General features: G+C 38.8%; 2 protein-coding genes and 3 pseudogenes across 4 annotated transcripts in view; 2 read left to right on the plus strand and 3 right to left on the minus strand.

Moving 5' to 3' along the window:
• Positions 1 to 444, plus strand: part of LOC111148457 (ankyrin repeat and death domain containing 1B) — a 63,745-nt gene extending 63,301 nt beyond the window's left edge. The window contains exon 15 of the mRNA XM_022505017.1: positions 383 to 444. Within this exon, the coding sequence (XP_022360725.1) occupies positions 383 to 444 (62 nt within the window). The remainder of the gene's footprint in view (positions 1 to 382) is intronic.
• A 3,629-nt stretch (positions 445 to 4,073) lies between these two features.
• Positions 4,074 to 43,113, minus strand: LOC111148312 (POC5 centriolar protein). 3 transcript variants are annotated; one of them, XM_022504811.1, is made up of 13 exons: positions 43,072 to 43,113; positions 41,761 to 41,806; positions 38,912 to 39,007; positions 30,611 to 30,752; positions 28,633 to 28,716; positions 26,108 to 26,313; positions 24,481 to 24,657; positions 22,142 to 22,246; positions 20,353 to 20,532; positions 18,027 to 18,180; positions 14,372 to 14,646; positions 7,653 to 7,829; positions 4,074 to 4,642 (listed from the first exon to the last, which is right to left on the minus strand). In XM_022504811.1, the coding sequence occupies exons 3-13, from the start codon at positions 38,993 to 38,995 to the stop codon at positions 4,499 to 4,501; spliced, it is 1,728 nt and encodes a 575-aa protein (XP_022360519.1). In that variant the 5' UTR covers positions 38,996 to 39,007; positions 41,761 to 41,806; positions 43,072 to 43,113; the 3' UTR covers positions 4,074 to 4,498. The 3 variants fall into 3 exon arrangements, with proteins under 3 accessions (XP_022360519.1, XP_022360517.1, XP_022360518.1); XM_022504809.1 differs by having other exon boundaries at positions 28,633 to 28,719; XM_022504810.1 differs by lacking the exons at positions 41,761 to 41,806; positions 43,072 to 43,113 and having other exon boundaries at positions 28,633 to 28,719; positions 38,912 to 39,152.
• Positions 18,417 to 19,464, minus strand: LOC111148226 (annotated as a pseudogene).
• A 5,216-nt stretch (positions 43,114 to 48,329) lies between the features above and the next one.
• LOC111148240 lies at positions 48,330 to 49,064 on the plus strand (annotated as a pseudogene).
• Positions 49,065 to 51,852: 2,788 nt separating this feature from the next.
• Positions 51,853 to 56,402, minus strand: LOC111148241 (annotated as a pseudogene).
• Between the last annotated feature and the right edge of the window lie 15,687 nt (positions 56,403 to 72,089).

The following is a 72,089-nucleotide window of genomic DNA, read 5'->3' on the forward strand; positions in this document are numbered from 1 at the left end:
TTCAAGAGATCGTGCATGGATGACAGCTCCTCCTGTGACATTATCTTCATAGCACTGGGATTGTTCCATCTACTTTAAATTTCTGTTTCTATAAGAGTATCTGTAAGAACTCTCAGGGGAGAGTAAGAGGCACTCCCCTGAAGTGGTGCAGGGATGTGCTCAGGAGCAAGACTGTGTGGGTCCTTACTTGACCTCCAGCGCTGACAGCATGTGATCTTGAGCAAGTTCTACACCCTCACAGTGGCAGTTTCCTTCTTTACTAACTAGAAAATTGCCTGTGTCAGAGAGTTGTTGGGGGATTAAGTGAGTCATAGGGCCTGGCACATAGTAAGTACTTAATAAATGTTAGCTTTAATAATAAATGTTATCTTATTTTTTCCAGAAAAGATCCGTCAACAAAAAAACGAAACAGACTCAAGGTCCAAGAAATGTGCAGTTTCATAGATGCCTAAAGGAATTGTATTTAATTGATTTTCCACTCAGCATTTTCCTTTAAATTCAGTCTTCTAATGCCATAAAATTCTAGCAGTAGTATTGATTTTTAACTATGATGATGGTGGTGACAGGAAGCTCTACCAGATGAAAAAATGGTATTAGTACTTTCCAACTACAGAAATGAAAGGTCAGAAACTTTTTTCGATTTTTACTTAAAGCAAATTGTATATGATTTTTGCCTGTCATTTGATGCAATATATGTCTAGGTTTTGCACATCTTTTTTTTTTTTTTTAAATGTTGGTAGGAGCAGCATCCCGGTATATGAAAAATCCAAGAGATTTAGAATAGACAGACATATTTTTTTTTCTTTTTTTCTCTTTTTTTTTGTTGACAGACATGGTTTTAATCATGGTTTGCCCCTTTTATTAAAAAAATTTTTTATAAACACAGAATGTATTATTAGCCCCAGGGGTACAGGTCTGTGAATCGCCAGGTTTACACACTTCACAGCACTCACCATAGCACATACCCTCCCCAATGTCCATAACCCCACCATCCTTTCCTGACCCCCCTCCCCCCAGCAACCCTCAGTTTGTTTTGTTACATTAAGAGTCTCTTATGGTTTGTCTCCCTCCCGATCCCATCTTTTTTCATTTATTCTTTTCCTATCCCCCAAACCCCCCACGTTGCATCTCCACTTCCTCATATCAGGGAGATCATGATAGTTCTTTCTCCGATTGACTTATTTTGCTAAGCATAATACCCTCTAGTTCCATCCACGTTGTTGCAAATGGCAAGATTTCATTTCTTTTGATGGCTGCATAGTATTCCATTGTATGTGTGTATATATATATATACCACCTCTTCTTTATCCATTCATCTGTTGATGGACATCTAGGTTCTTTCCATAGTTTGGCTGTTGTGGACATTGCCTCTATAAACATTGCGGTGCACGTGCCCCTTCAGATCACTAGGTTTGTATCTTTAGGGTAAATACCCAGTAGTGCAATTGTGGGTCATAGGGTAGCTTTATTTTCAACTTTTTGAGGAACCTCCATGCTGTTTTCCAGAGTGGTTGCACCAGCTTGCATTCCCACCAACAGTGTAGGAGGGTTCCCCTTTCTCCGCATCCTTGCCAGCATCTGTCATTTCCTGACTTGTTAATTTTAGCCATTCTGACTGATGTGAGGTGGTATCTCATTGTGGTTTTGATTTGCATTTCCCTGATGCTGAGGGATGTGGAGTATTTTTTCATATGTCTGTTGGCCATCTGGATGTCTTCTTTGCAGAAATGTCTGTTCATGTCCTCTGCCCATTTCCTGATTGGATTATTTGTTCTTTGGGTGTTGAGTTAAGCTCTTTATAGATTTTGGGTGTTAAGCTCATGCATGGTTTGCCACTTATTAACTGTAATTCAAGTTCTCAGATCTTCAGTTCCTTCTTTATAAAATGGGGTAGTGTCTCACTCTTCCACAGCATTGAAGATCGAGGTTGAATGCCGATGAAATGCCTAATTTCATGCCCACTGTATTGAAATCATCCACTGTTATTTATCCTCAGAAAAATTAGTTTTGGAAATTTACAGTTACTGTTGGATTTAAATTACACGTATGTGTAGTATATTGCTTAGAAAAGACCAGTAGTGTATATACCAATGTTTGCTGTTGTTTTTTTAAATCTCTTGGTGATGTAATTACAGGTGATTTTCATTTACTTTGTACTTTTTGATACTTTCCAGGTTTTTTTTTTTTTTGACAGTCAGCATTTAGTATTTTTATAATCTGAGAAAATTATGAAATATGAAATCAGATATCAAGTTATATCAGTTTATCTGCACCTAGTCATTATAATTTAAGGCTCTCCATTTTCAAATTCTGATCTTAATTCTATAAGGCCAGAGATAAAATCCTGAGCAATATCAGTACACTTATTCTATCATGAATTTATGGTTTTACATCTTTGTCTCATGCTGATTGTAAATGGCTCACTTACTTTTATGAATGTTTAAAATAGGTAATATATCCACATGAGTCCAAAAAGTTTTTAAGAAAGGTATTCAGTGAAGAGTCTTGTCCTCATTTGTTCTTCAGTATGGATGGTTTCCACTGACCATGCTACTTGCTCCCTCTTTCAAAATCTGGGTAACCTCTTTATGCAAAAGTAAACAAATAGAATACATACTCTTACTGTGTAAGTGTTTTAGTTGTGGAATTTAACTTAGGCTAGCACTAATTATTTGCTTCCACCTTGGACAATATACAATCTCTAGAGCTTAAAGCTTAAAAATATGGTTATGATATTCTTAATTATAATATTCATAATATTCCTTTTAGTTTGTCCATATGGTTATGGCTTGGATATTAAAAACCATACCTAGTTGTCATCTAGGTTCCTCAAAAGGCACAGCCTGAGACCAAAGTCCATGAGTACTGTTTTTTAGGAGTGCAAATCCAAGGAAGCAAGACAGAAAAAGGGAGTGCGATGGGGAAGGTGGGTGAAATACCAAATTGGCTACCACTTGGTATGAAGCGTAACTGATCATCTGATTTCCAGGATACTTTCTTCTGAGAGAAGGGATGGACTAGTATACCTCGGGGCAATTCATACAGTGGAGAAAGGAAGAACTGATCTATTACCACAATGGGGTGTTAACTCCGGGCTGCATGAGTAGGCTCCAAGTGGAGCCTGTGGTCGGTTGTGCTTCTCTCGGAGTGCACGGTGAAGTCCTAGAGAAGAGCATGGCCGAGGTACGGGTAGCACAAGAGGCACTGTTGGTTTGTGTTTGTTGTAACTCCTGATGTGCTGTCTGCCACAGTGGTAGCTGGACCAGAATTCACAACAGTGCTGCAAAAGAAGGATCTAATACTCTAAGACACAATACTCTAATTCTTTTATTCTTTAATTCAGAAAAGCCTTGGTGTGCCATTTAGGAAATAGGATATTTGCCTATCTCACATTTATTCTCATGTTCTATTACAAGGTGAGACAGTAAGAAAAACTATTTCCTATAATAAAGTTAGAGCACAGAGCTAGATCACATTCAAAGTGAAACAGTCTTCTAATTAAGTCCATCCAATTCTGTTAAAGATATGAAAATTGAGGCTATGGACAGATTCTTTAGAATTGACTTGTTTTTATGTAAGCCAGAGTACTTTATGAAATTAGGAGGGGTGGGTAGGTCTGTTTCACAAGTGGTATCCTATGATTTATGACATTAAATGTCTGGCCCAAGATAACCCAGTCAGCCAGCAATAAAACCATTAGAAGCCTGGTCTTGCTTTCCTCAATCACTTTAACCCAGATGGTTTCTTCCACTGAAAAGTCTCTGCCCAGGCCTAGAAGGTTTGCTGAATTGCCTAGTGCTATACCCACTCCCATACGGCGATGTTTAGATGTTCAGAGAGAAAAAAGGCTCAACACCATACAGTTTCAGAAAGGCAAGAAAGAACATCAGAAATAGGATCATTCTAAGAGGAAATTTTTTCATGTTTCTGTGTCTCTTTTTGTGCTAGCAAAAAAATCTTTCCCTTTTAACATTAAAATTATTCATAGATCTTACCAATTCCCATTTTTAATTGTAATAATCTTAGGAAAATGAGGACTAATATACCAACATCACAGAAACTTTGTATTAAAATATCATTATTACTTTTTAATTTTAAAATAAAAATACCTTAATTCTATTTTAATATTTTTAGTAAAGTTCTCAGAGTTGACTTGGTAACACTGGAAATGATTGAGCCTTTTGGAAATAATGTTGAGAAACAGGATTTATATACTTTGATGATGTAATCAGTGACCGGCTAAACCTATTAAAAAATTAAGTCATTTTTTAATTTAAAAAAGTTTTACTTAATCACTTAAATTAAAAAAAATAACATTAAAATAATCCTACATATAGTTACAAAGGATGGTATGGCTTGAAAAAGTCTCTTGTAATTTTGAAAAGATGAACATGATGTATCCATGATGTTTTAAGAATATGAAATTTTAAAAATGAGAGACTTCTAATCCTCGGTAAAACCAGAAGAATTAAAAGATCTCAATATGTGCATATTCATTTTAGTCAACCACTTTTATGGAATGGATGCTTGTGAGAGACTGGGCGTGAGTTGACCTGGTTCCAAGGGATCTAGAAGCTGAGGTACTACTTTCAGGATGAATTGTCCGGGGATACTTTGCTGCAGCAGCTTGAGGAATGGTTTGCTGAAAAGGTAAAAATCTGCTTTAACAATCCCATAAAATTATACATATTAAATACCATTTCATTATATATAATTTAACCAAACAAACATTTGTTAAGCATCCAGTAGATACATGCAGTTAAGTTAGTAAAGCAGTCATTGAAACAAATAAGATGTGGTTCTTAATCCATATGTTAGACTGATGTGCTCAATACCCACAATTCAGTATCAGAGCCATATTCCAGAGGATCACAAAAAGAGCCACGGGAGTCATTCTTCAAAGAAGGCTCAAGTGGAATCTTGTAATGTTTATAGAAACCAACTACAGAAAGGGACTTTATAGTGTTTGGAAGACACCATCCCTCTATTCTAATCAATTTTCTCCTCCCTATTTCTGTTAACATACGGAGTTCAATCTCAGGGATCATGGGGAAAGCTCTGAGGAATCCTGCCTGGTCCTTGTTTCAAACCAGAGTAAAGCACATCTTTTATATATCACCCTGGTTCACCTGGGAGCTGACTAAACCTTTTCCTATCATACAAGAGGAGAATTTCCAGAAGCCTGGTGCTCCTTAGTGTGGATTACAACTTTCTATACAAATAACTAGACGTTGAGGAAATACGGTGAGAGGAGGATACCCACACCCTATCAGAGCTCAGGGGAACATCTTAGACCCAAGCACCGAAGCATTAGAGTCAGTACACAGTCGACTTCACTTTGTCTATACAAGTATGTATTATATGCATTCATATGTATAAAATGTACAAGTTTAAGGATTTCCTCTATTATACTGGATATAGCTTCTGAGTAGGCAGCAGTGGGACCTGTTATCCAATTCTCAGTCCACGTCACTGAGCAGTACATGTACATTCGTAGTATAGTCTTCCCCTTAGAAAAGTCATCCTTAAAATATCTGAAGCAAGATTATATGTACTTGATCAAAACATTCACTATGTATTTTAAAAACCCTTTACTTAAAAAACTTACTACAAAGGTCTTCATGACAGGTACTGCTTTAAGAGTTCCTCTTTAAGGAAATGGAAAAATGATTTCCTGTTTTAAGAGGTATTTTATATAAATGTTTCATTGTACATAAATAACTGGATAACCATTACAGATGGGGTAGATTCTTCCAGTTTCCATAACTAGTATGAAAATTTAGTTGCTAACCACCTAATCCGACCCCGTTAAAAGAGCTATTTCTCCTTGGGAAGGATGGGCAAGAGGAAATGTAGAAACAGATTCACCTTACCAGTGGCTGGTTTCATGATCTACAAAAATAGGCAGAGAATCAAGTAGCTTTAGGGACAAGCAGTTAGCCAGCAGATGGGGCTAAAGTGTCAGAAATCTGACTACTGGTTTATTAGTAATAATTGTTTCTGGTAGTTACAGGTCTTGATTTTGGGGATAAAATGAAAAGTAGTACAGAGGACTGCCATAGTGTCCGTTAAAACAATCCTGATTAGGTAATCATGTAAGCAGTTTATGGCTGTCTCGTTCATAACCAATTAACTGGAGAAGTACTATACATATTGAATCAGCAAAGGACAGCTAGGGAGGTGAATCTAAGAAACAGGGGTTTTAAGTCTTTTATTTCTATGTTTGTTTGTTTTCGTAGAATAAGAATAATCCTATCATTAGTACAAAAACAAAAGGCTGCCTAAATTAAAAGTAAGCATATATGTGGTCTCTTTATGTCTTCTTTATCTTAGAAATGGATAGTCCCTCTCCCTCTCTGTACACATATGTGCAGACAAAAATAGAAATGACTCAGTTGTTCTTATTTCTGATAACTAATCTCACATACTTAAACATATATTGAGAAGTCACTTAAGGACTTTCAGAGTCTACAACCTCTGAAGGCTGACACTCCTCCACCCTCCATATCCTCCCATCTGGACTTGGTGCCTCAGTCTCCACTTCACTGTGGTCATTCTTTACCTGAGGCTAAATTTAAACACTCCAGCTCCTCTTAATCATCTAGCAACCATCTAGTGCCAGAAAGAAAAGGATGTAAACTTATTTCACATATATTTTTGCTAATATTTTGACATAGTATGTAGACAGGAGTGTTGTCTAATATTGAAAATTTATAAAGGGGGCATTTTCTTTTAAAGTCAATTCTTGTTGGTCTTTAAGGATGTGATCTTGTAACTTTCAAAAATTAAAACTTTTTGAGGCAACTGTTGATTCATATGCAGTTTAAGAAATAATACAGAGGTATCCCATGTACCTTTCTCTAGTAATTTTTATTAAGTTAAATCTGCTTATGGTTTTACAATTTATAAAGTGTCTTTATTTTTTTAAGGGTATCTCATTCAATTTTCACATTATCTCATTTACTCCTGAATCCAGATAATAACTCTAGGAGCTAAGTATTCTTAACACTCCCATTTTACACAAGAGGAAATGGAAGCTCAAATATTTTTCTTGATTTGTATATGATCACAAAGGCAGTAAGTAGCAAAACTGAGGCACTAACTCAAGCTTTTTTGTTTATTTTTGCTTAAAGTCCAAGTGTTTTCTTTTCTATCACGTGAATTTACTGCAAACCCTTAAATTTTTTTTGAAACTACAAGTATGCTGACAGTTATATAGAAAAAAGGGGAAGAAGACTTAAAAAAAGAGCAAAAAATTAAAGACTATAGAAATAGGGAAGTGTTTCTTGTAATCAAATACCTGCTACAGAAACAGCAGGTAATGAGGAAACTGCTTTTGTCTCTCTTTTTAAATTAATGAGAAATCATTTGTCTCTTTTGGTCACCAACATAGTGGATAACTTTTTGTGTTGCTAATTTTTACACTGTTGAGAAGAAACAACATTTCTGAAATTAATTTTTTTAAAAGAGGAAAGGTAGATTTAGAGCAGGTTTGAGAATTATAAGTATATAAAGTACCATAATAAAGGGTAGAATAAGTAAGAGTCATCATGAATTTTCATCTTTTCCTTAACATGTAGCTTAAGTGCTTATTGGTCTATAAACTCTAAGGAAAAAGATTTTTTGACAAAGGTCATCAAATATGTACTCACCACTGTGACTGGATGATGTTTTTCCACAACAACTGAGCTCATGGGAGGAGAAACTCCCATTATAGCTAAGCTGCTACTAACTCTGTTTTTTGAGGCAAAATCACATCTCCCTGTGATCCGAGCTGTAATTGTTCTTCCAGCTTTCTGTTGTGCAGATGTCACAACTCTGGGCACATACTAAAAAAACAAAGAAATATCCAGCTGGTAGAAAAATCCATAGCAAAATATATAGTACTTTTGCTTCTGTAACTTGTGAGGGAAATACACAGGCACTTAAAAAATAATTGTATATTAACCAACTTTAACATGGAAAAAATAAAGCAATCAGACAAAAAGCAAAATATAGAACCAAGCACCCTAAAATGCCCCATTAATTGGGTGTACCAACCATTTTATAGGATTTTATAAACTTTTTATAAACTCTTCATTCTGAAATACAGATTCATAGGAAGTTGCAAAGATAGTATAGAGAAGTCCTGTATATTCCTTACCTGGTTCCCTGCAAGGATTACATCTTATAAGTATAGTATAATTATGATGTCAAAGCCAGAAAGCTGACATGGGTAAAAATGCCTTGGTATTATAGATCCATGTCATTTTTATCACGTTTGATTCCTGTAACTATCACCGTAATCAAGACACAAAACTATTCTAGCACCACAGTTTCCCTCTTGTGAACTTTTAGGATCATATCCATTTCCCTTCCTCATCCGCCCTTAACCCTTGGCAACCATTATTCTGTTTTATGAATGCTTTTGATCCTTATGTATAATTAACTTTATGCATATGCCTCTCATTAGACATATGCTTTTGTGTTTTTTCTTATTGCTTTGTTAATATACTTTTCCTCACGAATACAGAGACCTGTTATAACTTTTTTTTTTAACAGATTTTTAAAATTTATTTATTTATTTGACAAAGAGAGAGAGAGAGAGAGCACAAGTAGGCAGAGAGAGAGGGGAAGCAGGCTTGCTGCCGAGGAGAGTGCCCGATGTGGGACTCGATCCCAGGACCCTGAGATCATGACCTGAGCCGAAGGCAGAGGCTTAACCCACTGAGCCACCCAGGCGCCCCATGTTATAACTTTTAATGAGAGGTTTTAATAACTGACAAACGAAGGTTTATCTAACTCAGTTATTTTCCCACTATAAAAGGAAACAAAATTTTTGTAAATGGGGATTCCCCTTTTGAGTTTTTTCTATAGAGTATTTTGCAAAAATGAGATGATCATATCAAAAGGTAATGTCAGCTTATACAGCTTTTGTTACTTACTGCTGGATGATACTCCAGAAAGATATTTCTATCAGGAATAACATATATATTTAATTTGTGGTTCCTTATTAATTTTTCATATTTGCAGTTCATTTTCTCAACTATCCATGTTCTTTAATTACTTGCCAGGAATGGGTATTGCTCTCAAAAACGTTTAACTGCTCCTGATATAGGTACTTATAGTATTTTCCCTATTTCACTTACCTGTTTTATTTTTTAATGCACATAAATTTTAAAAATTATAGCTAATTTTATCATTAATTTCTTCCATAATTGAATCAAACAGCTTCCCTTGGACAGCTGGGGTACTTATACTCTTCTAACATTTACTTATTTGGTTTAACTTATTAAAACATGTGAAATTTCAGTGTGAATTATGAACCTAAATTAATTTTCCCTCTAACCATAGTTTTTCCAAAAGCATTATTAGTGATCTTTCCTCATTGTCTCGTCTATCTGAGGTTTCATTCATTGAAGTTCTTTATATATCTGCATCTAGCTACAGATGGTTACAACTGTATACTGAAAGAGGATGACGTGCGTTCCATGAAAAATGTCTGGGAAAATTAAAATGACAGAATATTGATATGTCAGGAAGACCCTGGGAAAACAGCACTCAGTGAGGTTTTGTAAATCCTTGGAGAGTTTGGATTTGAGACTTACTTAGAGTTGCAGAGAAAACCAAGTAAAGACAAAAAATGAAGGGATCAATTCCAGGAACAAAAAACTGTACTAGAAAGGAAATATAGGCATAATGTACATTTGTAGCTTAGCCATATTTACATCGTCATCATAAACTTTAACTTAATGCAAAGTTGGAATATTTGTATTTAAATATATAAGTGGAGGAACGCCTGGGTGACTCAGTAGGTTCAGCATCCGACTCTTGATTTTGGCTCAGGTTATGATCTCAGGGTTGTGAGATCGAGCCTATGTTGGGCTTTGTGCTGAGCGTGGAGCCTGCTTAAGATTCTCTGCTTAAGATTCTCTATCTCCTTTTCCCACTGCCCCTCCCCCTGCTTGCACTCTCTCTCTCAAATACATACATACATACATATAGTGGATGAGGGGGGGAAGGGAAGGAATAAGGTGGTATGAAAAGGCCAAGTTCTTCCATCCATAATAGGAAGTCAACAGATAATGTCTGAAACTGATGCATGTGGAATGATATGAGCATATAATTTAGGGAAAAAAGGGTAAATAGGAGAAACAACTAACAGAATTTAGGGAGAGATATTTAGACGACTGCTTCTCATATATACTTGCAGAAACTATTTGGCTATTTAAATTTTTTTTTTTTAAAAGAATTTATTTATTTGACAGAGTGAGAGAAAGAGAGAGAGCACAAGTGGGGGGAGCAGCAGAGGGAGAGGGGGAAGCAGGCTCCCTGCTGAGCAGGGAGCCCAATGCGGAACTCGATCCCAGGATCCTGAGATCATGACCTGAGCCAAAGGCAGAGGCTTAACCCACTGAGCCACCCAGGTGCCCCGGCTATTTAAATTTTTATGGGTCTTATGAATTTAAGAAACCGAAACTCTGATCTTAAAATATTTACAAATATGTTTTTGTGTACTTTTACTTTTGACCTTAGGAAAACCTTATCCTATTTCTTATTAAAGTACAAAAAAGACTTTATGAACTGCTAAAGAGTTTTAAAAACCATATACAAATGTAAAACTGATTGCAGGTAAGAATATTTTTATGAAAAAATTAAAAACTGAAGTACAATTAAGCTGATAACCATATTGCTGCCCAGTCACATTTGAGGGGTATAAACACGCCCAACTCTAACAGGTGTTCTTACTTGGAGGATGAAAGAATGAAAGAAAAACTAGGTAAATTTTGACAGGGAAACATGTGGCATGAGAAAAACTAGAGTAGCTAGGAAAATGTCCATGGGTGATAACCTTCATCCAGCTAGCTGAGAATTGCTTTCAAATGCCTTTGGTAGGGGGTGCCTGAGTGGCTCAGTAGGTTAAGCACTTGCCTTTGGCTCAGGTCATGATCTCAGGGTCCTGGGATTGAGCCCCACATAGTGCCTAGTGCATACATAGTACTTAGGCTCCCTGCTCAGCGGGGAACCTGCTTCTCCCTCTCCCTTTGCTCCTCCCCCTGGCTCGTGCTCATTCTCTCTCTTTCTCTCTCACTCTCTCAAATAAAATCTTAAAAAAAATAAAATAAAATGCCTTCAGTAAGATGAAAAATACATATTCTAGTAAAGAACAATAAGGACTAAAAAGAAACCTCTATCACTTTTTTGAAATAGTTGTCTTAATTGACTTGCATGTTTACCAAGTCTGCTTTTTGTTTTCAAATAGTTTGTTCTATAATCAGATTGCATTGCAAGTTCTGTTAGGTTCTTGCTTTACTTACAAAAAGTGAAATTGGAAATTACAGAAAAAATAATCCACTTAGTATAGCTTATTTAAAAGAGATGGCTTAATTACAATCTGTGAACCCATACTCAGTTCAGCTACACTAGCAAATACTCACACTCATGTTTGAACATAAAATGATGTGTAAGATATATATATATAATTTTTTAAAATTTCCTGCTTTAACTTTTTTTTTTAACTGACTTTTTAACTAAAATGACCACTTACTGGTCCCAGTCATGTTGAATCACATTAAATTTATCAGCTTAATTGACTTTAAAAATGCTATAAAAATGTAAATTCTAGCATTTTATGCCATATCAACAAAAGCAACAAAATCAAAAGGATTAAGAAAGAAAAGGAAAATGACATATTTTTAAAACTCATTATTTTATCTTAATAATTGACATGGAGACAAACTCAATTATTGGTTAAGAAACAGGGTTCTAGGGGCACCTGGGTGGCTCAGTGGGTTAAGCCTCTGCCTTTGGCTCAGGTCATGATCCCAGGGTCCTGGGATTGAGCCCCGAATCGGGCTCTCTGCTCAGCGGGGAGCCTGCTTCCCCCTCTCTCTCTGCCTGCCTCTCTGCCTACTTGTGATCTCTGTCTGTCAAATAAGTAAATAAAATCTTAAAAAAAAAAAAAAAAGAAAGAAAGAAAGAAAGAAAAGAAACAGGGTTCTGTGGTCAAACTGTCAAAAGTCTGAATTCCAGTTCTGTTACTGCTTATATCCACAGGCAAGTTACCCCTCCCTCTCTCTAAACCTCAGTTTCCATTTATAAAATGAGGAAACCAGTGCTGGGTGCCTAATGATACCCTCTTACTTTACATTCAGATGAAGAGGAAAGTTAAGAGGGGGCCTCAGTATTACTAAAGAGTTTAAAAATCCAACTGAAACCTCTCAACTATTCCAACTGGGAGTTAGAAAAAGAATAAAGTGTCTGTCACCCATTGTCCAGCCTTGTGAACTGCAACATATTTGCTTGTATAACTGCCTAATCTATTTCTTGAAGAGTGCTTCCCACCATGAAATTCTGGCATTTTATTTAACATACTGAGGATGTCTGCAGAAATTAAAAATTTTGCAGAGGGAAGTGTTATTTTACTAGGACGGTAATCCTCCTTTCTCCAGTTATTTGTTTCCCAGGCTTTGCAGTTTATTCTCTGTAAACAGCTCCTTTCAGCTACTGAAAATACTAAGACTGGAAAAAGTTTTGAATAGTTCCTAGGAAGCCTCTGTGATTAAAATGAAAAGATAGATAACCAGGCCTACCTCACAAATCTCTCCGTTCCTAGTCCCAACAATGACAGTTTCACATTAGGTAAGCTAGCCAACTAATGTCCTTGTTCATTTTTTTTTTTGTTATTATGGTTTTTTAAAAATAAGGAGACAAATCTGAGGTAAACCTGAATCTGAGGACTGTAATTATATAAGGAAGGAAGAAAATTAGCATTATACTTAGAGTGATTTACTTCTGATTTTCCTCTCCCCCTAACCCTAAAGGCTGTATTTATGTGAACAAAATTGAATGTGTATCTATTAATAGAGGAGGATGTAGTTGAAAGGGCTGTCTCCACAATATTGTGTTTTTCAGGTTTCAAAGACTTCAAAATTATATCAAATTATTTCAAAAAGTAACAAATAGGATGGTAAACATACTCATTCATTTTCTTCCTGTGCATGTTCAGGTTTATACATATATGCAGATGTACAAATGGTGTAGACATACTTGAAGGGAATTTTTGAAAAATTTACGTCTGTGTATTATCTGAATATGCAACATGAATGACAAACCAGAAATTTAAATAAACACTCACTGTATTTACTTAAATGAAATCATCTGTATAGAATCACACTTGAAAATGTGTAATCATGAAAAATAAACACAGCTGAACATATGTCAGAGTTGAATTTCAGTGTCTTATTTCTAAGTCAAAACTCCCTCACACATTCAAATTTCTCTTAACAGCTATATTTTTTAACCTCTTTGAATCAAGAGCAAATGTGATGAATAGCAGATCTCAACGTATTTTCCCCCTAAAGTTAGTAGCTTCCAAAAGGCAGAAATTCATGTCAGCTGGAATACTCCAGATGGACAGTTGTCTGGCTGACTCAATGCCTTCCTTAGCTACAGAGAGCTGTCCAGGGCAATGGCAGCTTCTGATGGTCTGCCAGGAGAGCTTTGGGACATCAAACCTATTCTGCCATCTTCCTTCCTCTCAGGTAAGTGCTTGGGGTCAGGGAGGAGAGGGACACAAGCAAATCAGAATCATCTCAGGAGCTTTCTAAAACTAGACATGCCTTCGTGCCTAGGAGATACATTGTTTTTTAAAAAGCCCAGCAGAAGTGAGTCTGATAAGTTTGGATTGTATCTCTACTCCCTTTACTTTTGAGAACTGCTGTTTATAAAGAATACAGGTTTAACAAGGGGACCCTCAGGAATCAGAACCTTGACATGCTTTGTAACTCTTCCATATTAATTAGCTTGATTAATTCCCCTTCAGGCAAGTTCTCACACAAATACTCCCATTCAACAGTTCTATGCTCTATGCATTTCTCTTGAAAGAAGCTCAGTGACTAGGAAAAACTTCTCCCATCTTTATTCCAACTGTGAATTACAAACACAAACCTACTCAAATCAAGATGGAGTAACTACAGAATAGTATTAATGATATAGCTACATTCAGGGAAAGGGAAAGCTGTAGTTAAATATAAAATATTCAAAAGAGCCATTAATCTTCTAAGCTCTTGAAAATACATATCCATAAGAGTTCCCTTCAAAATAAAGTCTGTCATCAACTCTTTCTCAAATCTATTTTTCCTGACTAATTCTTGAAAAATGTGAAATGAAGAAGTTTTTAATTCTCACTACTGTAATAGAACTCTCAGCCATTATTTTCATTTAAAATTGTTTTAGCTACTTCATATATTAACTATTTTCTGTGGCTGGGCCTAAATACCATATAGAATTTTCCTTCATGGGAAAGTATGTCCTAACTGAAAAATCTCCAATATACATGCAAGTTTTGAGCCCTTTTCCCCACACGGGCACCTGTATTAACCGTACTGACCATTTCTTCTGGTGCAGCAGCAGCTGTAGACCCGGAGCCAAGAGTTGCAGAAACCGGAAGGTGAGCAGAGGAAGCAGAAGTGGCCCCAGCAGAAGTGATGGAGGCAGCGGAGGTAAAAGCAGAGGCGCTGGCCGCTCCCATGGCTGCTGCTGGCGGGGATGGTGGCAGTGCAACCACTGAGGGCATCTGAGGGGCCAGAGAATCTGACTGAGAAGAATGTTCTTTGCCTTGAACGCCAGGGCCATACTCTTCTTTTTTATTTGTGAAGTCTATCCCTACAAATTGCAAAATAATTCCATTAACAGTCTTCCAGATTAAGATTCCTTTTATGCCCCCCAACAATGAAAATACATAATAGCTGAAATTTGGTTCTAAAGAAAATGTAGGAATCTGTCATGTATTGCATATAATGTTTAGCATTATTAACTGGTTAATGTTAGCATTAACCACTAAAGACTAAAGACCATTTCCTTCAATATGTGAAAACTAATAAAGATTTGCTCTTATGTAAAAGATTAAAAATAAGTATGTACTCAGCTAGGATGTCAGCTGAGTAAATGTATTCCCAAAACAGCCATTATAATAATATGGTCACACTGAGTCTAAGGATTCATTCTGAACCATTTCATACAACTGCCTGGTATTTAGATCTGTAGAATTTTTTTCTGATATCACTATACCCTCTCATTTCCATCTGTTGTTCCTATCCAAACAAAATCAATATATTTTAAACTTGATTTTTCAGCAAACAAAAACAAATCAGTAAATAACACTAAAAATCAGTAACACTAAAATTTTTACTTTTAACTTTGTAAAAGAAATCAGTTCTTGCAAGTTGATTAAATAAACTCATGGATTAGGTATATTTGCACACTTAACTAATTTTAGTGGCACCCTATATAGTAACCTTCTCTCAAAAATGAACCTTACCCTTGGATCAAAGGAGCAACACTGGCTTCCAGAAGCTAAACCAAAGCGTTTCTTCATATTTTAGATCCCACACCACCCCCCCCAGTATTATAAGCACTGTATAAGTATTAAGACTGTATAAGACTGTATCTATGTAGCACCCAACACTAGGGTGAGGGTTTGGAAATTCAGTCACTGAGATGCTTCAGAATGTCTGAACAGAGGGTGTTCTACGGCCCTACGTTTAAATAGTTTTTGATGTTATCCTCTTTGTATTTGAAATTTGGGCTTCTGTAAGTCCTTCTCTTAGGCTATCTTTATATAAAACAGAGTAACAGTACCTCATTAACAAAGCTGAATGAGAATTATAATTCATAGATCTTTTGAAATCCTTTGATGAGAGGGACTAATTCAAAAAAAGTACTGCTTTTTACTTTAAAAGCAAAACAGAGTTTTAACATGCTTTTGATAGCAAGTGATTCTGATTGTGTCTTTTTAGGTGGGTGGCAGACTTAATCAGATGTGGACCAAGTACAAAGGTGAGTTCTCATGATGGGATTCCCTGGAATAGAGGTAGCTGACTAACTCTTGCTAATGTGGGCTGATTTATGCAGTTCCCTTTTGGCAATCACTGTAATTTAAGATTAATAAATATTCTCGTTTTAACTGGGATAAGTTTTTTCATCTGTAAAGCATTTTTCTACTTTTCTAAAATTGCTTTAATATTTGGCAGGTACCATTTAAAGGCCATTTTTATTGTCACATTTGCCTTCTCCATAAAACTTCTAATTTCCAATCTTTAAGATTTAGGATACTACACAGATTTGAGATTCAGGATTTAGGATTTAGATTTAAGATTTAGGATACTACTGAGATGCACTGCAGATCATGGACAGCAGAAAATCAGGACACACAAAAAAACAAGTATTTGTTCTGCTGTGACAAGATAGATACATCATTTTTAAAAACTGCTTTAAAAAAAACAGTTGTTTTAGAGGAAAAAGGGCCAGAAGTAATTTTATCTTGTTAGAATTAAAATTTTTTTAACGCTTTTAATGAAATGCCACAAAATTACAAATCACAGAGCAAACCTTGCATTAGTTAACACTGAACTTCTGCTTTTGGTAGCTTTACCAACACTACTGCTAATGTGTCTTACTTTCCTGTCATTTTTATCCCCCATTGTGATGACAGCCACTCAGAACAATTAAGATCCCAGGACTTGGCATTAACTGCAGATAAAAGGAGATTTAAAAGCAACAGGGGCAAAACAAATCATGTTGTGTAATTATCAGAATACTTTTTCTCCAAATCCAGTTCTGGATATTTGCCTGTAGGAGACAAAGCTGTATCTGAATTTAAAAATTTAAGACAGTAAAGTTATTAAGGTGGTAGAACACTCTGTCCTAGTCAATTCATAATCTTCTTATGTAGGTTATGAGAAACAGGTCTCTTATAATTGAATGTAGGAAGTATAATTTGTCACTTGTGAAATCTAGGATCTGTTAGAAGTAGATAATTAAATTCTTCAATTTAATACATATAACTTGCTAATAATTACAACTGGTGGTGGTGAGTTTGTTTTCACTGTTGACACTCAATTAAAAGACCATTTATTGAAGAAATCAAGTACTCCTTTGGGTATTAGCAAGATAAACTATTCTGCCCTGAGATTCTAGGATTTCTCACTGCTTCAGAAAAAAATTATTGGCCTTAACTTGCTAGTATCCACACCACATGCAATTTAAATAATAAATGTTTGAAGATGTTTTAAAATAAAGGTATGACAACCACAGAAAAGTTATTCACTGGATTGGAATGTTAATGATGTTCTAAATGAAACTGTGTCATTGATAAACTGTGAATCTCAAATATGATTTAATATGAGGATATACTGCAAAAAACTGTTCACATATTTACATAAAACAGGTTGATGTGAATTAAGATAGTGATAATTTTATCATTGCTATCATCTTACATGTCAAAGTATGTTTTGTCTTTTAAAGAGCTTCCAATTATATTTCACTGCATTTCCAAAAGAACCCTCTGTGAAGCAGGTAGGGAAGATTTATATTATCTTCTTTGCTCAGAGCAGAATATTAAAACTCACTAAGGAAAATAGGCCTCGGTGCAAATTAGTGGCAAAGACTCTAGTCATGTGCTATTCTAAGCCCTGCTGGAGAAACACCCACATAAACCACAAAGATTCCAGCTAATACAGGGACTTCTCTTTTCTTGAAATAAAATTATTTTACTTGACTGTTGTAGATAGGCCTATATTTATATTTGTTGAAAATTAGTTTTAGTTGGGGTCTCTCTTAAACTGAAAACGAGAATTTTTAAAATGGGAAACCATGACTAGATAAATATTTAATAAACAAAATGGTCCAAGGAATTTGGCTACTTAAAAAAATAAATAAAAATTTTGTACTTGAAGGCATTGCAGTTATTAGTTAAAAGAGCCTTAAATACTGTTTTGTATTCAAAACATCATTTTAACACTAAGCCAAAACACTTAAGAGTTGACAGTTTACTTGATCAGATCTAAGATACCATAAATAACCAAAACTGAGTGAATTTTCAAGGCAGATTTAAAACTGGGTATGACACCACCAAGTTAAAAATACCAGTACCTGGACAAGACATAGTCATTGCAGAAAATCAGTACTACAGACCACATCAATCACTGAAATCTCCTCAAATCCTTTTTGAAAGTAGGCAGAGAACTTTATACAAAGTAACTAACCTGTATCACCTCTGTTTTGAAATATAGTCATGGCTTCGAGATTTAATGCACACACACCCCTCATGAAAGCTTTCTTCATGGAATCTTCAAAGTGCTCTTTTTCTTGCTGCATTCTTTGAATCTCAGCTTTTGCATTTTCCAAAGCTCCAGATAACTAAATAAGGGGAATTTTTGAAAAGAAGATGATTGAGACACAAGGAAGGATATCAGTCAAAACACAGACTTACACTGTGAAGTTATTTTTTTTTTACAAAAAGCAGGCTATGTTTATTTACAGTCACAAGGAGTTGACTGACTCAGTGTGACTCAAACTGCAAGGAAACCATTCTACTTCACTCCATTCTGAGTCCTATGGTGGCCTAGACTGGCCGGAGTGCTGCCTGAGCCCATTCACAGGTTTATTAGTTTCTCAGTGAGGGCAATCTGTGACTCTCTGAGACTGGCTAAGTGGCTGTTGAACATGGTCTCAAAGTCACTGGGAATTATCTTGGGTACTTGGTGACCCAGACTCCTCAAGAAATGGACCGTGGTATTGTCAGCTGACACCCTTCCAGACAGCACATCCTCTGTGTACTGCAACACTATCAGGGCATCCCAGATGTGAACTGATGCCCCTCAGGCTTGCTGCAGATTGCTCGAGAGTCTGAACATCTGGTTGGGGCTCAAATAGGTCTTCATGATCAGGTTGACTCTAATGTGTTCAGTGTCATAGTATGCCTATTTCACTGTCAGAAGTGTGAACATTACCCTCATGGTACTCCCAGGGACACCCATTAAAGTGCTGACCTAGGCCTTGCTGCTCAGAGAGGCTGGTGCCCACAGTGAGGTGAATGGGAATGGGGACTTCCCTGCCATAGTACTTAACAGCACAGGGTGCTCTGTAATGTCACGACCTGCTGGGTACCAGCCCAGGATGAGCTCATTTGGAGAGACTTTCTTGTGTAACTCATACACATTCTTAGTGAATTTCATGTCAACAACTACTTCATCTTTTGATTCATTGGGAGGTACTGAAAAGAAGCTATTAGTGCCTTTCGTTGAATGCTTGTCAACAGTTCTCAACAGGGTCCCGAAAACTCAGGCTGTGCTTCTACGCATTGTCGCTCTTCACAATGGAGGCCAAAATGACCTGGCGTGGCTGGACCACGTGGCTGCAGTGGGGAGAAGGGAAGAGGACTAAGGGGCTGCACAACAGCTGGAGCTGAGCCAGTGCTGGTGCTGAAGCCAGGGATGGGCTGGGGTTGGGGCTGGGGCTGGAGTGGTGGCAGGAGTCCTTGCTGGCACTGTTAGTGTGGCCCTCTTGTCAAGCTCTGAAGTTATTCTTATGTAAAATACTAAAAACACTTTACCTCTTCCATCACGTATCTCAATTTATTTTAAAAGGTGCATTTTTACCTCTTACTGTCTCTATCAATAAACCATTTTCATTCCTAACCATAAAATCAAGTTTCAAACAAGGGGAATTTCATGCTGGTCCCACCAAAGGTTGTTGATGTGTTTTAATTATACCGATAGATATGTCATTTCTTACCATAAAACTTTTATGCAGACTATTAAGCAAAATACATTAAAAGCCACAGACTCTCATCTCTTCAGAAAAAAAATACCTAAATGCACTATTAAGAGAATTTTTCTTTCATTCTTTCTTTTTAATTAAACATTATCTATAGAATTTACAGGGCAAAGTGACATTAGGTACAATCCCATAGGCCAAATCTCAAGGGACTGCATTTTTCTTTTTGCAAGTCATCTTGAATTGCAGCAAACTATTTATATAATGAATATTATTTTTAACGTTAAGAACTTAGTCCTATAATGATGAAAAAAGGGTTTTAATATTTGATTTCAAGAGGCCCTCTGCAAAAAAAACCATGGTTTTTATTTAATTTTGGGTCTCAAATATTTTCCCTTGGAAACAATGGTTATTTTGTTAATAAAAGTCAGTGGGAAAATGACTTCAATTTATATGCAACTGCTTATCAGAACATAATTTACTTACATTAACATAAGGATAAACATTTTTGTTTTGGGTCTTTATTTTTGGCTCAATAAAGGCCAAGTAAAGAAGCATAAGAAAGCATGCTTTCTTAGAAATGTAAGGGTCTATAGGTGATTTCCAAGGGAAGTGTACATTTGAGAGAGCCAACTAAAGTTTGGAGGTCAGAGTTAAGTTAGTCTTAACTAGTGTTCTCTGCCAGGAAGTCTCATTTGAATCTACATGGCATTAAATGGAACTGGAGAAATGGGTTACTCTGCCTAACTATAAACAGTATTTTATCTTTTTAATTTTTATTAAAAGAAATTGAAAGTATAAAAACAAGTTTACCACAGCGACTCTGGTTTCATAATCATTGGAAATCTGGACACAAACTTCTTCCGCTCTTGCTTGACAAGCTCGTTCTACCACATCTTTCCACTGTTTCTGTACTATGGATCTCCAGCCTTTCCAGACTTTCTTCAGTAAAGTTCTCTGGAAGTACTGGTCAGCTAGTTTACCTTCATAGGCCTAAATGAAAGTAATATACAACCTCAAAAACACAGTAACTGGTAAATATATTGGCAGTGATATTAAAAAACATAATGAAACCCTGAGGTAAGCAGTGTATATACATTATCATCTAATCCTGTATAATCATATTATTCTCATTTGCAGACAGGAGAACAGGCTTAGAGAGAGGTTAAGTAACCTGCCCAGGTCACACAAATAGAAAGGGAAAAGCCAGCCTCACCTCATTTCAGAACCTAAGCTCTTATCCTTACATCACTGCTGTATGCCACCCATCAAGTTAGGAGGAAAAAAAAAAAAAAGAAAAGAAACGAGTAACTTGACATTGGCATTATGAGTCTGTATCACCTTTCAGCTGAAAGCAGGTCTAGGCGAAGGACAGAGTGGCTGCAAGGCCGAGAAGGTGGGGCCTGTGGCTTTACATGCCACTGCTTCCTCTTCCACCTGGTGGCCACCGCCATAAGCAAGGCTAATTTAATTCACACACTTTGCCATCAAATAGAGTGCCAAATAGATCCAGATAGAAGCATATGCCAGTCTTCTTTTATCAATGGATTGAAATTCTTCTGAAGTAGTTCCAGTTTCAATTTTCTTAAATTTGAAAAGCTATTCAAAAACTGATGGTAGCCTCAAGTATTTCAACTAACATTTAAACATAATATATTCTCATCATTTCACTTGATAAATAACTTTTAAAATATGGCATTCTCATTTAAATAGCTCGTTTCAATATGTGTAGGTTAGTGTAGAATTAATCTACCAGGATTAATAAAAAACAATGAAAGCATAAGAAAGTATCCTTTAAAGAGAAATCCTGTTCCATAATAGAGTAGCCTTTTCCTTAAGTATTAATTTCTTAGAAGTAAACGCACAGAGATCATTCCATGGCTCACATGAACATCAAATAAAACACACATACACACACACACACACACACATCCATCCCCTATACTCTTGAGTCTCTATACTGTCTTCTTGTGGGATATACATAAATTCTCATACTTTTCCACTTCTGATATTGTAACTTACTATTCTTGGTTTATATTTACTCTGCTATCCTGATTCAGCTCTTATTAAAATAAAGATGTTCAAGTTTAAATTATAAACAAACTAAAGAATTTTTAAGAAGCTATATAGACACAGTTTTCTTTGATTCTCATCTCTAAGGCAAGTCTACACAATAAACATTCACACAATTTTATAATATATTGATACAATACTGCCTCTTTATGAAGAAGATATATTCAGGCATTTCTGAAGGAGAAACAATATGATATGTTAAAGATTATAAATTCTTTCTCCTCATAATCACATCTGACATTAAATTTGTTAAAGGTATTCCATGACATGGGCATCTATTAGTCAGGTAAGATCCTTACTAACTTACTACAAAGTGGGAAATGAAAGATCAATTGATCTATAAAAGAGGTGTTTTCCCCAAACTATACTAAAATTCTTTGAAATAAGAGCGACATTAAATTATAAATTCATTTTGATTAGAAAATAAATCTTTCTTTAGCTTTAACAATAACTCTAAAATGTGATCCTAAACCCTTTTGAGTTTCAGAAGTCTAATATCTGTCAGTTATCATTTTGTTTTTATACTTACATCCTGTCTGCATTTAACATGGCCAATTCGCCAGTGGAAGAATGTTCTCATCAACTCTATCCTTTCCTTTTGCTTCCCTATGGCATGAGACAAGCTAGAAATCACCTGTAAATAGCAATTAACTCAATTATTGTGTTGTTACAATAATAGTAATTTGTAAAGTGATTTTCTCATTTATCAAAAAATGCTCAAGAGAATACTTATGCATCACTTGTATATTCATCCAGTTAACCTCTTTATTATCTGTAAAAAGGCCAAAAACCTTGACTACATGAATGCACTACATATCAATGAATGAAAAGGAACAAAAGAAAAGAAAGAAAAATCTTCATTATGTGTATCTTGGCAATCATAAAAAAAGTTTACATATATGAAAATTAATATAGTCACTGGCATTTAATTCAAGAAAGACAACTACATATTTGAATATTTTGCTACATATACACAAAGTCCCTGTTCACTAGACTTGAGGGTAGCGACCAGCGTTTTAAACATCTTTCTGGTCCCTAAATACTTTTGGTACTTTGGATTAGAAGTTGCTAAGGATTTTCTAGATTCAACAAACTCAAAAAAGCAAACAACAGTTATACTATAATGTTCTTCTTCAGTTTTTCCTGTTCTTTTTTTTTTAAACCTATGAAGACTTTTAAATTTTAAAACGATATTCTCTCTTACAAAGAACTGAGAAGCCGAAATATATTTTTTAAATTGGCCACATTAAAGCAAGATTTAGTAAATTGGGCATATTTACTGAAAGACATTTATTCTGGCTCTTCTTCAAATAATTTTCAAAAGTGGAAAAGGGTATACATGCTAAGACATTAGTAATATTCCATTTCTTGAGCTCTATAATGGTGCATAGCTGTTTATCTTACTCATTTTCAAACTGGACCCATGTATACTCTTTTGTGTGTGATACTTTGAAATTGAAAAATATATATTTAAAATATTTTGGGGCGCCTGGGTGGGTCAGTCAGTTAAGTGTCTGCCTTTCTCAGGTCATGATCTCAGGGTCCTAGGATTGAGCCCTGTGGCAGGGAGCCTGCTTCTCCCTCTGCCCCTCCTGCCTGCTCATGCACTCTCTCTCAAATAAATAAATAAAATCTTTAAACTTAAATATTTTAAAACCTTAGGAAAGAGTTTTGAGGGCAATAGAGAAAATGACTGATGTTAGTATCTATTGTTTCAAAAAAGTAAATTAAATGTTTGATTTTATATAATACCCTGAACACCAAAATAAATATATATTTTTAAAAATATATAATCTTTATCTAGTTCATTAAAACAGTAAATGCTGCATCTGCAGACAAATAGCTGGCATTGTCTCTGAAAACCACCATGGTGGGGGAAGGGTGGGAAAAACAGTGGATATATTGCCCATTCTGCTATTGAAGGTGCTGTCGTGAGGTACAAAATTAGTAAAGACCGGAACCTTACTCTTTTGTTCTTAAGATCCTAAAAGAAAGTGAAGTACAAAGTATTCTCTGTGTGGGGTGTCTGGGTGGCTCAGTCTGTTAAGCATCTGATTCTTGATTTCAGCTCAAGTCATGATCTCGGGGTGGTGACATTGAGCCCAGTGTTGGGCTCCTCTCTGGGCGTGGAACCTGCTTGAGATTCTCTTTCTCTCTCTCCCTCTCCCTCTGACTCACCCACCCTTTGGGCACTTGTGCTCTCTCTTTTAAAAAAAAAAGTGCTCTCTGTGTCTGTAATAATAGGAAAAAATTTTTATCAATGAATAAAGACATAGCACAAATAAAATGTGATATACTTAAAATGGCCCCTAAAAACACAGTTTAACATGGGGGTAATGCTGGTTCCATGATATTCTCTTAAGAACAGTTAGGAAGAAAAAGACTGGGAAAAACAATTAAGTGTCCCAATATTTAGCATGCACTTTTAAAACTTTAAGCACTCTTATGGTGGTGACAAAGATTAAATGACATGACCCTGGCATGTTTAATAGGATGGATGTATCTTATTTCTATGCATCTGGGTTTTTTTTGTTTTTTGGTTTTTTTTAAAGATTTTATTTATTTGACAGACAGAGATCACAACTAGGCAGAGAGGCAGGCAGAGAGGGAAGCAGGCTCCTCGTCAAGCAAAGAGCCGGATGCAGGGCTCGATCCCAGGACCCTGGGATCATGACCTGAGCTGAAGGCAGAGGCTTTAACCCACTGAGCCACCGAGGTGCCCCTCTATGCATCTGTTTTTGTTTTTTCCAGCTTCTGAAACAATCTTCCCTTTGTATCTTGTATGACCTAAATAATCCGTTCCTGGCATTTATTACCTAGCAAGATCTTTATTGCATCTCACTTAAAAAGAAATGTAAAAGTGAAGACCTCATCTTTTCTCCCGATGGAAACTTCATAGGCTTTTTGCAGCTCCTTCAAGCTGTTGATCTGGTTGCACAGTTGTTTTAAGTGTGCTGCATGTTTTTCTTTCTCTTTTTTCATTTCCATTCGGTGCCAGTCAATAAAATTAAGTCTCCATTTGCTTAGTTCAGATATGATGTTTGTCTGAAAAATAAATACACCAGCAATTAAGCAGTTTGTTTAACATTACTTCTTAAAATTACACCAAAATTAAGAAACATTAAAGATAATCAGAACAAGCAATCAATGTAAGAGCTATTTATAAAAATCCCTAATGAAAATGTCTTCAAGTTCAACAGCCGTGACTGTTGTTCTCAGTTCACATTCGCCATACTAGGGAAATGAATTTTTTTCCTATTTTAAGTTATTTTGTATGAAACCTTGTTGTTCTTTAAAAAAAAAAAACTTCAGGTCTCCTTCACTAGTAAACAGATACTTTGTTTATTCAAGGACTTCAATGTCCATATTAAGATGGCCCAGGGAAAGCAGAAATGTAGGCGTATGGCCGAGGCTCAGCCATAGGACTGGGAAGTTACTTAGATAGAAGTGGATAGTGGAAACCATGGGACTGATGCTTTCTTCCCCGAAATCATTTATCACAAAGGACATCTTACAACAAACTGCTGAATCTGACCGCTTTTCACCCTACTGACTGGCATAAGTAAAAATACCAAATAATTATGTTATCAAAGAAACTAGGTAACAATATGATTATCTGAACCTAGAACAAATTAAATGACTGGCAGTGGCTACTCCACTGGACTTGCACCACGATTAGAAGGATGAAACCTGTTCCACGGGGGAAAAATGGTAACAACTATACTGAAAGATTATTTCTAAAATATATAGTTTTAAGTAGTAGAGAAATATAAATGCCATAGAACTCTCATGACCATAATTTCACTGTGAATGTGAAATCAGTTGTCTCAAACTATGTTTCAGAAAAACTGTCATTTTCTGCATTATATATTAAATAGCAAAAAAAAAAAAAAAAAAAAAGAAAAGCCATTTCTGTAATACTTTGTTTTATTTAGAGGCCAATAATATCACTAAAATAATCAGATTTTATAGTCTTAGCAGTTATACACCATGGTTGCTCAAAGCAGCTATAAAATGAATACACGTTGCTAAAATATGATCTTGTGTTTCCTACAAAAGGAGACGTTTCCCTTCATCACAGCTATGATATGGTCAGGGTTCACTAGGTGTCTCTGTCACACATAGGCTGAGTCTTTAAAAACATCTAAGAAATCCAGTGGAAACCCATAGTAGGTCTTTCTACTAAAAAGTATGCTATTCAAAGTATGGGTCCTGAACTCGCAGAATCACCTGGGAGCTTGTCAGAAATGCATATTCTCAGGGCCCTGATCAAGACCTGCTGAACGACAAGCTGCTGCTTAACACGATGAGCCGTATGGATATTAAAGACTGAGAAATACAGATTTAAAACACTGGACTGATCTTCTCAGGAAACTCTTTAGTTTTTAGTTCTTTTCACAAAATCTTTTGATTCAAAGAAGACAGTGAGTAGTGGGATCACGAGCAGAACTGTTATCCTACATATTAAACAACTGTAACTGAACAAGTGTAATACCTTAAGCCCTGAACTCCAAAGATCCAGTACATTTTCCATCTTCTGAAGGTTTTCATCTGAAGTAAGAAAATCGCTCACAATGATTTCATGGACGTCTGCATGACTAGAAATAGATGCTGGTGAGGAAGAGTCACCTAAGAGGTTAGAGCTGAAAAAATCCATGACAGGGTGTGAGGGTTTCCTCGGTGACGACACTGGCGATGACCCTGTAGAAGAAGGAAAGGTATTGTGGTCAGGCTGGAGGACGGATAACCCAAATGTAAGGAGTTCTAATGGAGGGTGACATGTCAATTACTCACAGAGGTGGAATAAAATGCAGAGAAATGACCTCTCAGTGTACTTTTAAACTGCTCTTAGGCTGAAATTAATACTGTAATTTTAGTCCTGTTACTGATTCAGGACTGACAAGCATGAGATGCCTCCCCCAAAATGACCTCTGTCCCAATCAAGGATGCTTCATATATCCAGTTCCAGTGTGAATTGAAGGTATTATCATCTGCATCATATCAACATTTACTAAGTGCTTACTATGTTCCTGTAATAAAAGTGTTGTAAAGATGAGCTCTCCTAATACATGCTGCTCTGAGATACAGGCATTATTATCTCCACTTCACTGATGAGGAAACAGGTTCAGAAAGGGTTAAGCAACTAACCAAGGTCCCAGTGGTTGTATACAGGTCATTACTACTTTATGTAAAACACTGGTATGGGTTTTAACACGACTAAAATTCAACTCTCTAAGTATAAGGAGACTAGTACATACTAGTACAGATAATCAGATAATCAGTTGTAAGGCACACTGTTGGCCTTCAACATATGGGTGGAAATATGTACATATATATGCATACATATAGGTCTATATATGTATATACATAATTCCCACCCTCTGCCCCTATACATGGTGGAAGGGTGGGGGATAGAGGGATGGGTGAAAGAGCCAGAAGAACTGGCATCTCCTTTTAAAAAGCAAAAAATAGAAAAGGTTACTCTTTTATCACATGTGCATGTTGGAATTAGAGACTATTTATCATCATTTCTCACATACTTCACTTTTGTTATGAGGGTCCTAACAACCAAGATTAAAAGCACTCCCTATCTAACTTAGTGAATGAGATGAGTCAAACAAAGATAAGGCTAGTATAGAACTTGTTACTTAAAAGTAAATCAAGAATTCTTTGTGAAAGGAAAAGTCATTCCCTATTATATATTTTTACATAAACAATTTATCAACAAATGGTTTACGATAGTCAAATATGAGATACTACCTACCTATTCTGAAGAATAATCCCAAAGAATAAAAGCAGAGTGACAAAGTATATGAATGTTTTCTTTCACTAGATTTCACCAAGATCAGCACTTGTGGGAAATGCAAGAGGCTCTGCTTTTTTTTAATTTTTTTACCTTTTTAAAAAGATATTTATTTATTTATTTATTTGACAGAGAGAGAGAGAGAGAGAGAGAGATTGATCACAAGTAGGGAAAGAGGCAGGCAGAGAGAGAGGGGGAAGCAGGCTCCCTGCTGAGCAGAGAGCTCGATGCGGGGCTTGATCCCAGGATCCTGAGATCATGACCTGAGCCAAAAGCAGAGACTTAACCCAATAAGCCACCCAGGCGCCCCTTTATTTTTTATTTTTAAACATATATTCACTTTTTAAAAATAGAATCACATAAATGAAGAGCTTGAAATGTCCCCCAGCGATTACACTGCCCAAGCCTTTTATTTACAAGTGAGGAAACTAAAGGGTAAAGATATTTCTTATGCGATGGCTTAAATGGCCCATACATTATATAACATTGAGTCACAGGGCAAGGAAAATGTTCTATTTTAATTATTTTAAAACATTCTGTGTCAAAGGAAAAGTTTCAGTCTGGTGCTAGTATCCTTTTATAACCTCTGTAACACTTGCTCCTCTCTCCTTTCAACAAAGAAAAAGCAGACTTCGGGCTGAACACAACACATTCACCAGCGGTATTCAATCAAAACTTAATAATTGTGTTTTAGTTTCATTTATTTTTACCACTGTTTTCTTTTATAAAAAGGGCATATGCGAGTTTTATGCTATAATCAGCAATGGCACATACAAATTTTCCTTTTAATGAATTTAAGCGAAAAATGAATATATCTGAAGAAAAAACGCAAAAAGAACAAGTGGTATGAAGATAGGACAAAAATCATATACAAATGCCTGAATGTTGGGAAATAACGCACTGGTTCATGAAAACATTTAAATGGGCCAAACTCTCTGACATCCCAATAATTCTTCTAAAGGATTTGCCCTCTAACCTAGCAGTTTTAAGAAAGGATGCCACACACTGTAATAAATTAACCTGTTTTAATTGTAGTATTTTGGAATTTTATGAAATTATTTTAAACAGTTATTAGTTAATAAATTAGCAACAGCAACATTTAAAAATCCTGCCAGTAACTAATATGCTGATATCATTCCTCTTACTACACAAATGTTTTTCACCAAACCACACAATATCATATACTAATATAAAAAGAAGCTAAGGAAAAGTCATACCATCTGTCTTTGAATGACTTGAAATATTTAAATCACATCCTTTTCCAACTTCCATCCTTGTTTCTCTTACTACAGGGCTATTTCCTGCTGAAAATAAAATAAAAAAAAAATTTTTTTTATTAAACCAAACAACTCTCATATTAAATGCCTAAATGCACATCCCTAATTTAAGAAGGTAACAGTATCTAAGATTTTAGGACAAGCAAAATACAACATGCTGGGGAAAGAGGAACACTAAGTCAAAGAATAAGAAGAAAGAAAAAAATCTGAGTCTAGAAAACATCTTATTGTATTATCAGGAAGCTCAACTTTACCCACCAAGTATAGATGAAAGAGAATTCAGCCTATATAGCATTCAATTCATACTAAGAGACTAAGTGGAAGAATGACATTAGAAATTGGAAAAAGCTGTGCTATATTATAACACAGGTATTTCCAGGTGCCTGCCGCTCTTCACTAGTTGTAATCAAACAAAAATGACAGCGGTTCCCCCAGAACAGGGACTGCCTCACTTCCACCTTAGGAACCCTCACTCAATATATGGTGAAAAGAAAACAGGAAAACTTCACAAGGATGTCTGTGTTTGAGGCTTATGTATACTTTACCAACCTCCACATAGCCTTATACCAAGCAACAGCAATACCAAGAGGAGAAAATGGGATGATAAATTTATAAATTCTAACTAAGTCTACTTGTGAACTGGGATATCTAAATTCACTGCATGTTGTACGCTTAGATCTCAAACTCTTTGTGAAAAAGGCAGAGTATTAATGAATAAATACTATCTTGCATGCTAGAAAAGAACAGGGGTCTTGGATCCCAAGTGATGACCTTGAAAGGTTGGAGCTGGGGCAAGGAAAGGAATCCCATATTGTGTCACTGGGAAACAAGATTTTGCTGATCACCAAAAGGGTAGAGACACAGAAGGCAAACACATGGATTGATTATAAAATATTTTATGATAGTAGGCAGCACTTCGGTTTGCTCAGCAGGAACTACAGGCTGAGGTACCCAGTGTAATCAAAACATGGTCAAGATCACTAATGAAGAATGAATAAATCCCAGGGTCCGATCTCTTAAAATCAGTTAAAATTTTGGGCAGAAAATGTTCAGTGTTAGAATGTTTAGTGGTAGGTTCTGGTCCTATTTGATGATCCAGTGCAGTAGGCTGAAGACTGAAGAGCAATGGAAATTCCATGTCTACAGAGGGAGAGGAACCAAATACCAGGGCTGTAATTTCCCATAAACCCACAAGCCCGCTGACTCTGAGTAGGCTGTGTCCTGTACCTTCAAGGAGAGATCCTTGGAGTTAAGACTATTTTTGGTACCTGCCCATTGCCAGGCCCATCTTAGGAGGGCTTTCTGTGCCCTTTTAAGGAATATTTACTTAGGGTGAGCTGTTTCGGATCTTGTACTTTACTGAATACAGAATGGATAGGTGAAAGGAGGTTTATCCTCCTTTTTCCACCTTCCATTCATCTATCAGTATACTTCTTGGTATGTATTAGCTTTCAATTCTGTTCCTGACATAGTCCAAAACGGGTTCATCTTTGTGGTGATAATCCAAACAGTCTGCCGACAAAGTCCTAGCAATGGTTCATAAACTTAAGAGGTTCTGAGGGTTACCTATCTTTAATTTGGGGCCCTGGGCATTTAGTTTCCAAAATAATCCTGGTATATAACCGACTGGAGTAAGTAGAGATGCAGTATATTCCACTGAGCAACATATAATGGCTACCGTGTTGCTTTAACACTATTGTTTTTCATAAAAGTAATAGTCCAACAAAGTTCATATAAAAATCCAGCTGTCATATAAGAGGCAAGAGTAACATTAAAATGGAAAAAGTTCCCCCCAGATGATAGTGATACACAGGACTGAGAAGAATCACTGGAGAAGCATTTTTGCAATCCTAGGTCAACAGCATTAATGAGCTCATAACATCTTAAATTAAGAGATATCTTTAAAAATATACATAACCTTGATTATGAAGAATATCATCAATTATAGTAGGAACCCGCATATCTGGTACCACTTCTCCCTTAGAATGACATGGCTGTAGAGCACCTGATTCAATGTTTGGAGTCACGATAGCGTAACGAAGCAGTTCTTCATACTCTTCCTATGAGAAGCCAAGAACAAAGAATGTATTACAACAGTCACAATGGATATTCAGGCAAGGAACAATAAGGCCCAATTAAAAATGTTCTCTACTTCACTTCTCAAAATAGTATTCCCATGTCATAAGGAATGTGTACTTTCTTAAAAACAGGACAAATCCAACAAGTAAACCTACCCAGATTGCTTCCAGTGATAGGACCTTAGTACACAGATTCCTTCAGTATGTCAATTTAGCAACGGTGACACAAAGGTAACCTAAAGTAGGTGCCTGAAGCCAATCAGCAGCTCCAAGGCAGAAGAGCCCTCCCTCCAAGGCAGCTCCTTGCAGGTGGGCAGAGACACGGTTAGCCACTTGTCTGCTTTTCGGAAACCTAGTTTGAAGATGTTGCTCCCAAACACTCCACAATAGGACAGTCTAGGGATGAAAAGGAGTTGGATCGTGGCTTTCCGACAGCCACGATCCAAAAACAGCCACTCAGCAACAACCCTGAGTCTCTTTTCACAGCATGGAAAGAGTATAAGGGAAATATTGGAAGAGAACAAATACTGAAGATAAAAAAAGAATATGAATGCAAACCTGTTCCATTCTAGCAGCTGACACCTTCATGGCACATGAGAAAGGAGCGATAAAAAACAGAGGAGACAAAGTGTAGACCTTATGCAAATATTCCTTAGGTTTAAAAAAAATTAGAATTTCCTAACATAGATACTTAGCTATTTCTTTAGCCAAATCAAAAAAGGATACCTGTGAAGTAAAAAATATAGTGGAACTTAGTCTCTATTCACAAGGGATTGGTCATAATGTAACAAATATTCCTACTAAAAGGAGTCATTTCTAAGAGTCTTATGCACAGACCCAGAGAATATCTTTGTATTATAAAACTGGGGGGAAGGTTTTCAAGAATGTTAAATGTTATTATTCTAAAGGATTATTTTGTATTAATTTTTCTCCATAAGAAGTTGTTTAGCTCAGATAGAGAACTATCATCTTATTAGTCATAACTGTTTTATTATTTGGATTCACCTTCAGTTTGAAGATAACCAATGGTCAAAGCTACCTCTTCGAAGGGTCCTAGTCAATACCTGCTGAAGTGAATTAAGTGAATTTTGTCTAGTATTATATATATATATATATATTATATATATATATATATATATATATAATATTTTATTTATTTGACACACAGAGAGAGAGAGAGATCACAAGTAGGCAGAGAAGCACGCAGAGAGGGAGGGGGAAGCAGGCTCCTGCTGAGCAGAAAGCCCTATGTGGGGCTCAATCCCAGGACCCCGAGATCATGACCTGAGCTGAAGGCAGAGGCTTATTAACCCACTGAGCCACCCAGGTGCCCCTGTCTAGTATTATATTTAATAAAATCATTATGATATGATATAGGTATTCAAAAATTAGCAATCTTTACTTTTTCCCTTTGGTTTTCTATGAGTAAGAGTATTTAACTGCCCACCACACTCAAGTTTCGAGCCATGGTTGTATCACAGTTAACAAATTAAGTGTCTTGGAACTTGGAACAAATGTAACTGCACTCAGAGTTCTGTAGTTGAACTACCTTGAATACTGCATCAGTAGGCGATATCAATGCATTTCAAACTAGCTTCCAAGGAGGTGTTTCAAGGGATCCACAATGTTTTCTTCAAATTTCATTTTTAAGCTATTTAGCTCTTTTAGAAACAGTAATAAAGGGAGCATGCGCTAACAGATATACCATAAATGCTAAATTTTAACAGGCCCAAAAAAGTATAAATTCTTAAATTTTTGTGTTGGTTGGAATAAAGCTGCTTCTCCCATTGATGTACATGTCAAGGTCTTGTCAACGTGTCACGGATTAGATTGACTATAGCTCTGCACAAGTTTATTTTTTGTTTTGAATTCACATCTGTATATCTATGTTCACGTAACTTGTACAGAGGAATGCACAACTGTAACACATGTGGCCACAACAATTTCGAACCACTCAAACTCAAGCACATCTGATGGCTCCTGTCCCTCCTTAAACGAGTATTGAGCTAGCAGTGCAGTAGTAAATGACTTCAGACCATGTTACATGCTTATCATAATACAAAGAGTTTCAGCACTTATTCCAAGTTTGAGTCTTCTGGGTGCTTCTTCTGTGATTTTTTAATTTATTATATAAAGTTTGAAGAAGCGACAGATTTTGTTGGTGATTGAACACTGAATCAAAAATTTTCTATCAATCCTTTTTTATACTTTGGATCAGTTTATTTGAAGATGGGATATGCTTTTAAAAAGCTACCAATTTTTCATAATGCATATAGAAACTGAATCACTATGTTATACACCTGAGACTAACATAACACTGTGTGTCAACTATACTAAAAAAAAACCCAAAACAAAACAAAAAAGCTACCGTGTTCAACTACTTATGTTAAAAATTAGAATTTTCTTGAAACAAGATGGGACTGGGGAGGGAGACAAACTGTAAGAGACTCTTAATCTCAGGAATCAAACTGAGGGTTGCTGGAGGGGATGGGGGTAGGAAGGATGGAATGGTTGGGTCATGGACACTGGGGAGGGTATGTGCTACGGTGAGTGCTGTGAATTATGTAAGACTGATGATTCACAGACCTGTACCCCTGAAGCAAAAACTATATTAATAAATATTATATACGAATATATAAATACATGTGTGTGTATATATATATATATATATATACACACACACACATATACATGTGTATATGTTAATAAAAAATCTAAAAAAAAAGAACTAGAATTTTCTTGATATCACATATCCCAAATAACATATAGAAGCAAAAAGGTCACTTAAGCTCATCAAACTATGCTGGTCTTCTATTATCCATTAACATCAAATGTGCATTCATAAAAGCAGCTTCATTGTTTTTCCTGAGTCTGTGAGAAGTGAATGTCACAAATTTGCATTTATAACATAAATCTATACAATTATATTTCTGCTTTAGCCTTTTCCTACTGGAATTTGAAGTAAAAATGTTTTGTAAAGATGGTTTATGCTGGCAAATGTTTGAAAATTTCAAGTCTTTAGGGTAATTAAATGTAAAGAAGTGACCTGGTTTCAGTTTCAGTCTTGATTTGCATATTTAACATAGATTACTTATAAAAAGTAAATGTTAAGTCATAGCAAACACAGCTCTTTACATGTCACGGCTAAGGGCAGAAGAGAAACAGATACTCCAAAGGGAGAATCATTAGAAAGAAAATTCAATCATCAGAATTTGGGGTGTGGTATCAAACTCTGCATGGGGCCCCCCCACTCAGCAGAGGGCTTGCTTGAGATTCTCTCTCCCTCTCCTGCTACCCCCCAAAATAAATAAATCTTCAAAAAGAATCCCCCCTTCATATTGCCATTGTCAACTCCTTTGTTAGAGATGTCCTCTTCATAATAATAAACACGTCTTAATTTTAAATTTACATTTCATGACAGAAAATAACAGTCAGTATTTCACATGATCCTATCACCAAGGCAGGGGGCTCTTAATAGAGAAAAAGCAATTTAGACCATCAGAGATACATTTAATTTTTATCTTGACAAAAATAACTATAATTCTTAAAATAGATTTAAATATTATTTTTTTAATTAAATTTATTTATTTGTCAGAGAGAGAGCATGCTTACATTAAGCAGTGGGAGCAGCAGGCAGAGGGAGAAGCAGGCTCCCCATTGAGCAAGGGGCCCAAGACGGAACTTGATCCCAGGACTAAGGGACCATGACCCGAGCCAAAGGCAGACACTTAACCCACTGAGCTGTCACCCCAGCATCCCATAGATTTAAATATTCTTATCACTTATCACTGAGGCAGGAGGCTCTTATTAGAGGCTCTTATCACTGCCACTGAGGCAGGAGGCTCTTATTAGAGAAAAAGTGATTTAGACTATTACAGATACATTTAATTTTCATGTTGACAAAAATAACTAGAATTCTTTAAATAGATTTAAATATTCTTAAATTTGAAATATTCTTAAATCTTAAATTCTTAAAGATTCTGAAATCTTAAATCACATCAGTTTCCCAGTTATTACAATAAAAGGAAATACCCAAACAGTTTGATAAACTGAAGCCATACACAAGATAATCTACTGGTTTCTATAAACCTGAGTCAGTCCTAACAAAACACATAAAATTTCAAGTTCGGTAACGCCCTGCCACAGAGAAGTATAACAGTCCAGTAGCAGCTGTTTTCCTTTTATTCCTTTAAGTTACTAAAACCTCAGGGTCTGACCGGGGAAAGGCCACCCAGCAACATTTCTCAACCTCCCCTTCAGCAGGTATCAAGAGACCTGGTCTATGAGGTCCAGGTAGAAATGATGTGTACAACTTCAGGTCATGTCCTTAGAAAGGAAGCTTCTTGCTTCCTTCTCATGGGTTAGAGGTGGTGGTGAGCTAGGCACCCAATGATACAAACCTCTTCAACACCCTAGGGCATGGCAGAGCAACACAAGAAAGAGACTGGGTCCTGGGGTGACCTCAGGACTCTCTATCAGCTCTGACTTACATGAGTCTATGTATCAGCTCAGGCTTTTAAGCAATTCACTTAAGCAAATATTTGGTTCCTGTTAAAGTGGCCAAAATAACACACTATTATACTTCCCAAAGAGCCAAAATAAACTTTTGATTTTGGCTGAGAACATATAAAAATGTGGCTGTTATAGACTGAACGTCTGTGTCCTCCCCAAATTCATATATTGAAACCTGACTCCCCAGAGCAGCTATATTTGGAGATGGGGAAGCTAAAGTAATTAAGGTTACATAAGGTCCCAAGAGTGGGGCTGATATGTTAGGATTAGTGTCCTTCTAAGAAGAGAAGACAGAGAGTTCTCTCTCAGCCCATGCATGTGCACTTAAGAAAGGCCATGTTGAGGACTCAATGAGAAGGCAGCTCTCCGTAGGCGAAGAAGAGAGCCCACCAGAAACGGACCCTGCCAGACCTAGCTTTGGTACATCCAGCATTCAGAACTACAAGAAAATAAATTTCTGTTGTTTTAGCCACCCAGTCTATGGTGTTTTGTTGTGACAGCCCAAGCAAACTAATATAGTGACTATCCTGTATTTGTATTTTGAGGTCAATTAACTTTTTATTTTATTAGTAAATGTATTATTTTTTATTAAAGTATATCAATACCTAGAAACAATAAAGGGTACTTGAGGTTAATGTTTTTTTAATGTTTTGCTAACTTTGTACTTTATTATAGGTTTGTGATTACATATAATTTGAGTTGAAAACCGAGGAAGTATTTAAATTTTTGGAGAACTGAAGACATACTTTTCTTAGTTTCTTTTGGGCAAAATTTAGACCATTATATTAACTCAAAGACAAAGATTTCAGGGAAAATGGAGTATGGTATTTAAAATTACTGCTGTAGGAACGCCCGGGTGGCTCAGTGGGTTGGAGCCTCTGTCTTCGGCTTGGGTCATGATCTCAGGGTCCTGGATCAAGCCCTGCATCGGGATCTCTGCTCAGTGGCGAGCCTGCTTCCTCCTCTCTCTCTGCCTGCCTCTCTGTCTACTTGTGATCTCTGTCTGTCAAATAAATAAATAAAATCTTAAAAATAAATAAATAAAATTATTACTGTAGTTTTACTTTTGCATCCCTTCTTCCCTTTTGAACCTGGTTGAAATGTATGAGGTCAATTAACTTTTTTTTTTTAATTTTATTTTTTATAAACATATATTTTTATCCCCAGGGGTACAGGTCTGTGAATCGCCAGGTTTACACACTTCACAGCACTCACCATAGCACATACCCTCCCCAATGTCCATAACCCCACCCCCCCTCTCCCAACCCCCCTCCCCCCATCAACCCTCAGTTTGTTTTGTGAGATTAAGAGTCACTTATGGTTTGTCTCCCTCCCAATCCCATCTTGTTTCATTTACTCTTCTCCTACCCCCTTAACCCCCCATGTTGCATCTCCTCTCCCTCATATCAGGGAGATCATATGAGAGTTGTCTTTCTCTGATTGACTTATTTCGCTAAGCATGATACCCTCTAGTTCCATCCACGTCGTCGCAAATGGCAAGATTTCATTTCTTTTGATGGCTGCATAGTATTCCATTGTGTATATATACCACCTCTTCTTTATCCATTCATCTGTTGATGGACATCTAGGTTCTTTCCATAGTTTGGCTATTGTAGCCATTGCTGCTATAAACATTCGGGTGCACGCGCCCCTTCGGATCACTACGTTTGTATCTTTAGGGTAAATACCCAGCAGTGCAATTGCTGGGTCATAGGGTAGTTCTATCTTCAACATTTTGAGGAACCTCCATGCTGTTTTCCAGAGTGGTTGCACCAGCCTGCATTCCCACCAACAGTGTAGGAGGGTTCCCCTTTCTCCGCACCCTCGCCAGCATCTGTCATTTCCTGACTTGTTAATTTTAGCCATTCTGACTGGTGTGAGGTGATATCTCATTGTGGTTTTGCTTTGTATTTCCCTGATGCCGAGTGATATGGAGCACTTTTTCATGTGTCTGTTGGCCATCTGGATGTCTTCTTTGCAGAAATGTCTGTTCATGTCCTCTGCCCATTTCTTGATTGGATTATTTGTTCTTTGGGTGTTGAGTTTGCTAAGTTCTTTATAGATTTTGGACACTAGCCCTTTATCCGATATGTCATTTGCAAATATCTTCTCCCATTCTGTCAGCTGTCTTTTGGTTTTGTTAAGTGTTTCCTTTGCTGTGCAAAAGCTTTTGATCTTGATAAAATCCCAATAGTTCATTTAGGTCAATTAACTTTTTAATTGGGGGCAATTATCACTAGATTTAGCCAATTCAGCTTTGCTCAATCAGAGTTATTTTATTACAACTTCCTGCCTGATATATCAGTTCTATGTACATATTTAAAGGTATTTAAACAACTATTTTTGTTTCATTTATGTAGATATGGGGCAAATGGGCTATTTTATTTTTAAAGATTTTATTTATTTACTTCACCTCCCCCAATCTCAGACACCAGTAGCAAGCCCAAGCCTTCCTGGAGCTCAGGATGGGTAGGTCTAAAAGTTCCAACTCTCTAAACATGTGGTTGGCTCCTCAGCAACCAGCCTCTATCCTCAGGTGGGGTCCAAAAGTCACCTGGTAGTGTAACACATTATCACTCTCATTATTTAAGAAATTTCAAAGGTTTCTGACACTGTGTGCAAAAAATAGGGATGAAGACCAAAATATATTTATTATAAATCGCAATATCAAAAGTATAAATGAGTTAATCAGTTCTGTTCTAAAGGAAGTCTGGAAAAGTTAGAGATAAAAACTTCAGGAAAGCACTGTTACCTTAAAAGACAGCACTAGGTAGAAGTACATCCAAACGGAAGGCAAGGATGAAACATGTACATAACAATTCCAGACTACTTTTACCCTAATAAAAAGTCACAGCTATTTTTTCAATAGCTTCCCAATTTCTAAATCTGTAATTTCAACTAAAGGAACACATATGTTTCATAAAATATCTTCTTAAAACTTTTCTCATATTAAGTGTCAAAAACAACTTACTCTATTGAAGCATAAACGTGACATCCAGTTTTCCCCTTGCAACTGATATAACTATAAAATTCAAGCTATGTATCAGGCTCTCACACTTAAAAATCTACTCTAGAAATCCGAACCCACATTTCCAATAATAAACATTTAGAAATAAATGTAAAAGAGTTCATTAAAAAAACACACCATTTATCTGTCACCATCCAGGTCCTGCGCAGCAGAATGTGCTGAACGTTGTAGCAACAGGGATTAGAACCTCGAATAGAACACGAGGGAATCTAGGTCCCAGAACTCTGGATGGTTTGATATTATACTAATTTGCATTAAAGTGAAAGCAGCATTCAGAAGAGAGATCTATAATGAGAAAACCTTCAGAAAAAAGTTTCTTGAGATTTCCAGCTTCTCTCATTGTGCTGTTTGAATCTTTTGCATGAAAAGTGAAGAGTTCATGACTATTTTCTGAAAGGTTCAAACAATGTAAGGTATGTGTGTCCCAAAGTCTGTGAATTCTTGACATCTGATATTATTATAATTTGATATATACTATATATAAAACATAATTATAAATGTAAATGGCATGAATAAGGGAAAAATGTATTCCTAGTTTTCCCTCATATTGTCCCTTGTTTAAAATAGATAAGTCACGACAAATTTAGACATGTCTTCCTACCTGAAGATCTGAAGAGACAGAACTGCCCCGCTCAGAGTCATTCTGTAAAACGGGAAGTGAGTCTTTCTCCTCATCTGATGACATTCTACACAAACACTACAACATAATAGAAAATCACTTGATATTTTAACTAAAATAACATGTTCCTACATATACACACATCCTATTCTGTAAATAATAATCCCGTGAAATGTTAAAATCACTCAACATATTGAGCACCCACAAATAACTAAAAAAAAAAGTAAAAGACTCAATTCCCAACAGCAGTGAGTTTTTAATATAGTCAAGAAGATGACACAAATCTATGAAAGGTTAAAGAGAAATGGGAGCTTGTCAGACACATCCACAGTGGGGTCTGTTGAGAACAGACCACGATCATTGTACTTTTTTTTTTTTAAGATTTTATTATGTATTTGAGAGGGAGAGTGAACAAGAGAGAGCACATGAGGTGGGGCAGGGCGGGGGGAGCAGAAGGAGAAGCAAGAGCTTTGTGACTCCCTGCAGAGCAGGGAGCTGGATGCAGGGCTCGATCCTGGGACCCTGGGATCATGACCTGAGCTGAAGGCAGATGCTTAACCAACTGAGCCACCCAGCGTCCCATGATCAGCGTTCTTGAGCAATGTGTGGCAATCTGTGTGCTGTATGTTTTCCTGTAAGATAATCGTGCAAATGCTTTGTGCAAATGCTTTTGTGCAAATGCTTTGCTTGAGAAATTTAACATTTGGGAATATGTGCAAATGCTTTGCTTGAGAAACTTAACATTTGGGGATATTTTAAGAAAAGCAAGACTGTACAGAACAATAGATTCCTACATGCCACAGAAAAATTGTTAAAAGCCTTAACCAAAAAAATAAAATTTCTAGTAAACAAATTATTGTTTGCACTTTTAGTAAACAAATTATTTAAAGGACAAGTAGTGAGGCAGCTGGGAGGCTCAGTTGGTCAAGTGTCTGAATCTTGATTTGGGGTCAGGTCATGATCTTGGGGTCCTGGGACTGAGACCCATGTTGGGCTCTGCGCTCAGCATGGAGTCTCCTTGGAATTCTCTCTCCCTCTTTTCCCCCCTTATCCCCCTGCTCGTTTGGGTTCTCTCTCTCTCTAAAATAAATAAATAAATCTTTAAAAAAACCCATAAAGGACAAGTAGTGACTATTCAAACTATCTGAACACAGCTATACGGAAGACAATGGTGAGGAATATAAGATGAAAAGTCCTGTCCTCATGGATTATAATCTGTAGAGACAGCCAGACATACATAAAATATAAATGACTAGAGGGGCCTGGATGGCTCAGTGGGTTAAGCCTCTTCCTTCGGCTCAGGTCATGATCCCAGGGGCCTGGGATCGAGTCCTGCATCGGGCTCTCTGCTCAGCAGGGAGCCTGCTTCTCCTCATCTCTCTCTGTCTCTCTGCCTACTTGTGATCTCTCTCTCTGTCAAATCAATAAATAAAATCTTTAAAAAATATATATAAATGACTAACCCCCCCCCCAAAAAAGCTAGTACACCCTAAAACAACAGGGGTACAAAGTAGGGAGGAAAGAGTAGCTATTTTTCATGGGGTGGGATCGTGAGGGTGAAGAAGTGGAATGGAACCAGAGTAGGTTTTCACTGAAAAGATGAACCAGGTATTGAGATCTAACAGATAAAAGCTGTGAGGATGTGCTAGGCATTCGAGCAGCAGAAGCAGACAGGGGCATGGGCGTGTATGCTAGGAACATAAGTGGTTTGTAAGGCTGAAGCGAAGAGTGCAGAGCAAGGCTTGGCAAAGGATTGAACAGGCAAGGAAAGGGGCAGCCAGAACATGGAAGATCATGATCATGCCAGGTCAGAAAAATGTGTTTTTTACCTTAGAGAGGTTACTGCAATGTTTTAAACAAGTGATGACATGATTAGGCTTGTATTGTAATGTTGGCAGCTTCCAGATTTCTGGCTTGGTAATCAGACAGATAATAGTGCCACTCTCCAAGGCAAGAAATGTAGGAAGGTAAGCAGGTTGGGCAGGGGGAGGACAATGGGTTCAGTATCAGAGGAGTTGGGTATGAGGCATCTGAGACAGGAAGTGAAGCTTTAGATATGCAGGATATGGCCACAACCATTACACTATACACCAAAGACTGCCATTCACAAGGGCTACAATGTGAATGGTGCTTTCTGGAGTTAAGCAGTGAGGGAGCTCTTCCCTGGAGGTATAGGCTAGAGATAAAGTTTGAGGAATCATCAGCATAACGGGAAATACTGAACATGGGAGAGGATAAGATCACGTATGAAAAGGAGTGTCAGAAAGAGTTCTCATTCTGAGGTCCATACACCCAAATTATATGCAATATTTTTAGAATAAATGCATATGTGTATTTTTCTAGTAAGAGGATACTTAGCTTTTTTTAAAAAAATATTTATTTGTCAGAGAGAAAGAGAAATAGAAAGCACAAGCAGAGGAAGCAGCAAATAGAGAGAGAAGCAGGATTCCCACTGAGCAAGGAGCCTGATGTGGGACCTGGGACCATGACCTGAGCCAAAGGCAGCCACTTAACTGACCGAGCCACCCAGGTATCCTGAGGATCCTTAGCTTCTAATATGTGTTCAGAGGGGTCTATAACCCTAACAAAGTTAAAGGCCTATTACAGTAGTGGAAGGAGATTAAAAACTAGAAACACTAACATTTAGTGTTTCTAATTTAGCTCTTCTAAGAGAAGAGCCAGCAAAGACAGAAAAGGAAGTCAGAGTGGTAGAATTATCAGAAAGAAAAGCATCATAAAAACTTGGGGAAGGGAATGCTTAGTCAGATGCCAAAGAAAGATGAAAATTGGGGTCTCCTGAATACCGCAGTAAGGAAGTTGCAGACATTTACCTGAACAATTTCAGTGGAAGGTGAAACAGGTCTCAATCACAGCGGCCTGAAAAATAAATGAAATAAGAAAATTCAAGTAGAAAAGTCAGATACAGGGAAAAGTACAATATTAGAAAGGAAACATAGGTTGGGATTCGTTCATGGAAACTTAGCTTTATTTCATTAAGTATTACTGTGTACACGCCTGGTAAGTAAACTAACTAGCAGCATGGCTGTCTTTAGTTAAGCCAATTAGGGAGGATAAAATAAGCACACACATGCCCAGCAAGGAAGGGCTGCTTCATGGACGTCAAATCCACCACCCTGGTAACCTGGTTAATTTCTATATTCATTCACTTCTTTCAGGATGTATTCGCATGGCCTATAGACAGCAGGAGTGGAGGTGGGCTGGTGCTGATTATTCAATAAAGAAATAAGGTTGGGTCAAAATAAGGTTGAAAGGTTGGGTCAGAATTCAAAAAGAGTCTCTGAATAAGCACTGCAGCCACAAAACAACTACTGTATTTTTGGAAAATAGGACATTAAGCCTTCCATCCGCCCTGCTTTGATGCCAGCAAGGTACGACAGTTTCTTTGAAACTCTACAACCGCAGCATTTTCTTACTGTTTCTAGGTTCAGAAAGGAGAAAAATGAAGCTTGCTTTAATGGGTGGCAGATGTGAATCAGTTCACTAAATTTCCAATATTTTCTAACCCAAGATACCAGAAACCACGAGATAAGACGTTCTGGGTACTTCTCGATTGCCAGAGAAATCAAAGTACATCTTGGTAAATACCTGGCTGCTAAGGAAAGAGGGGTCCGGGAATTCAAATGTAACCCCAAGAGACAGGAAGAGTGAATTAAAGTGCAAGCTGGCAGCAGGGTGACGTCCCCGCGCTCTTCACCCATCTTAGCTGCAGGAAAGGAGAGGGGATGCGCCAACCCTGCCCCCCCGTAAGGGACTAGAAGCAGAGGACACCAGGTGTGAAGTTCTGGAAGGGCTGGGAGTTCTCTTCGATCACCTTCTTTCCCACCGTGGTTTGAATCACACTCTTAAAAAAACGTTAGCCATGGTTACTTTTCCCCTTACGTTTTAAATGACCGGAACCTATGGCGATAGGAACCGCTATACTTCAAGTACCCCTCATTCCTGACCTCTGTTCCCGGACCCTCGGAGGGAAAACGTCTGCACCTTGTGACCCGCAGAAGAGCATATAGCCCACGTCTCGGGGAAGACGCCACCGGCTCCGTACTGAGTCCCGGGAGCGGAAACCGGAGCCGAGGCACTTTCAACCCCACTCCACTCCCTCCGTCGGGGGCGCCGCTACCCACCGTCGCGGCTCTCCACAAACCCAGATGCCTGCCTCCCCTTCTCCTCGCCGCGTCGTAGCCGAAACAACAGCAGTAAAGCGGCTCCCTTGGCAGCGACCTGACAGTTTCAAACTGCAGAGAGGAATAAAAGACGGCCCTGTGCATTGGCCCCGAACTTCAGCAACCTAGGATTTGATTGGTCCCAGACTCGGGGGCGGGGCTCTGGACCGCTGCGGGGAGACGCCGGCATTAGGTTACTTAGGGAGAGCCGTGCTCCCGGCGCAGGCGTGTAACTAGGGGGCGGGGCCTCAGGGAGCCCCGCCCAGCTCCTGAGAGCTAAGTACTGCGCGTGCTCAGTTTCCGACTGCGGCTGCGGCTGCGGCTGCGACTGAGAAGGCTGTGGGAGTGCATTTGGTTAGAGCATGGCAAGCTGGGCTCTAGTCAGCCGGGGCGGTATGTTGTCAACTTTCGATAATACCCGAGGCCAGTGTGTGTGGTCCTCGTGCATAAGAATCATCTGCGTCCATAATGTCCTGCAAAAGAATCACTTGGAGGTGCTTTTTCTGACTCCCACCCCTCTCCTTGATTCCTTCCGTCTTAGAGCCAGGGAATCTGAATTTTTAACAAAGACTACCATTGATTTCGATGCAGGGTTCAGCGGACCACGATTTAAGAAACTGATGGACTAGGTTTTACTAATAACCTCAAGGGTGTCAAATTGCAAGTCGGGCCCTTCTGGCGAAGTGATTATGAACCCTGTAATAATCAGGTCATAATTATATCCTGGCTCTCTCGTCTATTCACCTTGGATAATGCTACCCACATAATAGGGCTGTAGGAAGATTAAATGAGTAAATATATCTAAAATACCTACCACACAATATCAGAACTACTAGTCTTTCAATTTGTATTGGCAACAGATGTGGTTAAAGGTATCTTAGGATCCAGGATGCAAAGGACGCGCCTCAAATCTGGAGATCAAATAATGAGATCTGGGTGAGTTTTCAGACTCCCTTTGTTACCTGGAGGGTGAGGTATCTGGTGAGGTATCTGGATTTTTTTGTTTGTTTGTTTGTTTGTTTCTGTAGATAAAAATGGCAAAACCTGGGTCTCATCTTCCTACCTGTTGGTGGAACCAGACTTCTACTTGTACGAACATTGAGGAAGAGCGGGCAGTTTCTCTGGCACAAGCTATGCTTGTGTTCCTCTGCCCAGTCTCCTCTATCCCATGATTATTATAAACAGAACACATTCCTACTAATGCGTACGAATTCATAACTGGTTGAGATTGGTGTTTTTTAATTGAATTGCCACCTGGTGATTGCATACACTGTGATCATTACGGATGCACTTATCCTTTTGCTCTCCCGCCACTTTGGCTCCATGTTGCTCTTCTTTGTCTTCTCTCTCTTAGGAGATAGATTTTATAGAAAACCACTGGTTAAGACATCTCCATTCTTCTGTGAAGCTACAGAGAGAAAGAGACCAAACCTAATCTGGATGTTATGAATTTGAAACTGATTCTTTTCTTAAGCTTCTTAGAGAAGGGAGAGGAGGGAGTTGGAGAGAGAGAATCAAGCACCCGCAAACTCACAGTAATTAAGTTGCCAGCTTGAACCCTCCATAATTATTCATTCAAGAACATTTATTTAACATTCATCGTATGCAAAACGTTTTGTTGGTGCTAGGCATACAGTGGTAAACAAAATAGACACAGTCTGCCCTCATGGAACTGGGAACCCACACATGTGAATAAAAAATTATGAATTATGTTTGAAGAGAGGGGAAATCAAGAAATGGCTGTCTGAGAACGTACATTTAAGCTGAGACCTGAGGATGAACGAGTAAAGAACTTATTTTATCTAATAAACACACATGTGTTACTATGTTCTGGGCACTCTACTCATTAACTCATTTAGTCCTCACATTATCTCTATAATATAGATGTTATACCTATCCTTGTTTTACAAATATGAAAACTGAAGTTCAGAGAATTTATGTGACTTGCCTAGGATCACACAGCCAATAAGAACAGAACTGGTGTTCCAATCAAGGTAGTCCAGACTCTAAAGTCCATGTTTTTATCACTCAGTATGTTCTGTTGAGAACAACCTGGCAGTTATGGATTGAATGGTGTCCTCCAAAAAAGATATTCAAGTCCTAACCCCTAGTATTTGTGAATATGATCTTACTTGGAAATACGGTCTCTGCAAATGTAATCAAGTTAAAATGAGGTTGTTCTGGATTGGGGTAGGGGCTAGTGTCCAAAAGCTAGTGTCTTTATAGGAGAAAGAGATACATGGAAGAAGATGGAGGTGTTACTGAGAATCAGTTGGAAAAGAAAGTTCAGTGCTGTTTTATTTTATTTTTTTAAAAGATTTTATTTATTTATTTGAAGGAGAGAAAAGGAGAATACAAGCAGGGGGAGCAGCAGAGGCAGAGGAAGAAGCAGGCCCCCCACTGAGCAGGGGATCATGACCTGAGCTGAAGGCAGACACTTAACCAACTGAACCGTGGTGCTCAAGAAAAGTTCAATTTCAAATATGCTGTCTGAAATGCCTAGAGATATGCAAGAGCACTGTCCACTAGGCCATTTGACATACATGTCTAGAGCTCAGAAGAGATCAGGACTCAGAGAAATAAACTGGGGTGGCTTTGCATATAGATCTGTAGAGGACTTCAGAATGACTCTACTTCTTCATCTCTCCCATATCAATGTCCTTTACCATGCACTCTCATTAATGGCCATTGGGATGTTAACAAACATGACGGAAGCTGAGGCTTTGAAGACACTTGTGTGATTGGCTTGGCTTTACTCTTGCCCTCTTTTATGATCATGGGAACATCCCTAGACTAGTCAGTTGGAGATGAAAGACAAGTGTATTAGACTTGATGGGCCTGGTCATCCCAGTGGAGGCCTTCCGAGATCAGTCTATAGCCAGGGGACACCCAGACAATACTTAAGTGCAGTCAAAGATGGCAGGACCACCAGGCCAGTTTGCAGAGTGTTGAGCTCAATGAACATTGACTGTTGAAAGGCACTGTGTTTTGGGTGGTGTGTTATGTAGATTTATCCTGTAAGAGATAACGGATAAGATGCAATTTAAAGCTGAGGACCTAGATATTAGAGCCTTGGGGATTGGGCAGGGAATGGGGAGAGGAACGTGAACAGAAAAGAGGGTTCAGAATGGAACCCTGGAGTCAGCTAATGTTTAGGAATTGATATCAGTGGAGGAGCAGCAAAGGAGACCAAGAAGGAGGGGCCAGAGAAGTGGGAGGAGAACCTGGAGAGGCTTCAGTAAAATGGCAGTGAAGTGACTGATGAGTTTGACAATATGGAGGCGTTTCCACAGGCCCTAAACTCTGAACTGCTGCTCTAATAATCTTTCATCTTTTAATCACCACCATTTTAGATTCGGCCATTGTTGAGTTTGGCTTGCATTGTTTCTATAGTTGCGTTTCTTTGGATCTTCTTTCTACAATTTACCCTTCATAATACTGACAAATTATCTTCTTAAAAGAACATTGCATCATATGTCTTCTTCCTCTAAAATCTTCCATGGTGTTATATGGCTTTCGAAGCCCTCCTAAACTTGGAAGATCTAGGCTGGAGTCTTTAAATTGTTCGTGTACGAGGTGTACAACTTTAGGGAAGCTTTATATCTTTCATGAGCCTAAGCCTTGTTTTTTTAAAGTTGAGAAAATAATAGAACCTCTCAAAACTAAATCTGAACCTGAACCTGAACCTGAATCAACTATCTACCTACGAAAATTATTCCCTCTTGAAGCTGGGGAGATGGCCGCCTGGTTAGATTACATGTGCCGGTCTACTTTGCAGTTAAGTGAGGCAATAGAATATGTATGGAAGTGAAATGTACTACTCCCTGAACTGGTTTTTAAGACTTTAGGTATGTTTTTTTCTGAGCCTTCTGCTTCCCCACTGTGTTGAATGATCATGTGGAATAGAACTCCTTTGCCAGTTCTGTAATATTAAAAAAACATGTTTTTTCCCTTAAAGTCACTGTATTTTGGGGTCAGTCTGTTACAGCCATCACTCTAATATCACTTCTAGGTGGGTATAGATGGATATATGATGCTGTTGAGAGGTAACATATGTGAGATTATTTAGAAATTTTTTTTAAAGTGAGGCAAAAATCACATAGGGTTTGAATTCATAACCTTTTCCAAGAAGTCAGCAGGAAGCTTTTCTGGCTCTCATTACCTGTTGGGAACACTTAGTATTTGTGGTGGCAGGAGTTGAAATCCATGTCATTTTTGCTAGACCTGGCTTAGGAGACTGATTTGAAACCCGTTTCTTTTTCAGGTCATCCCTAATTCATCTAAAAGGGCTTCTGTCTCCTTACCCTATGATTTGTTTAGCTGGACATTCCTCAACCTGAGAATCTGTAACACTGATGACTTGTCCTAGGGTAGCAACTGTAATTTAGCCCATCACTGTGATTTTTATGGAGAAAAAGAAATAAGGTCTAGAAAGAAATAGATTTGTTTTTCTTTAGCTGCAAATCTGGGCCCACTCCCTGGCCCTTTTATTGCAGAAGGGTGTTCATTTCTTAGCTTCCTCATCAGCCTTCTGTTCTTCCTAATTATTTAACGATTCATCCTGGACCCTCTCCATTAGCATCCTCTCACCATGTAAAATCTTCCCTACCCTTAGGATTTCTTTTTCTGGGGTGAAACCATCTAGGTCTAACTGCAAGAGGCAGGATTAATTCGTTTTTCAGAGAACAAGGTTAGTGAGTCCCACTGATGTTTTGAGTGCTACACAGATGCTGTATTCTTGGGTCTTCAGGGGTTCTGAGATGGGTTTGCAAACCAGGGTAATTCAGCCCAGTGATAAGAATCTGTGCCATTGGAGTCTAAGAATGCACATGGAAAACCTACCAGAAGCCACTGCACTTATCAACAGATTTCATATGATTGTTCAGTAAAAGCTCTGCAGGTCTGCACAGGTCACCTCTCTTGGGATTCTGGGATTGAACCTCGGAGCCAGCCATGGTCCCCCTGCAATCTGGGGGTTACAGCTGCAGAGGCCCAGGAGGTGGGAGGTGGAAGGTGGAAGGTGAGAGGTGGTGGGGTGGTGGGAGGAGGGAAGGGGCCCAGGAAGGAGCAGCAGCATGGGCTCCTGCTCTTGCCTAACCCACAAAATCTCTCATGAAGAAGTTTGTAGTCAGAACTTGACCCTGCATTTTTAGTCAGGAAAGAAGTAGGAAGAGAAGAGTGTCATCTTCTGGGAATCCAGCCATGGAGAAACAAGGAAAATTCTTCCAGGGATGGTCTCCCTTTCAGAGTGAGGAAAGAGGAAACCTTTCTGTCCAGCTGATGAAGTGTGGCTTGATGTGGCTAGCACAATCCTCAGAGAAGATGGAATTGGTGAGCTAGCCAAATTCTGTGGAATGACAATGGTGAGCTGTGGGTGGGGCAGTGCCTTTCATGGGGGCCCTCACAGAACTCTTAGCTCTTACCTGGCGCTCCCGGCAGCAGGTGTGAAGGCTTATAGTATAGAGCCCCCCCACACCCCAACACCTGACTCAGGGCATAAGGGAGCTAGTAGGTCACCTGCAAGAGCGAAATGTTCAGGTTTTCCTCTTATCTGGTGGCTTTACAAGGATCATAGAGCATGTTGCTTCAAAGTTCAGTATCCCATAGACCAACATATTTGCCAGTAGGCTGAACTTCTACTTTGATGGTGAATAAGCAGGTTTTGATGAGGCAGCCAACAGCCAAATCTGGTGGGAAAGGAAAAGTTCTTAAACTTGTAAAGGAAAAATTTCATTCGAAGGAAATAGTTACGATTGGAGATGGAGCCACAGACCTGGAAGCCTGCTGATGTTTCCATTACATTTAAAGGAAATGTGATCAGACAATAAGTAAGAGATAAAACAGAATGGTACATCACTGATTTTGTGGAGCTTTAGGGAGACTTGAAATATAATATCTATTTTCATACAGTTCTTAACAATTTTAGGTTAATTTTTAAAAGCTATATAGTTTGAGGGATGTCTGGCTGGCTAGTTGGTAGAGCATGTGACTCAAGAGTCTTAGGGTCATGAGTTCAAGCCCCATGTTGGTTGTGGAGCCTACTTAAAATAAAAAAAAAAAAGCTATACAGTTTGATACTGTTTGCTTACAAGTGCCTATTATAACTTAATATGTAGATTTGGTACTGTTTTTCTGTACTTCCAAGTAAACTATGGAAAATTGCTTTTTTTAACTTCAGTCCCAATATTGTTATGACAATTAATTATCTGGAGAGTTTTATAATCTGAATTCTTTGTTTTTTCTCCTAGGTGTATTTTATTTGAAGCCTTTAAAAGTAGATAGTAAATTAAACACCTTCACTCTTGGGAATATAGGTTAAACAGCTTTTAGTGAACATTGGTTTTCCCTTTGGTAGGTAAATAAAAGTGTATCCGTGAGGCAGAAAAAAAAAAAAGAACCTATGCAATTCTAAATTATGCCCCCACTTCCTTCCTTTCTTTTTTATCTTTCCTCTTTTTTCAATGGAGGGAAGGGAAGAGAGGCTAGATCCAGCATTTGAAAGCAGATTTGGAACGCTGTGGTAGAACTTGTTTCGTCTCCTTGATGGTACCATTTGTGTAGACTTTTTTCTTTTTTTTTTTTCTGTTTCAGTTTGTGAGGAATTATGCCAATCATTCCACCTCCCATCTATGGGCATGTTCGAAAGTTCAGACTTCCTTAATACTCCTTTAAAGACCTTTTTGGAAACAGACTGTTGTTATTACAGAGTAATAGTTAAGCTCACAGACCCCAAAGAGAGGTTTTTTGGGTTTGAACTTCACCTTTGCCCCTTACTAGCTGTGTGACCTTGGGCAAGTTATTTAACCTCTGTGTGTGTCAGTTGTTTTAAGTGCAAAAACATCGGGTGATGTTATTACTTACCTCTAGAGGTTCTTGTGAGAATTCCTCAAGTCAAAAGATGTAGAGTACATGTACCTGGCTGAAATACGCATTGCTGTTACATTATTGATAATAGTCACATCTCCTCTAGTCACATGTGTGAATCTTGGATAAACAATTGAAATTTGAGCTGAGCTTCTTCCTACAAAATAGTAAAATGCCATATTAATAACTGATGTGATTTCCACTCTGAGAGAAAGGGCATATCCCTACATTTTGGAGTGCTGAACTCCAAAAGTACTTAAGTTATGTATCAAGCAATGTGGGAGGCCATTTCACATATTTTGCTCTTAGTGGTTACAAAATTCTGCATAGTTAAATCATGAGACCAGGAATAAATTCATGGTAGTTGGGTGATATATAGGGAATTGTGATATAATATTAGTCATTATTATAAATATAATACTGTATTGTATGTTTACCTGCAAAGTATAAGAATTATTTTTTAGAATGTTATTTTTTGTCCTTTTGAATTTGTATTAATAAGAAAAAACATATGTATAAAACCAAGTCAATTAAGTTATTTATCTTCTGAAACACAAGAAGAGAATGACTTTTAAAAAGTGAGATTTTATAGTCTTCCTCAGTATTTCTTGATACCGTCTAAGCAAGCTTGATCATAAACCCTTTAAAAAATATGTAGATCTGTTAAAATGAAAAAAATAAAAGTTTTTTTTAAAGTTATTAAAAATATAGAATTTTATATTTAAAAAGAACTTTGGGAGCACCTGGGTGGCTTAGTGGGTTAAGCCTCTGCCTTCAGCTCAGGTCATGATCTCAGGGTCCTGGGATTGAGCTCCGCATCAGGCTCTCTGCTCAGCAGGGAGCCTGCTTCCCCCTTATCTCTCTGCCTCCCTCTCTGCCTGCTTGTGCTCTCGGTCTGTCAAAAAAATAAATAAAAATCTTTAAAAAATAAAAAAGAATTTTGTGTTAGATATCATTCAACTCATATGGATCATTATTTTCCCAAGTGAGTGGGCAAGTATTTGAAACTATTTTAATGAAAATTTAAAAGTCATTGGTTTGTTTTCTGTGACATTGTACACTCATCAAATGTATGTAAATACACAAAATTCTAAGAAAAACATATACCTGTTGTGCCTGAGTTTTCGCGTCCAAGAGACCACCAAGGAGCCAACACCGATGCAGTCACACAAGGGTTTATTTGGCAAGCTTAAGCTTGGGCCCAAGTGTACCCGACACAGCAGAGTAGGGACTTGGACCCCAAACCGGATTACAGTCAGAGTTTTTAAAGGCAGAGTGGGGGCGGACTCGGCAGTAGATAATTGGGCCACGACTGCTGGCTCAGTAGTAGGTGAGGACAAAGGGGATGTTCAGAAGGGCTATCAGGGTAAAAAAGACTGTCAGGATATTGGAGGCCTGGTTATTATCAAGTCAAGGCCGTTTCTCCCCCTGATGGGGCACTAACATGAGGACAATTGGGAGTTTCCTGGTGGAATGTTACATTTCTCCTATCAAATGTTCTTGTTAGTGAGATTTAGGTTTAACTTTGTTTCCATTTTCTTCTGCCTCAGCCTCCTTCGGTTTTATGGAGGGGAAGATGATGTTAGGGCTAGACTTGAGGTGGGTACAGCCTTGTTTTTCTGGGCCTCCACATTTCCCCCTCTCAGAAGAACCTAAGGAAGGACCCAATCATGGGTCCAAGCTGGCCTCAGTAACAAAATCCAGTGGTTGGTATTGCTGTCTGAGTACCATGAGTTGAACTGTACTGACTCTGTCTTTGACGAAAGTAACTAATCTGTTGATAATGCAGGGCCCAAAGGTAAAGAGGAGAAGAGGGATAATGAGGGTTACTTTTCACTCCGTGCACTGGTGTAAGAAGAGGGCATAGTATAAGTAACATTAGTGGGGTATGTGAGAGCAGCGCAGTGTCAGCTTTAGGGAATTGTCCTTGTCCAGCTGGCTCTTCCATTCTGGAACAAAATCCTTGAGAACGGCATGTGGGTCAGCTGGCCGGACATGGGTGTAGTGGACCCAGGGAGTAATCCTGTCAACCTTGAGAGTGGTGGGAGTAGTCAGGATCATGATGTAAGGTCCCTTCCAGCGTGGTTGAAGTGTCTGGTGTTGGTGTCTCCGGACGTACACCCAGTCACCCGGCTGATATCGATGGGGGTCCGGGGGTGGCCTGGTCTCGTAGAGGGCCCTCAGCTTAGGCCATACCTGTTCATGGGTCCATTGTAACATTTGGAGAGAGAGAGGAGTTGGTGATCATCAAACTCAGCAAGTACCTCAGGTTTTAAATTGGGAATAATAGGTGGAGGAATACCGAACATGATCTCGTAGAGGGTAAGTCCCATCTTATATGGGGAGTTTCGTACCCTATAGAGGGCGAAGGGGAGGAGAGTCACCCAATTCCCACCAGTCTCTAGGGCTAATTTAGTTAAGGTCTCCTTTAATGCTTTGTTCATTCTTTCTACCTGTCCTGAGCTTTGGGGCCTATATGCACAATGTAATTTCCAGTCTGCCCCAAGCACCAGTGCCACTCCCTGTGTTACCTTAGAGACGAATCCTGGTCCATTATCTGATCCAATTTTAACAGGAAAACTATACCTCGGTAAGATGTCTTCTAGCAGTTTCTTGGTCACAGTCTGTGCTGTTTCATGTTTAGTGGGAAATGACTCTGTCCATCCTGAAAAAGTATCTACAAACACTAGCAAATACTTATATCCGTATTTTCCAGGTTTTACGTATTTTTCCCAGTAGGCTCCTGGGTGGTCCCCCTGGACCCTGGTGCCCGGGTTAGATCCCTGGGCGGTGGTGGCATTAGTTAATTGACATGCGTGGCAGCTTGCCACAATCTGTTCGATCTTTGATCAGGAATCTTTGATGGTGGTCTTTGCATGTCACACCAAGTCTTCCAATTTTTTTATTCCCATGTGGGTACTTTTATGCTTTTTTGGATAGGACTTGCCATCCCAGTTCCTCTGGTAGGATTATGCTGCAATCTGTAGCTCTCCACCATCCTTGTAAACATTGTGTCATGGGCAGACCTAATCCATTGTAAGTCTGCATCAGTGTAGTTGGGGCTATCTGGCAAGCTCGGTGTTCCCGGATCAGGCAGTGTGGTCACTAAGATATGGTCCACTGAGAAGGCTGCCTCTTTTGCCTTTAAGTTGGCCAGACGGTTTCCCCTAGCCACTGGAGTGTCTGCTTTTTGGTGTCCCGGACAATGGATGATGGCCAGTGCCTTAGGCACCAGAGGGCTCTTAGGAGCTCAAGGATTTCTACCTTGTTTTTAATAGTCTTTCCTCTGCTGTTAAGAGCCCTCTTTCTCTATAAATGGCTCCGTGGATGTGGGCTGTGGCAAAGGCATATCTGCTATCAGTACAGATGTTTATTTGCTTGCCTGCTCCCATTGTTAGTGCCTTGGTCAGCGCAATCAGTTCTGCATGTTGGGCAGATGTCCTGGCCGCACAGTTCTGCCCAAACAGTCTCTGTCTCTGTGGTTACCGCCGCCCCCGCATACCTGATTCCTTCTCAGACAAAGCTGCTGCCATCTGTATACCAGGTGTCATTCGTGGTCGGCAGTGGTTGGTCCTGAAGATCGGCTCTGACTCTGTGTACCTGAGCTAGGATTTCTTGACAGTCATGTAGGGGGGTTTCCCAGTCAGGGTTAGGGAGCAGTGTCGCTGGGTTTAGGGCTGTTGGTGTCTGGAACAAAATTCTGGTAGGGTTTAAAAGCAAGCCCTGGTAATGGGTCAAGTGATCCATCGGTCCAGGGGTTGTTTGAGCACCCCTTCGATGGCATGTGGGTAAGTGACATATAGTTCCTGCCCCATAGCCAGCTTATCTGCATCCTTGACCATGGTGGCCACCGCAGCAATAATTTTTAAGCATGGGGGCCATCCGGTGGCTACAGCATCTAATTTCTTTGAGAGGTAGGCCACCGGTCTTTTCCAAGGGCCCACGTACTGATATAGGACTCCCTTCGCCACCCCTTCCTTTTCATCCACGTAAAGGTGGAAGGGCTTAGTCAGATCTGGCAGCCCGAGTGCCGGGGCTGAGAACAAGGCTTTTTTAAGATCATTGAAGGCTTTGTTCATGGCCTCAGTCCACACAAAGTCCTGCTTTTGTTTCATGCCCTTGTAAAGGGGCTTAGCCATTTCAACGAAACCAGGGATCCACAATTGGCAGAACCCCACCGACCCTAGGAATTCACGTACCTGGCGGACGTTTCGAGGCTGTGGGATTCTCATAACGGTCTCCTTTCATGCATCTGTTAACCATCTTTGTCCATCTTTTAATTTGTACCCCAGGTAACTCACCTCCATTCTGCAGATCTGGGCATTCTTAGCTGAAGCCCGGTATCCCAGAGTTGCTATCGCTTGGAGCAGATCCTTGGTGCCTTGTAGGCATGGCTCCTGGTCTTCTGCTGCCAACAGGATATCATCTATGTATTGTAATAGAGTCAGATTAGGGTGTTTGGCACGGAATTCATCTAAGTCTTCGTGCAGTGCCTCGTCAAAGATGGTGGGCGAATTCTTGAATCCTTGCGGCAGTCAAGTCCAGGTGAGTTGGCCATTGATGCCCTTCTCTGGGTCTGTCCGTTCAAAAGTGAAGAGATCTTGGCTCTTTGGGGCCAAGGGCAAGTGGAAAAAGGCATCTTTTAGGTCTAGCACTGTATACCAAGGTTTGTCTAGGGACAAGGTGGAGAGGAGAGTGTAGGGGTTTGGGACCGTAGGGTGCATGTCCATCACTCGTCAGTTAACTTCTCTCAAGTCTTGGACCGGTCTATAATCATTAGAGTGTGGCTTTTGTACCGGCAGCAGGGGAGTGTTCCATGCCGTTTGATAAGGCCACAGTATCCCTGAGTCTAGCAGTCGCCGGATGTGTGGGGTGATTCCCTTCCAAGCTGTGAGAGGCATGGGGTATTGGCGGACCCTGACTGGATCTGCTCCTGGCTTTAGTTCAATGTATATGACTGGCTGATGTTGGGCCAGTCCCATTCCCCCAGTTTCTGCCTATGCTTGGTGAAACTCCTGCTACCAGTGGTCAGTGTCGGTCATTGGTGCTGGGGGCATTTGGTGACGACGATATTCGTCCTCAAGGTTCAAGACAAGCACCTGGATCAGGTGCCCCTCTTTATCCTGCACCTTTGCCCCTTTAGGGTGGAAACTAATTTGGGCTTCCATCTTGGTGAGTAGGTCTCAGCCTAACAAGGGGTATGGGCACTCAGGAATGACAATGAAAAAGTGGGATACCCGGCCCACTCCGAGATCCACTGTTCTTCAGGTAGACCATGAATATTGTTTAGTGCCCATGGCCCCCTGTACCCATGAGGTCTTATTTGTTAACTTCCCTTGAGGTTGTAGCAAAACAGAGTGTTGTGCCCCAGTGTCTACTAGGAATTTAATTGGTTGCTCCTCCACTTTAAGGGTTACCCTGGGCTCGGGGAGGGGTGCCGAACCCCGACCCCCCTAATCATCTAAATCTTCAACCTCCAAGAAAGTAGTGGATGCTTTTGGTTTTTCTGTTGGAGCACTCCTTCACCCAGTGGCCTTTTTCCTTGCAAAAACCACACTGGTTTTTATTAGGGCAATCCTTCACCCAGTGGCCTTTTTCCTTGCAAAAAACACACTGGTTCATATTCAGTTTGGGGCATCCTTGGTGGGGGCCATCCTTCTTACCTGCTCTTGAAGCCAACTTCTTGAGACGTCTTTGTTTTTCGTGTGGGTCATCCATGGTTGCGGCCAGTAGGATCTTAACCAGATTCTGGGTCTGATGGTCTCTTATCTTATAGCCTGTTGTTCCTCCTGAGTCTCTCTCTTATTGTAGACTCTTTCTGCTACCACTATCAGATCCTGTAGGCTTTTTTCTCCCACTCTTTCCACCCTCTGCAGTTTTCTTTTAATGTCTGGAGTGGCTTGATTAACAAAGGCCATAATAATGGCAGCTTGGGTTTCTGGGGCCTCTGGATTCATAGGGGTGTATTGTCTGAACGCATCTATGATCCTTTCTAGAAATGCCGCTGGACTCTCATCTTTACCCTGTCTTACATCATATACCTTGGCCAGACTGGTAGGCTTGCATGCTGCGGCCTTGAGACCTGCCATTAGAGTCTGGCGGTAGACCCAGAGCTTCTCCTTACCTTCTGCCGAGTTGTAGTCCTAAGCGGGGTGAGACAAGGGGAAAGCTGCATTTATGAGGTCGGGGTTCTGGGTTGGCTGTCTGTCGTTACCCAGGACAGACTTTCAGGCTTCCACCTGGATTCGCTCTCTTTCCTCAGTGGTAAAGAGAATCTGCAGGAGCTGCTGACAGTCATCCCAGGTGGGCCGATGGGTGAAAAGAACAGTATCCAAAAGATCGGTAAGATCTTTTGGGTTATTGGAGAACTTTGCGTTTTGGATTTTCCAGTTATATAAATCACTGGTAGAAAATGGCCAATATAACATTGGCTGTCCCCCTGTTTCATCGGGGGGGTCCCATGGCATGGAGGGGAAGGACAGTGGAATTAACCAGTCCCAGGTTTGGGGCTGGGGCTGCCCGATGGGTCCGTCCACGTGTCCCTGCCGCTGGCCCATGCATGGGGGCCCCTCCATCTGCGGGGGGAGCGGTAGTGGCACTTCCTCGCCAGCCCCTGATGCTTCTGCTGGGGGGGCAGACGGGGGGGGAAAGGGGGACCTGGTAGGGTGGTGGAAAAATCAGGTCTTCTGTGGAGGTGTCCTGAAGGACAGGGTAAAGCGGAGTCTTTGGTTCGAACTCCATCTTTTTGTCAAACTTAGGAGTTGGGTTCCGCAGGGCTAGAGCCTTGGATGTGGGTCCTGCTTTGGGAGGAAGAAAAGGTTTAAGCCAGGAGGGAGGATTTAAGATCATGTCTTGCCAGACCAGGATGTAAGGTATTTGGTCAGGGTAGCTGTGTGGTTTTTCTCTGAAGATGATGGCCTTAACCTGTAAGATAATAGGTAGTTGAAAAGTTCCCTCCCGGGGCCATCCAACATTAAGGGATGGCCATTCAGACATGGAGAAAGTCTGAAACTTTTCCTTTCCTATGTCAGTGCTCAGGTTATAAGCTCTTACCCTGACGTCCGAGAAGTGGGCAATCATCAGAGACAGAGGGGTCGTCTGTGCCTGTCCCATCACGTCCTCAGTCCACAACAAGACAAATACACTTACGACAATTAACAAGAACACACTCAAAAACGATCTGGTGCAGCCGCGAAGACAAAACCGAAAGGAAGTTAAGGGAGAATCCGACCACAAAGACATCTGGCTCTCTTCACAGATGAGGACCTCATCCTCCAGGCCCGACCGCAACAGCAGCCGAGCCTCCAGACAGGGGCAAAGGGACGTCTCCCAAGACCCCTCAGTCCACGGCCCGCCACACATCGCTTGAGCCAATGTCGACTCCAGATACTCAGATTGGAATTCCTACAGATAAAAAAAAAAATGCAGAGTGGAGCTCCCAAAGTATGCACGCAAATAGATAAAAACAACAACAACAACAACAACAACAACAACAAAGCGAGTGCACTCACCAGCTGGCGCAAGACCCTCCAGGTTGGGGTCCTGGGAGTCTCCCAGGTCTCGGTGGAAGCTCCAAATGTTGTGCCCAAGTTTTCATGTTCTAGAGTCCACCAAGGAGCCAACACCAATGCAATCGCACAAGGGTTTACTTGGCAAGCTTAAGCTTGGGCCCAAGTGTACCCGACACCGCAGAGTAGGGACTTGGACCCTGAACGGGATTACAGTCAGAGTTTTTAAAGGCAGAGTGGGGGCGGACTCGGCAGTAGATAATTGGGCCATGACTGCTGGCTCAGCAGTAGGTGAGGACAAAGGGGATGTTCAGAAGAGCTATCAGGGTAAAAAAGACTGTCCGGATATTGGAGGCCCGGTTATTAACAAGTCAAGGCCGTTTCTCCCTCTGATGAGGCACTAACATGACGACAATTGGGAGTTTCCTAGCGGAATGTCACATTTCTCCTATCAAATGTTCTTGTTAGTGAGATTTAGGTTTAACTTTGTTTCCATTTTCTTCCGCCTCAGCCTCCTTCAGTTTTATGGAGGGGAAGATGATGTTAGGGCTAGACTCGAGGTGGGTACAGCCTTGTTTTTCTTGGCCTCCACTCCAAAACATGCGCTTCTGTAAAATCAAATTTAAATAAGATTGCAAAATACCATGATAACCCTATCTAGACTATGATTCAAATAACTGAAATTACAATTGAAGATGTTGACAAAAACATACATAGTATGAAAGCATTAAGTTTACCATAAGAATAAATGAGGGGATGTAATCTATTTGCTGAATTTCTAAGAATCCTCACCTAGATTACCCACATTTCTTTAAAAAGAGCTGTAAAAGTGAACAGATACTAATTCACTCATGGTCAGTGAATATATAATATATATTAATATAATATGAATATATAATGTAAGTTATTTTAAATTATAAATAATCCTGTATTAATAAAATTATGGAAAATCTATATGGGAAGATTTTTATCTTTTTTATTTTTTTTAGGCAAAAGGGTTTGATGAAAACTTAATGGAAGTATTGCTATCCAACACTGTCATTTAGAAATTACTTTTCAAAGAAAGAAAATTCAATTGTATTGCTACATAAATATCTCTCCCTTCTAATAATAACATTCTAATCCTGGGTGACTGTGAAAACTGCAAATTTTCTTTTATACACTTTGCTGATGAAAAAGAATAAGATAAAAATAAAATAAGACTTATTTTTTTCAGATTTTATTTATTTATTTGAGAGCCAGAGCAAGAGAAAGAGAGAGAAAATGTGCATGATGCAGAGAGGGGCAGAGACTGAGAATCTCAAGCAGACTCTGCACCAAGGGTGGGTGTCGGGGGCTTGATGTCACAACCCTGAGATCATGACCTGAGCTGAAACCAAGAGTTGTCACTTGACTGACCGAGCCACCCAGTCGCCCCAAGATTCTTTTTTTAAATTAGAGGTTTTAATTTATTATTTTTGGCATGGATTTGGATTTTTCCTCTTCCTCCTCAGTTCCCAATTGTTGCCCATCAAATCCCAAATCTTACTCAGGCCTGTCTCAAATATTAGTCCCCGTAAGAAGCCTATTTTAGTTTGTTTTTGTTTTTCTGTTTTGATATTACTTCTTATGATCTGTTCTCACCTCAAGCACTCCGTCTTCTTAACTCATATTGTATTGTGTTGCTTATAGGCTGCTAGGCTCTCTGGGGCAGGGATTGTACCTTCTTCCTTTTTGTGTCACCTGTGGGGCCAAGCACAGAACTATGTGCAGTGGGCCCTAAATAAACGAATTAAAAATGCTAAGTACATGCAGTTTTCCCAGTCCCCTATACAATAATTTGGGTTTGCCGTTGATCCAAACTTCTCTTCACTTACGTAGGCCTGCAAATCCCTTCAGAACAAAGCCCAGCCTGCGGCATGACTCAGCAGTGCTGGGTCTGTGCGTTCCCTGCTCTGGTAGCTTCCGCAGAATGGAAGGAAGATTCTTTCAGCCACACCAGAGGGCAGTGTGACACACATCGGCGTGGCCATCCAGGCAGGTAAGAGAGGAAAAACAATGCAGTGATTCTGCAAAGAAAACATTTAGAACATAATTTACTACAAAAGGGATAAATGAACTTAATTTTCTGTACTTTAATCAGACATCCCAAGACTGCCATGATTTGTATCACTGCTGCTGACAGTGATTTATTATTTGTGCTGTCAACAGGTAGAGAGAAATAGGTGTCTGGGCAGACAAGGGTCAATCTTTACATTTATATGAAGAAATAAGTGATCATATTGAAAGTTAATGTTATTTTGTAAATATGAGAACAGCTATAAAAGGCACAATTATTATTTATAATTCAAATGGTCAGAGCATCTTAACCTATCAACTAAGAGCTTAATCTGCTTCTCAATATGTAGTATTTTTTGAGTTACAAAATGGAGCAAGTGAATGATTTGTGCAAATCTTTCTCCATGCCTACAAATATCATTATTGCCTCCAAGTTGGAATTCCAGCTGAAGTCCCACTGAACTTGAGATATGATGAAATAAGGCACAGTTGCATAATCCTAGTTCCGTATTCTTCTATGAAGTGGCATACTGTGTAATACTTGCCAGGTGTCATCATTTCTACATTCCAGATGATGAGTATTTATTAAGCTGTAAAATAGAGGAAGCAGTCACTAACAGAGAGAAATCTCTCCTTGAGGGCTTATTGTGGACATTTGTCATTGTGGGCATTTCTGATCACCCAGCACCCTTTGAACACTCTCCTAATGTTTGCAAACATCCTATTTTATGAGGCCGCCTTCCTCAGGTTGAAGCTGAAAGCTGGCTTTCCCAGATTCCCTTGCAGCAAGGGTACAGGTGTGTGGTCTGGGTTCCACCAATCAGATGCACTTGCCTGTGACTTTGATTGGGAGGGGAGCAATGGGAGGAAGGAGGCATACAGAATGTGTTATTTGGCAAGGGCGGCAACAAAAGCGGTGGGCTCTTTAGGAGCATTACTGCCAGAGTTTCCGGCATCCACTCCTATGCATCACGCAGCATGAGCTGGGCCCCATCTGTGCAAGTGATGGTGGAGGGGCTGACCAGTGACAGCAGCCGCGTTTGAGCTGTAGTGGCTCCTGCGGGGTATTGGACATTGTTCCTGGCTGCTCAGCGTCCAAGCCTGGTCACAAGCCCTCTCGGCTTCTGTGAATTACTCACTAGCGTTTAATTAATTCTTTTTCCTCTTAATCTAGCCAACGTAGATTTTGTTGTTTGCCACTTAATTGATAGAAACAAGGAATGAGAAGACATACATATATATATTTTTAGACTAAATTTTGGGATAACTTATAAAAATTATATCGTGTTGTGAATCTAGGGAAATTTTCTTATGAAAACAAGAAAGGAGGAATGAAAGAGTACAATATAATACTTGTAACCTGGACCTGATAAAAGATTCCATAAATGAGATAAAGCAACTACAACTCAGTAAATATAAAGTCATTTTAATATTTATATCTATAAGAAGCATGCTTTTTATAAATAAGGAGATATCATTTTAATGTTCAGAACTAAGGATTTGAATGTCATATCAGGAAACATTTAAATTTCATAACAAAGTGTAATTTAGCAAAGTACCAATCTTTTAGAAAAGCCAAATAGGAAACTATTGTTTTTGTCTGATTAGTACCCCATTTACCTTCAAGTTATAGACTCCCTCTTTATTTTTGGGAGCCCTTGGGAGGATAAATACATTGTTAAGAAGGGTTGGCCAGCAGGATATAACATGATAAAAAGTTTTACATCTTATCCCCGAATTTATGAACCAGGAAGCAGACTCTCACCAGTTACTGAACTGACCAACACTTTAATCTTGGATGTCCAGCCTCCAGAACTGTGAGAAATAAATGTTTACTGTTTAAGTAACCCAGTCTATGGTGTTTTTGTTGTAGTATTCCCAACAAATTAAACATTCCTGGGCCCTCACCTCAACAAAACACTGGTCTGATTTTTTTTTTAATTGCTATAGATGACTTTTAACTTATTCTGGAAATTAAAATAAGTGGAATCATAGAGTATGCACCTTGACCCTGACGACTTTCACCCAGGGGAATGTTTGTGAAATTCATCCATGATATATTTTTTTAAAGATTATTTATTTATTTATTTGACATACAGAGAGAGAGAGATCACAAGTAGGCAGAGAGGCAGACAGAGAGAGGGGGAAGCAGGCTTCTCGATGAGCAGACAGCCCAATGTGGGGCTCGATCCCAGGACCCTGAGATCATGGCCTGAGCCGAAGGCAGAGGATTAATCCACTGAGCCACCCAGGCGCCCCCATCCATGATATTTTTGTTTGTCAGTATAATTTGTTCCTTTTTTTACTGAGTGCCATTGCATTGTGTAAATGTACAATGTTTGTTCACTTGTGGGTGGACATTTGGGCTCTTTCCAGTTTGAGCTGTTATTATTGTTCATATATGTCTTTTTATGGACATGTGTTTTCATTTTCTGGGGTAAATACCTAAGACTATATTTGCTGCTGTGCATTAACTGTTTTTACATGTTGTTAGCTTTGATTTGCTAATATTTTATTTAGGGCTTTCCTGTCTATATTCATAGGCCAAGGAAGTCACCATTGACTATCATTCAAGGAGGGGAACATTTAGTCCTTTACTGGAAGGTTGAGGCAATGCTAAGCCTTTAGCTCTTGATCTGTGTGAGAGCCATCATAGTAACAATCCATTACCCTAAGCAATGGCCAGTGAAACTAGAATACATATAAACTGGAGGGAATCATCCAGTGGAATAATCCGTCTATGGATGAAACCACAGAAAGAAAGGTACAGTAAATAAATGACCATGGTAATGAGGAGTCATGCTGAAATTCAGAGGCCACAAGACTCCATCCTCATAACTAAGTCAGCTTGCCCTACATTCCTTCCAATCTCTGCTTTTAGGGGGGTCAATATACATATGTTCTTAGGCAACCAAGCTGTAAATCAATGATCTTCTGACGGAAAGGCATCAGAAACTCCCTGGAGGGAAACTGTACATTTTTGGAAGGCTACTGATATAATTTAAAATGTCAAAAAATGCCATGTCATCATGAGGCACACCGTTTTCAGGTGTGGTGTGACCACTGCACCACTGTATCCAAAGGTGGGTTGAGAGAAAGTGCAGCTGCTCTGAATCCATGGAGTTACCGCTATCAACACTGGATGAAATGTCCTCTTTTCTTTCTTTCTTTCTTTCTTTTTTTTTTTTTTTTAAAGATTTTATTTATTTATTTGAAAGAGAGAAAATGAGCAGGAGTCAGAGGGAGAGGGAGATGCAGACTCTGCTGGGCAGGGAGCCCGATGTAGGACTTGATCCTAGAACCCTGGGATCGTGATGTGAGCTGAAGGCAGATACTTAACTGACTGAGTCACCCAGGTGCCCCAGATGTCCTCTTTCTTAAGTGTGAAGTGTCTTGGAGTGTTACTGCTTTGGAAATTGTCCAATTCCCAAAAAGTAAAATTACTTATTCCATAGTAAATAATTCTCTTTGCAAGTTAAGCTTTATAACAAATTTACTGCAACTTCTCTTTCCTGTATACTTCTTAAATACTTGACTGAATCTTTGGCATGTCCCAAAGCAATCGGTAGACTTTTAAGAAAGTAATCAATATTCCAAGATGTCTTATTGCAAAATTAGGAATTACGTAAAGATAACTGAGGTAAAAGACGAAGAACACATTGTTCTCTTGACTCATTTCACTTCCACCCTGGCAATGAATATTCATGAGCTGCTTGGACTACCAAGGTAAATTGATATTTTAAAGTCTGTGATTATTTGTGTCAGGAATACAATACTTGTAGGCTTTTGTTTGTGTACTTATATTTAATACTGAATATCTATGACCAATTGTAAGTAAAATACCTTCTGTTCTTAAATTGCTCAATTAGTGTCATACTTGCCAAACATCACTTGAATAAATACTTAATATACATGAAACACAAGTGCTTTATAACTTGCCTTTAAAATACTTAATTAAGAAATGGAGGAGCACAATATAAATAGCTTCTATGACTTTGTGAGGAAGGATCTATTAGAATAATTTTTCTGAGCACTTTCAAGAGCTGCCTTTTTCCTTTTAACCAAGTGAATGATATTCTTTCAAAATATATTGCTTGATTTCCTGCCATCTTAAGCAGATCAAATAGAATATAATCTACACCTCGTGCAGGTGATAATTAGGCATGTCAGTTCACCAAGGGGTGTTGCCCTTCGGGTTTATTAAAGTGCACAGACCAAAAGAAGAGATCAGAAAATGAAGCAGCACAGCAGTTGGAGACCATATAGTAAGTGATGGAAAGACAGTTTGGGACCATATAGTAAGTCATGGAAAGACAGTTTGGGACCATATAGTAAGTGATGGGGCCATCTATTAAATGCTTCCTCTCTCCTCCCATTCCCCTCTCTCATACCCACTGACGTCTAATCTATTTGTTTAAACTCAGGAAGATTGAGGGTTGAGACAAGGTGCCAGATAAACTTGGTTCATGTGACTTTATTTTATATTCTTTCATATTGTTTTTGGGGGGCGAGGGTGACTCTAAATGCAGGTATCAAGTGCATATATTTATAGACCCTTTCCTCTCATTTTTGTGCCATAGGTCTTCTAGTTTAATAAACTTAGCTGAAGAGTGACTGCTGGAGACGTGGCACTTTACTGGACTAAGGTCTGTGTTCTTTACAAGCTTTCAGTTTATAAGGTAAATATGTATGTTCTGGGGATCTAATGTACAGTGTGGTGACTGTAGTTACTGTTTTATATATTTGAAATTTGCTGCAAGAGTAGATATTAAGTGTTCCCAACTCACACACACACACACACATACAAACGGTGACTATGTGAGGTGATGGACATATTAACCATCTTGATTGTGGTAATCATTTCACAACTATATATATATATGTGTGTGTGTGTGTGTGCGTGTGCGTGTGTGTATATAAAATTACAATCTATATATATTATAATGCATATTAAATCATCACATTGTATATTTTAAATACTTACAACTCTTATTTGTCAATTATATCTCAGTAAAGCTGGGGGGGTGGAAGTCCTGTGTACTAAAGTGTGAGAAAAGTATGGATAACCCTCCTAAGACATGGCTTTTAAAGTGTTTTTTTTGTGTGTGTCTTTTCTTTCTTTTTTTTTTTTTTTAAGATTTTATTTATTTATTTGTCAGAGAGAGAGAGAGATCACAAGTAGGCCGAGAGGCAGGCAGAGGCAGAGGGAGAAGCAGGTTCCCTGCCGAGCAAGGAGCCCGATGCGGGACTCGATCCCGAGACGCTGGGATCATGACCTGAGCCAAAGGCAGCCGCCCAACCAACTGAGCCACCCAGGCGTCCCTTGTGTGTCTTTTCTTAGAAGCAGGTCCTGGGACACTTTTCTTAGAAGCAGGTCCTGGGACACAGATTCAGTAAGAGTAGTTCATTTGGCTGGGAAAGGACACATGGGTAGTGAAGCATGCGGAGTGTGAACTATGCAGACAGCCACCCCTGCAGGCACCTGGAGTGTGGGCAGGCTGTGCGCGGGGCAGAGAGTGGAGCGCACGCGCAGTCACCACAACCACCTTCCGGGTCCACGTGCCACGTTCGCGTCACCGCGCTCTGCACGAGCCCGCGTGGGGGGCTTAGGCGGCCACAGAGAGCCCTCAGGTGAGGGAATGCAGTTCCAGGTGGAGTGGAAGTAAGACCTGGTAAAAGATAAACTGACACATGGTTGACAGTTTAAGACTGAGCAGAAATCAGCAGGAAACCAGCAGTGCCAAATGAAAAGTAGTCAGGGGCACTTTGCCACAGACAGAAGCTGGGGAGAGACTTTCATAGAGAAAAGGCAGAAGCAAGGTAAGGAATGATTGATCAACTCTAGCTGAAAGCCTAGTTGGCTGTTTGTGATTGGTTGAACTTAGGTTTTAATTTTGTAACCTTCAGGCATTTATAAACTTAGATTTTGGTTTGCTTAGGAAGTCGGCCACAACTTTGAAGCTGCCTATTGCGTGGCTTCCTTGTGTAATTAAATTTAACAAGTTTCTTGCCCTGAAGTGGCCATGGGGAGGGGGTAAAGGGGCGCCACCATCCGTGTCCACTCTAGCTGGAGGCCTTGACATGTGAGTGGCCTCTGTGATTTGTAGATTTGAATTTTGAGAACAAATTGGCAACCTAAAGAAAGAGGTAAACTGAGGAAAGCTCAAATTACCTGAAATTGAGTTTATTCTGGAACAGCAGAGGAATTGCAATTTGGGAAGCACGAATTGTAACCAGCTATAGGTGAATCCCTTGAGGGTTTGCAGGGATTTGTATTTATGGGCAAGGAGTGTAAAGAAGGGGGAGTCCAGCCAGTAAGCTCATTGGCTTGAAGATAGGGAGAGTTAGTGGTGGCTGTTGTTTTTAAGATTTTATTTATTTATTTGACACAAAGGGAGAGAGAGCTCAAGCAGGGGGAGTGACACAGAGGGAGAGGGAGAAGCAGGCTCCCCACTGAGCACAGAGCGCAATGCGGGGCTCCATCCCAGGCCCTGGAGCCAAAGGCAGGCACTTAACCACTTAACTGACTGAGGCACCCAGGTGCTCTGGGATCGGGAGAGATTCTTGATGGATGTTCAGTGAGATCTATGGATCTCATGGCAGATACATTTGAGTCTTTTGTAAATCATGCATTTATGGGGAAATAAGTCTCTCAGTTCTTCAGCTTTTGTTTTCCCAGTGGTACATGCATGAGACTCTCCAATTCATATACTCTAGCTCCATCTGAGTTTGAAATCCTTTCACAAAATCAAGAGATGGTTGTGAGTTTCCTTTAACTATATACCAATGTCTAAAAACACTAGTCTGTAATGCTTCTGGAGGAAAAACTCAATTCCTATTAAGTAGATCCACATTGCCTATCTTTTCTGGTTGACTTCCCAACTAAGTTATCCAGCAAATTGTCTAACTCAGCCTTCTACTTTTATAATAATTTAATTATTGCCAATTTGAATGTCTTCTGTTTTTTGAATAGTCAGCCTTGGTCAGAGGAGTGAGAGGTGATTGATTTTCTAGTGTCCGTTTACTCCACTGCCTGAGCTCAGACAGTTTTTAAAATTACAAAGTAATGATTCTGAAAAATATTATGTCAAGCACTGCTAATTTATGAAAACTTTATACTGTCTTTGTAAGATGCTCAGCTGTGGGAGCAGTGAGTACAGATAAACAGCGATTCTGTAGGTTGTAGCAGAGAGCTCTTTTTATTGGCTAGCATCTTTTTTGTGTGTGGATCCGTTTCTCCTCAAATCCATTTCGCCCTCGAGGTATTTCTCTAATGGGGTCTCACACATCCACATACCATTACGGAGTTGGCATATATATTAGTTTTAGGTGTCGTCTTGACTGAGTCAAGGGATGCCGAGATTAAACATTACTTCTAAGTGTGTCTGTGAGGGTGTTTCTGGATGAGATTAGCATTTGAAGCCATACATCCAAGTGAAGTAGACTGCCCCCCCAACATGGGTGGGCTTCATCCAATCCTTTAAGGGCCTGAATGGAACAAAAGTCAGAAGAAAGGAGGGTTCATTCCTGTCTTGCCTTCTTGCTTGAGCCAGGACATTGGTTTTCTGGCTCCTGGACTGAGATTTATACTATCAGCTCCTGTGGTTCTTAGGTCTGTGAAGTTGGACTGATATATATATATGATATATATAGATATATATCATATATATGTATATAAAGTATAATATATATAATATCCTAGTGGTTCTCTTTCTCTGGAGAACCTTGACTAAGGCAGCATGTGACCAGTGCTGGGCCAATCGTAGTACACTATTTGGTTTAGCACACAGAAGTGGAAACATGATCCAGTCATGGCCAACCTGTGTGTGCATGTGTGTGTGTTTGTGTGTGAGAAAGAGAGAGAGAGAGAAAGAGAAAGAGAGGTGGGGGAGAGGAAATGGGAGAGAAAGAGGGAGGGAGGGAAGAAGAAAGATTGATTATGGATGTGGGGAGAATGAAATTCTCTTTCTGCCTCATTTGCTAATCTGATAATAAAAGACGAGGCGTGATTGTGGTCTCTGTCTTGACTCCCTTAAGTGGAAAGAGATTCTATGCAGAATGCAGCCAAGTAGAGACAAGTCGTGAAGACAGAAAGTCCTGAAGACTCTAGTCCCTAGATCTAGCTGTGATTGAGTTTAACATCAAGGGCCTCTGTTTTTCTGTTAGCTAATTCCTCTTCCTCTTCAGTTTAGTTTAACTTAGATTTCTAGCACCTGCAGTAGAAAAAGTTCCAACTAAAACACTACTCAGAACTGGTAAGAAATTGAAGATAAAAATGAGAAAATGTATCAGGAAACATTTTTGGGAAATTTTCTTGATGGTTAAAAATCTCCTTAAATATAATCAAAACTGATTTAATATCAACTAACAAGATGTGTTTTGAAACCAGAATATGTGTGAAATTTTGACAGAAGTTTTCAATGGCTCTTGCATTACAGCATCTCTAAGAAAAAAAGATAGGTAATATTTATGTTTACTTGCAGAAAATTACTCCTGAATATTTTTATCTCCTGGCATCCTGTTCCAATGAGTTTGTGAAAGCTGGTAAGTAAATATATAGATATTTATAAGTCATATTTAAAATAGTGTATTTTAGTTATATTATGTATTATATATAATATATAGTTATATATTTAGTTATATTTAGTTAATATATATTTAAAGTTATATATATTAAAAATTATATATATGTATATGTACATATGTATATACATACATATATATACTTTTATATTTTTTCTTCCTATGTGCAGCTTTATTTTCCGGGTTAGGGGATTAGGGTGTGAAGTAACTCCCAAACACAAGAAGCATTTCTTGATGTGCAATATTTACACTCTCCAGTAAATCAAATAGTACTTGTAATTCCTTTAAGAATTTGTCAGAAAGCCTTGAGGTTTCAGTTGATGTCTGGCCTTGGAAACCTTAAAGATTCATTATAGGATGGTCGATCTTGTGGCAAATCCCTATTCTCTCCTAAGCACCAAGACCTCACACTGCCACCAAGCAATGTTCTCAGCTGTAGATGCCTTACCTTAAAAGCAACCCATAGTTGTACAGCAAAAATGAATAAGAGGCTGAAGCCTCTTAGTGCATAAGTTCAGAGTTGTGTGAGTTCTGCCATTAACATATCCATGGAAACACCTAGGTTGTGAAAAACAAGGAGGATCACACAATGATTGTGACAAATCATCTGTTCTCAAACTTTGTTTTCAGGATCGCTTATACTCTTAAAAATTATGGAAAAACTCAAAGAGCTTTTGTTTATGTGGATCACATCCATTTGTATTTATAGTATTAGAAGTTAGATTAAAAGAAATGTAAGTATTGGGAGGCTTGCAAGCACATGGTACAGGATATGAGTTTCCAGTATCTTAATTTATATTGAAAGATTAGAGTTTGTAATTGGCAGCATTTACTGTTTTCTTTTCCTTAAAGTAACTAGAATGTGAAGTGAAAATGTCCACCAAGACACAAATCCAAATAACCATAGTTTGCCACTGTTTTTTCAGGACAACATGGTGTTCTATCAAGAAAATGTCTATGAGACATTCAACAATAGAGAACAAACAGGGTAGATGGAGGGAGCTACATGGGGGATGGTCTAAATGGGTGATGGGTGGGTAATTGTTAGGATAAGCACAAGGGTTTAGAGGTAAGTGAAGAAACACTAAATTCTACTGAAATGAGTATTACAATAAATGTTAACTAATTAGAATTTAAATAAAAATCTAAAGAACAAAAAAGAAAAAAAGTATCTAGGTTAGTTCACAACTTAAATACTTACACAGGTTGTTTTTCTTGAACCAGCCATTGTGCTTTGTTATAGAGCAGATGTGCTTTATGAGAACTTCTCATTTCCTAACAGAATATTAAAAAGGAGCGTACTCAAGTGTTGAGAACTAACAACTTGTGGTGTTTTATCAAGGGCATTCTTACATGAAAGTGGCTTTTTTTTTCTTAATTGCAAGCACATGGCAATGAAGAATAATACAATGACTACTAGAATAGTTTGTTGCCACTGCTTTGATGGGTGCTAAGATGCCAGAAGTTTTCCCCATTGAGTATGAATGTTTGCTGCAGGTTTTTCTTATATGGCCTTTATTATGTTGAAGTATGTTCCATCTAAACCTAATTTGTTGAGGGCTTTTATCATGAATGGCTCTTGTACTTAGTCAAATGCTTTTTCTGCATGTATTGAAATGATCATATAGTTTCTATCCTTATTGATGTGATGTATCACATTGATTGATTTGCAAACATTGAATTACCATTGCAAGCCAGGAATAAATTCCTCCTGATCACAGTGAATGATTTTAAAAAAATGTATTGTTGGATTTGGCTTACTAGTATTTTGCTGAGGATTTTTACATCTATCCTTAGAGATATTGGCCTATAGTTCTCTTTTGTGTGTGTGTGTTGTCTTTATCCTGTTTTGATATCAGGATGATACTGGCCTCATGCAATGAATTTGGAAGTTTTCCTTTGAAGCAAAGTCTTAAAGGAGTCAGTTATCTGGTAGAGGAGCATTTCAAACAAGGGAACAACTGTGTAAATGTGGGAGTATGCCTGACATGGTCAAAATAGAACAAGGAAGCCAGTAAAGAGGGAGTGGAGTGTTGAATGGTAAAGTTTGAGATATATGGTCAGAGAAGGGAGGGAGGGAGCAGATCATGTCATGTAAAGAAATGACAACTATTGGAGAATTTGTAGCAGAAGAGGGACCTGATTTCTCTTATGCTTTAAAAAGATCATTTTTCTTATTGTACTAAGGATAGACTATACAGGACAAGGAAAGAAAATGGAGATTAATTAAGAGACTTGTACCACAAACTGATGAAAGATAACAGTCTTGGGCCAGGTGTGGAATAGGCAAGAAGAGGGAGTCAGTAGAACTTCGTTTTGATATGTAGTATAAGAGAGACGTCAAAGGTAACTGCAAAATTTTTAGTTTGAGTAACTGAAAACATAGTATATCTCACATACAAAGATTAACCAAAATTTACCATAGATCCATGTATAAAATTACAAAACTTTTAGGAAAAAACACAAAAGAAAATCCCTTCATGACCCCTGGATAGGTAAAAATTTCTTAAACTTGACATCAAAAGTGTGATTCATAAAATAAAAGTTCTATACATTGGACTTCATCAGAGTTAAAAATTTTGTTCTATAAAAGACAACATTCAGAAAATGAAAATAGGTATTCATTTGTTGGTGAACATCTGGGGTCTTTCCATAGTTTGGCTATTGTGGACATTGCCATGCACACACACACACACACACACACACACACATTGGGGTGCAGGTAACAGTTTGGTAGTTTCTTATAAAGTTCATTATCCACTTACCATATAACCTAATAATCCCACACCTAGATATTTATCCTAGAGAAGTGAAAATTTATATTTAATGGAAACCTATATATGAATATCCATAATTTTATTTGTAATAGGCAAAAATTGAAATAATCCAAGTGTCCTTCAACAAGTGAATGGATAAACAAACTATAGTATTTCTAAAAAACTGAGTATTGCTCAGCAAAAAGGAAAAAAGAAGAGAACTAAATACAATAACTTGGATGAATGATGTCAAGGATATTATAGTAAGTTAAGTGAAAATAGCCCATCTCAAAAGGTTACATACCATATGATTCTAGTTATGTAACATTCTTGATATGGTAAAATTATAGCAATGGGGAACAAATCTGTGGTTTCCAGGGTTTAGGGCCGGAGTAAGGAGGATATGACTATTAATGGGTAGCAAAAGGGAAATTTTCTGCTGTAATGGAATAACTCTGTATACATTGTATCTATTGCTGGTTACAAAAATCTAAACATGTGATAACATTTCACAAAACTATGTACCAAAGACAAAATAGAGCACATGTCCAGGCACCTGGGTGGCTCAGTTGGTTAAGTGATCGACTCTTGGTTTTGGCTCAGGTCATGATCTTGGGGTCATGGGATTGAACCCCATGCCAGGCTCTGTGCTCAGAGAAGTCTGCTTGAGATACTCTCTCTCCCTTTGCCCCCCCACACCCCCCAAGTAAATAAATGAATAGATCTTTTTTAAAAAGTGCATGTTAAAACTAGTGAAATCCAAGTAAGGTCTGTATTTAGTTAATAGTATTGCACCGATCCTAATTCCCTGATTGTTATAATTGTACTATGTTTATGTAAGAGTTTCTTTTGTGGGAAAAGCTGGGAAAGCATTCTCAGAAACTCTACACTATTTTTGCAAATTCTCTGTGAGCCTAAAATTACTTCAAAATGAAAAGAAAAAAGATAACATTTCCATTAACTGGAATGAAAGAGGCTGCATATAGAGCAGAATTTAGAGATGTGTTCAGTTTTGGATATCCTAAATTGAAGATGTCTATTTTATATGCTTATGTGTAGAAGTCTGGAATTTGGGAGAGGAATCTGAATGAAATATACATTTGGGAAATGATATTTAAGGCCGGGAGATTGGATAAGCTCATCTAGGGCAGGAATATAAATCAAGAAGAAAAGCAGAGTCAGGATGGAGCCTTGGGATACTCCACTATCAGACGACTTGAGAAAGTAGAAC

Source organism: Enhydra lutris, unplaced genomic scaffold (assembly GCF_002288905.1).
Source record: "Enhydra lutris kenyoni isolate GAN:26980312 unplaced genomic scaffold, ASM228890v2 scaffoldscaffold19, whole genome shotgun sequence".
Taxonomy (NCBI): domain Eukaryota; kingdom Metazoa; phylum Chordata; class Mammalia; order Carnivora; family Mustelidae; genus Enhydra; species Enhydra lutris.

Bases quoted from the DNA above. Each gene is read 5' to 3' on its own strand.
- LOC111148312 (XM_022504809.1), bottom strand. From the start codon at position 38,995: ATGTCATCAGATGAGGAGAAAGACTCACTTCCCGTTTTACAGAATGAC. The intron at 24,658-26,107 runs GTATTACACTTG...TTTATTTTTCAG, and splicing joins TTTGGAGTTCAGGGCTTAAG to ACAAACATCATATCTGAACT. The intron at 20,533-22,141 runs GTAAGTATAAAA...ACTTTCATTTAG, and splicing joins ATGTTAAATGCAGACAGGAT to GCCTATGAAGGTAAACTAGC.